Source organism: Myotis yumanensis, unplaced genomic scaffold (genome assembly GCF_028538775.1).
Source record: "Myotis yumanensis isolate MYYU_CA2020_CCGP unplaced genomic scaffold, mMyoYum1.0.hap1 SCAF_11, whole genome shotgun sequence".
Taxonomy (NCBI): Eukaryota; Metazoa; Chordata; class Mammalia; order Chiroptera; family Vespertilionidae; genus Myotis; species Myotis yumanensis.
The window spans coordinates 21,050,872-21,121,586 of NW_027223762.1; the positions used below are offsets into that span (position 1 = coordinate 21,050,872).

Consider the following 70,715-nt stretch of genomic DNA (forward strand, 5'->3'; position numbering starts at 1 on the left):
GGAGACAAATAAAACAAAAAAAGTAAAGTAAAATATTAGAAATGTTAGATGACAAAAAGTGCTATGGAGAAAAAATAAAACAAGTTAAAGGATGGGAAATAGAGCTGAGCGGGGAGGGGCAGGTTGCCATTCAGATAGGATGGTCAGGGAAAGCCTCGCTGAGAAAGTGGCTATTGAGTAAAGACTTGAGAAAGGAGAGAGAGAGCCACTCAGATAACAGTAGAAAGGGCTTTCCTAGATGAACTCTAGAAGGATGAAACACAGTCCCTGTGGCAAGTCACACCCTCATTCTTCTACCATCCTTCTCTAGTCTCTCTGGAACTGCCTTCAGGTGCAGGGGAGTGATCATAAGATACAGTAATAATAATAATAATAACACCTGTCACCTGTCAGATGTACTCTATATGCCAGGCATGACACCAACTCCTTCACGTGCAATCCTCCATTATCTCGTTTAATCCTCACATTGGCTCTGTGTTATAGAATGGTTCCATACCCGGTCAGAGCCTATGCTGGGGTTTCGAGCTCGATTCCCAGTAGGGGGGCATGCAGGAGGCAGCTGATCAATGATGTTCCCCTCTCATCGACATTTCTATCTCTCTATCCCTCTTCCTTCTAATCTCTCTCTAAAAATCAATAAAAGCCTATTTTAAAAAAATAAGGTGTCCGGTGTCTTGCCCAAGGTTTCCCAGCTTGTAAGGATTCAAATCCAGGGACTGTGACACCAGACCCCAGATGTTGAACTTCTGTTTCTGAGGCAACTGAGCAGTAATTTCAAGGGGACCCAGCTCCTGGGTGGGGAAAGTGGGGACAGCAAGTGAAAAAGAGAGGAGGACGGATGGCCTGGGCCAGAAGCAAGACCTGCTTATGAAGAGAGAGGGCGGGTCAGAGGTCCAGGACTTCAGAACACCTCCTCTCACCCGCTCCCCAATTCCCTCAGGAGCTGAGGGGCTCCTTGGCAAAGCTCTCCCCAGAGCAGAGGAAATCAGGCCGAGGATCCTCTGAAGCAATGTGAGGAGGGGAGCCACACTTGAAACTGTACTGAGCAGGGATCCAGAAATCAAGAGTTGCTGAGGGGACGTGTCTCCTGAGTTGGGCACAAATGGACCGAGGGCTGCTTAACCCTCTGGGGCTGACCACTGGCCAGGGCCACCTCATTGCACAGTCCCAGGGTCACCACTCACACTAGGCTGCAAGAGGCACTTTTTCCATGGGGTGAGCAGAACTGAAGGAAGTGTATTTGGTCCCTGTGTTCACATGGCTCTTAGCCACCCACAGAGTTTCCTTCTGCACAGCAGCTAACTGTCCTCCACCCGCCTCCTATCCTACATGCTCCCCACCCGCTAGAGAGCCTTCCTTCCATGGGATTTTCCCGCCACCTGAATAACAACATTTTACTACAGGGCCTGGGTCAAGGGATAAAAGACGCGGGAAAGGTGAAATGGAGAGAGGTGAGGGGTCCAGAGTGAGCTCAGGCAGGGCCTCTAATTCTGGAAGCTCTGGAGAAACTTGACACCAAGGCCAGGTCCTGAGCCAGGGGAGGGGAGGGAGTAAACCATCTTCCCGGAGCAGGAAGTGAGGGAGAGAGTGAGAGTGGGCTGGGGAAGCGCTCTGTTTTCTTTGGCCTCTGCCAGCCCAGGGAGGGAGAGGGAGAGGGGCCAGAGGGAGGAGGATGGGGCTGGTGGAAAGATCCGGCCTTTGTGTCCTCCCCTCCCCCAGGAGATGGAGGCTGGAAGAAGGTTGGGGAGGGGGGAGGGGTGGAGGCCAGGCCACAGTTTCTCCCTGCCTGCTCCCTGTTAGATGTGCAAGGGGGCAGGGGCCACAGATGAGAATGTGGGGTGTAGTGAGGAGTGGGAGACGGCTGGAGGTGGGAGGATAGAGCATAACAGTGTTGGAGGGATGGGACTAGCCCAAAAGCAAAACCCAAGACTCTGGGAGGTGCCACATTCTCTTTAGCCTGAGTCTCCAAGCCACCCCCTAAAAGGCCTTAACCTCCTGCACTGCTCACTTCAGCAAACAGGTGGAGGTCATCCTGGGAACAGCTCCAGGCCTAGGCAGGCCAGGCACCCCATCAGGAAGCTGGTCTTGCAGAACCCCATTGTCTCCTGAGTTTATGCTGGGATGTAGTCAGGTGTAGTCATTCTACTCCTAAGAGAAAGACTTCCTTAACAACAACTCCATCCCTAATCCTAATTCTCCCAACTGTCATCCTAATCCCAAAATCCATCCCTCACAAGAACCCCAAACCAGTCACAACCCAAACACGATTTAAAATTGTTGAATTTAACCCCATGCCTTTATCCTCATCCCAAACTTTACCACAGCCCAGCTCCAGACTCACCCTGAGTTACGCACATCACAAGCCTGACTGCACTAGATTGTGTTGTGGGGTGGGAATTAACAAACAGGAAGAGTTCATGTGCATTGAGCCATTAGGAGGTGTTAGGCACCGTAGTGGACTTTTCCCATTTATTGCTGTATTAATACCAACCCTATGAGCTAGGCATTACTATTACTACCATCTTATAGAGGAGAAAACCGAGGCTCAGGGAGATTAGGCTAGTTACTCTGAGAAAGTGCCCCCAGCCCTGGATGTGATGGGTAGAATCACTGTTCCCATCAGCAATATCTCACAGGGTGAGTGGAGCCTCAGCTGGGATCCCTTCTGTCCACATGGAGAACGTATGGCTGCTCTAGAGGCCAAACCAAGTTCCGTCATTTGAGATCCAGATGGGGTCTCTGCTCAGATATGAGTGAGAGTTGGCTCTGAGGTCTCAGAACCTAGAAACCTACTGCAGAGTGATGCAAGAATCATAGCATAGGTGGAAAGGGTCTGATTTAGGAAAACAACCCCAAACCTCATTACTTTCCAGCTCTGCAGAATCACTGAAGACCCCCCCCCCTACCATCACCCCACTACTTTGGGGGTGCTCCTCCTGATCAGCCAACTCTCATTTGAGTTCACCTAATATTCAGACTCATTCTGGGGAATACCCCCAGAGCCTTCCAGAACTCAATGAGGAGAGTCCTCAATCAGGACAGGGAAGATGACCGTCTAAGCCAGCAGTTCTCAACCTGTGGGTCTCGACCCCTTTGGGGGTTGAATGACCCTTTCACAGGGGTCGCCTAAGACCATCGGAAAACATATATTGAATATATAATTACATATTGTTTTTGTGATTAATCACTATGCTTTAATTATGTTAAAATTGTAACAATGAAAATACATCCTGCATATCAGATATTTACATTACGATTCATAACAGTAGCAACATTACAGTTGTGAAGTAGCAACGAAAATAATTTTATGGTTGGGGGTCACCACAACATGAGGAACTGTATTAAAGGGTCGCGGCATTAGGAAGGTTGAGAACCACTGTTCTAAGCTTAGTGGTTTATATCACACACACACACACACACACACACACACACACACACTTACAGGTGGGCTTGTGCATACACTCACCCACTGTCCCATTTAGGACCTTTCCAGTTTCTTTTCTCTGCCCCAAACCTTGTATTCTGTGTTAGTCCTATGGGGGAAGCAAATGAGGGATATACTTCATTCTAAAGGACCTCACTCAGGGAGACACTGGCCTACAAAGTTCCCAGAACATCAGCAGGTCTGGCCAGACCAAAGGGGAGGTACTGGCTCCCTGGAGTCCTCTATTTGCTCCTGGGTTAGGTGCTGTGTCAGGGTCTTTTTGTTGTTATGTGTTTTTTTAAAATATGTTTTTATTGATTTCAGAGAGAGGAAGGGAGGAGAGAGAGATAGAAACATCAATGATGAGAGAGAATCATTGATCGGCTGCCTCCTGCACACCCCACACTAGGGATTGAGCCCACAACTTGGACACATGCCTGACCGGATATTGAACTATGACCTCCTGGTTTACAGGTCAACGCTCAACCACTGAGACACACCAGTTGGGCGTGTCAGGGTTTTTATGGCCAGGTGTCTGTCCAACTATGAAGGACCACATCAAGAAATGCTCAATGCACCCCACCTCTACCACCACCATTCCCAATCAGTCTTGAGAAGATGACCCAACCAGGGAACTCTGGCCACAAAGATGCCAGATCAGAAGGCCAGCTGAGAGACCCAGTCTCTGGCCAAGGTACTTTTTGGCTTAAAAGCTAGAAAAGTCCGCTCATGGATACTTTAAGCCTATAAATGAGAAGCGTCTTGGCCACACAACCCTTGCTTGTTACATATTGACATTAGCTGGTGCCTTTCCAAACCAGACTAGGGACCCCTGACATAGCTCATGGTGGCTCACTGAAGGGACCTGTTCTTAGTCCCATCTTCTCTCTCTCCTCCCATCCCCCACATTTATCTCCCTCTCATATACAACATGAGTGTTCTTTTTCTTCTGCCACCATTCCCCTTTGTCATTTGGGAGACATAATTTAGAGTGAGTAACAGTAATAAGTATAATTAGCTTCTGGAGGAGAAGGGACATGTGGCATAGGCAGAGTAGGACTGGGGAAGGGAAAGGGCCTGGGGAGGGAGGTGTGAGGCTCTGCCAGGATCGCTCCCAGCTGTCTCTTCCTGGAACCAAAGAGCCAGGAATCTATATGCCTGGAGAGAATAGGAGCTCATGCCTGCAACTAAAGCCTATCTCAGCAGCTCCTCTGGGCTGGGTGACATGGAGTCCTCCCCAACCCTCCCCTGCAAACTGACAGCTCCTGGGGCTGGGAACCCACCATCCAAAGACCCCCTCCTGATTCTACAGATGCAGATAAAAGTCAGAATAGAAATAATCGGCACTAAGAGGGGCAAGTGCAGATGTGACCATGAGAGCCCCAGATGTGGCTTGGCCATGGCCGCCAGGCTGCTGGGGCTGCACACAGGAATGTAGACCCAGATGGGGCTGGGGCTGGGGGAACAATGCATAGAACTGCTTTCTGGGCTCTAGGAGGGGTGCAGCTCTGAGGCAGAGAGAGATCTAGCATCTGACTTCATGAAAAGGCTCAGTCTGGTTCTGAGGAAGATAGATTCCTGCAAATGGATATTTCATCCTCATCTGCTCCAGGCCTAATTCCCCTCATTCTGCACTTTCCTTCAACTCCTGCTGCCCTTCCCCAGCTCAGCCTCCAACCACCGAATCAGCTTCATTGGGACCAAGGGTTCTCCTTGGGCACCTCCTGCCACAGATGGGAGGGCAGCAATGCTGCCTCTCCCTCCAGGAAATGTCAGTGTCCGCCCAGCAGGTCAGCCTCTCTCCTAAGTCCCACTAATAGCCGGCATTCAGAATGCCATAAAGATGAAGGAGCCCACGGCCCTGCTCAGGGGCCCCTGCACATAAACACCCCCAGTGATAAAGCTCCCTGCGCCATCCCTCATGGGGCCCATTTACTTCCCACTTTGTTTTAAATTTTCATCTTGAGAGAAGTTTGCAAATCGCCAACAACAGGAACTTTCCAGAAATTGCAGAACATAATCAGTGCATTCTCAGCCTTGCTGTTCACTCTCAGACACAGCACCCCCAGGCCACTGCCTACCAATGAGTGGAGGAGGCAGGAGGCTGAAGGCGGTCAGGAGTCTGTGGGACCAGTCCAAGGAGGCCTTCCTTGCCCAGTCCCGCCTCCGGGTGAGCTTGGCCTGCACTCCAGCCAGGCCACATCCCCGTCCTGTTTGTGAAAATAAGAAGACCGGCCCACACGCAGCTATTCTAGGAGGATTAGCTAGCTCAACACAGAACATCTCTCCTGGACAGGATGTTTTCTTTAAATACACCCCGTACTCCACCCACTGCCGAATCGGTCATTGTCTTTGGTCATGGCCCAGGGGAGGAGAGGTGGAAGAAGACAACTATCTCTGTCCTCTCTTCAGGGGCCAGAGCCACAGCCCTGGGATTGCCAGATCTTCCCCCAACCCCATCCCTGCGCCCGTACTTCTCTTTAGCAGAGCTCAGCTCCAGGATCTGGGTGGAAGTCGTAGGACTGGGTTTCTCAGCATCATGCTGTTCCTTCGATGATCTCTAGGGATGGCCTACTGCATTTACTGCAGGAAACAAGACCTCTTTTACAAAATTCACCCTCTTCTTCCAGTCTCCTCCAAAGAGCCAAACTAATGTTTCCTGAGTGCCTAGTACATGCTTCACATGCTTTATTTAGCACATCTAATTTCATCTTCACGACCCACACATGTGGAAATGCCACCGTCCTCTTACTCATAAGGGACCAGCCTCAGAAAAGATAAACAAATTCACCTGCGGTCCCACAGCTAATCGATGGCAGGACAGGGCCAGCACGTGAACCCAGATCTGAGTCCTCCACCTGAGCTTCCTCCTCCATGTCACACTCCACCTGAGAAGACGGGAGGCTGGGCCCTGAGTGAGCAGAAGAAAGTGACAGAGGAGATGCAAGCACTTCCCTTCGGGCCTCACAGTCACACTGCAGCTGTGACTCACCTGGCTGCCTTCGTGACCGGCAAGCATCCTGGCTTCACACCTGAGCTCATCTTCCCATAGCTCAGGTTCAGGGTTCCCAGCAGCCAAACAAGACCAAGGAGCAGCCAGAATCATTGCTTCCCCTCCTCCACCAGAGGAGAGTGAATAGCTTTTTGAGTTCCACCTGGAATTATAGGTAGATAAGGATTATCAATGTCAGAGGGCTTGTAATCAAGGCAGACTCCCAGGAAGAGGGGAAATCCTGGCAAGTTTTACAAAGTGGAATTCCTTGTGCAGAAAGGAGAGAAAAGAAAGCCCCAGTGCAGAGAAGGGACCGATCAACAGTTGGAGAAGTGAGCCCACCATTGTGGGGTGGGGGGGGGTGGGGGCACCAGAAATGACACACTATGTGGGGTTCAGCAGCCATCTGCAGTTCCCCCATCCAGAGCCTAGAATCCAGGATCATGGTGGGGGCTGCAGCCGCCCTCCTCCTGCGGTCTACTCCACATTCCTCACATTCTTTACGCTCAATTAAGAAGAAATAATCAGGGGAGCAAGCAAGGCCGCAGCAGGGCGGCCATGCCCCACGCTGGCGGCATCACGTGTGCGTGTGCGGAAACAGCCAGATTAGACCTCGAACCCAGGGGCCTTGGGGGATGAGGAAAGCAAGCAGTGAGGTGAAGGAAAAGGGGGAGAGGGGGGTGGGATCTGGAAGGCACGGTTAGAGCAGGGGCAAGGTGCATAGCCAGAAGACCTCAGCCATCCATTACTTAATCAAACTATCGCTTTACCACGACCACAGCACTGTGTCACCATCACCATCTACCAGCATCATCAAATGCCCTTGGAGACACTCCTGGCTGCTTAGAGCATTCTCACCTTTATCAGTTAGTGGCATGAGTTGATTAATTGGTGTCATGAGAATAGTACCTGTCTGTGGTCTTCAAAATATACCATCCATGGTTGCAGGGGGGTGCTATTCTTGACCCCAGTGGAACATGCATGTCATTTCCTCCTCTTGGACACAACAGGCCTGGTTAACCAAGCAAACTCCTACCCCCTCAAGCCTCTATCCAAGGGGCTGCCTCCAGCCCCATCCCCAACCTCCACCTTCACATAAGCTTTCCCTGCCATCCCCAGCAGACCCAGTCTCCTCTTGGCTCCCCTGGTACATGTAACCAGGACAGTTCTTATGCTGTTTTGTCATTTTAGGTATGTCTGTCTATATGTCCACCAGAATGAATAATAACTAAATGAATGATCGTTATTATTTATTGAGCATGTTCTTTGTGCCAGGCACTGTGTTAGCACTTGATAGATAACCTCATTTAATCTTTTTAACATCCCTAGAGGTTATTATTATTATTATTAATTATTATCCCCAATTTACCCATGAGAAAGTTGAGACATGGAGAGGTTAGGTAACTTGTCCAAAATGACCCACTTAGTACATCAAGGAGGGGGAATTTGAACACAGGATCATAAAATGCCAAAACCTGTGCTATTACTCCAACACTGAGATGTTTGAGGACAGAGTCTATATTTAGCCTTGCTGACCACTATATGGCAAAGAATAGGTGCTCCGTATAGGATGGATGGATGGGTGGGTGGGTGGATGGATGGGTGTTGTGGGCTCTACAGAGTTTCACCAGAGGAAGTAAGCCAAAAGCTCTCTTTCCACCTTTTATATCAATGGATCAATTTTGAGAGATGATTTGTTAGAACAAAGACCTACTCTGTGCTCTTTATTGGATCTACTGTGAAGGCACACTCTGTGGCCACTTTGGAGCTTCAGCCTTTGACGATAGCTACATTCAGTCTATGATTACTTTGGGGTCTCAGTCTGTGGTCAGAGGTAGTGGCCAGTTTATAATGAGGATGGGAATCAATCTGGGCCTAGTGTAGAGGATCAGTCTGTGGCTGGTGTATGTCAAATGCAGAGACCACCTCTCTGCCAAGCTGACTTACAGCTCAATAGAGAATAGTTCTCAAGCCAGAGTGCCTTGTTCCTGAGCATTTAAAGATGGAGAGATGATATGTATGAGTAACTGGGTATGTGAGACGGTACAGGCCAAATTGCCCTGGAAACAGGGGGAGGGGATGTACCCACTAAGCAAGCACCATGTCCTCTTTGTGAGTCCAACGTAAGTGTGAGTGTGGTGTGGCACATGTGTGTGTGTGTGCTGTGTGTGGTGAGGCAACAGGGGCCGGGTAAGGTGTGGGAGAGACAAACACACACCTGTAATAACATTGGCTTCAGACGCTAGGAGAGAAGAAATTCCCCCAACTGTTTTATCAGAGCCGAAGTTACCAAATTACATTGTTGTTTTAAATTTGAGCTTCTCAGCCTGCAAACGGGGGGAATCTCAGGTTCATGAGCTTAATGCTTGGCTGGGCCTGGAGCTCTACCTCCCCACCCAACCAGGCTCCCAGAGCTCCCAGGCCCGAGGAACAAAAGTCTTCTCTCTCAGGGCTTTGAAGTGGAAACACTAACTGCTTCCTTTAATTAGAAAGAAACCCCTATTGTTCCTGCTTTATTACTGATGGATGAAGACATGGGAAGAGGGGATTTTGAAGAACAGGAGTTGGGGGAGGAGTGGAGGGAACACAAAATCTCTATGGAGAATAGAGCATCTCCACACAGTCTCCACTCACCAAACCAGGCCTCTTTGTCCACCTTAATCAACCAAGACTTTACAGGAAAGATAGAAGAAAGGGTCCCAACCCTCAAGGAGTTTATCATCTAGGTAAGGGAGGCAGGGCAGGAGGACAAGAAATGAAAGATAATTGATATTAAATCAATACTACCAATAAAAGCAAGAAGAATTTAGAGTGGGGAGATAATCCCATAGACAACCTCTTAAGAACCTTCTGGGGGTGTATCTAGGAACTTGAGTTGAATGCTGCAGATTGAAGAGAATTGACGGAGAGGAAGAAGAGAGTATTTCCACTCCCAGCAGGTGAGTGGCCTTTGCAAAGGCACAGAAATCGGAATGGACACAACATTTTTGGAGGACAGTAGAAAGTGGGTCTGGTAGTAGAGGAGGGTGTGAGGGCAGTGGGAGGGTGGGGGTGGGGGGGGCGGAATACAAGGAACCAAGCTGCCTAGAGCAGATGTAACAGAGGAGTGGAAGGCTTTGAAGCACACAGGGGAAATAGACTTAATGAGACAATTAGAAAACCATTGGGCTTTCCTGAGCAGGGGAGTGGCTGTTGGCAGCCCTGTTCAGGAAGGCATGGAAGGGAGGAAGAACAAAGGCAGGGAGACCAGTTGGGGGGCTTCTGAGGAAACCCAGGTAATGATGGCTTAGACTAAGGTGATGGCAGTGGGACAGGGAAAGAAAAGGTGAGGGATAGATTTCAAAGAAAGGACTAAGATGTGTTGACAGAATAGATATAAGGGGATAAAAGAGTGGGAACAAAGACACTTCCAAGATCTCCATTCTGGAAGAGTAGGAGGGTGTTGGGGGTGGGGGGAGGGGAGAAAGTAGAAGCCCTCTAGAGGAGTTAATAAACAAAGCCCCACCCCCAAAGTTTCATTTCCCCTTCCAGAGCCCAAAGATGCCTTGAACCCAGTACTCAGAGGATGGCAACTCCAGGGCAAGAAAGCCCTGTTCCCTCAGATGGGGAACACCAACATGAAAACAACAACTTTCATACTATATTTTTTCATGCACTTCAAAGTGATTCCCACCTGCGCCCCATTTGATCCTCAAAACAACCACAGCAGGTATCATTATCCCCATTTTGCAGATGGAAAAACTGAGGCCTGGAAAGACTAATAACTTCCTCCAAGTCACACCACTAGTTAAGGGTAGAGCTGGGAGCAGAAACCTTCTGACTTTCAGCTCAGGACCCTTCCCAATGCCTGTTGGCAGCCCAGGCGAGGGGAGGAAGGGGCCTGGAGCTGCATGTGCCCTGAGTCACTGGGGGCAAGGAATCTGGGCCTCAGAAAGAAGGGTCCACCCCGGACCTCAACCGCACCTCCAGCCTGCTCCTCCACTCACATAGGGCGTAAGTCGGGAGCCCAGGGTTGGAAATGCCAAGTCTAATCAGACCTCACAAGCCCACAGATGGTTTGAATCAATGTGCTACCTTGATAGGAATAATAAGGAGTCCTGAAGACAGTCTTATGCCAGCTCCATCCGTCCGGACAGAGAACCACATCTTCCACAAGAATTTCCCCATCCAAGGTCTCATCACCCTCTAAACTGGACAAACCCTTCATGAGGAAGTCCCCTGGTCCCACATCACAGCTGCTCCCCAGCCCCCACCAGCAGAACCACCCATAAGTTTTCCAAAAACTCTGGCCTCAGGTTCTAATTTGACAAACTCTGACTTCTTAGGCCTTTCTTGAGGCTGAAAATGGTTCCTAGGGAGAAATGGGTGATCATGGGTCACAAGGCTGGGCCAGGGGTTGTGAGGCAATATGGTGGGACGGATGGGCCTGGATCCAGACAAACAGAACCAGACAAATGCCCTCTCCCCCACTTCCTGGGAGAATGAGTATTCCCACTGTTCATTGTTTCATTCAACATGACAAATGTCATCATGACATTTCCTTTGATGGGACACCTGACCTAGGGCATCCTAATCTCATGAAGCCCGGAGTTCATAAATTTCTGAGGTCACAGAGTCCCAGGAACAGAACCAGACCTATGGTTTAGAAAAGCCTCGCCTCTAACGGGGGGAGCCCCTTACAACCGGGCCTCAGAATGGCAGCAATGGCCTTTCCGCAGGAAAAGCCCAGGCTTGGGATCTCAATCCCCACAAGGGTGGCCTTGTGAGCAGGGACCTGCTTTAATAAAAATCTGGCCTGCCCACCCCCTTGCCTAGCAAAGCTTAATTTGAAGCTTAAAAAACAATGAAGTTAATTTTTAAAAACCTTTCATTGAGTTCCATGAGACCCCTATTAATTTTATTGTTTCAATAAAGCATTTATTTAATTGTCTCCAGAAGGGCCCTGTTAAATGCACAGATGTTACCTGAGTCAGAAGGGAGGGAGCGGGGAGCCTTTTTTTTTTTTTTTCCCCTCTCTCGTTAGCACATTAGCAGAATTCTGTTATTGGATTAACTGACTGTCACCTTTAAAGTCACAAAATAAAGCCCTGAAGGAATGAGACACAAGACAGGTATGTTCTGGGGAGCAGTTCGGCTCACAGTTGCAGGAAGCAAGAAGTCAGACTCATGATACAGAGGCTGGGTTTGGTTAAGAGGAAGAAAAGAATTTTTTTTCTGCTGATGAGGAGACATTTGTTACTTAGCCTCTGGCACAAAGCTGATATTCCTGAAAAATATCAGAGGACAAGCCCATTACTAGATGTATGGTGTCCAAACCATAGGAGGGGAAGGGCTCAGCTTGCGTTGGCAGAAAGTCTCGGGAATGTCACATGTAGTTCTTCCACAATTATTTACTGAGTACCTACTATATGCTGCCACTACTTAGAGCTTTAAATATACAGCAGTGAACAAAACAAAGACCCTGCCCTTGTGGTGCTTGCATTTTAATGAGGGGAGACTAACCACACACAAGTAAAAACATAAGTGTCATGTCAGACAATGATAAGTGCTCTGAGGACAAACAGAGTGATGTGGAGAGAGTAGGTCTGTCTGATGAGATGACATCTGAGCTAAGACTTAAATACACAGAGAACGAGCCAGCCAGAACTGCAAAGATCCTGGGTCCCCACTTTGGGAAGAGCATTATCAAATGACTAAATAATCAGAGGAACATGACCTGGGCAGAGGCCCAGGGGACCCTCTTACATCAAGAATACTGCAAGAACTACCTAAGGACAGAGGCTCCTCATCCATCTTTGTGTCCCTGGTTATGTGCTTGATGTCTAGCACAGAGTAGGTGCCCAATAAAAGTAGGATTAAAAGGGAAGGAAGGAATGAGAGGAGGGGAAAGACTGAACATTTAGAAGGAACTTCATTTAGTCAGATTATTTTTTAATTCAACAACCAATTGAAACAGAAAAAGAGAGGTGGGTGAGGGGGAAAAGCTCAATCTGCATACCAGGTCATTCATTACCAAAAGAAGGGGGTGCCCAGTGGAAGGAAGGCATGAGGGATATACATCTGAATGTATCTAGGACAGTGGTCGGCAAACTCATTAGTCAACAGAGCCAAATATCAACAGTACAACGATTGAAATTTCTTTTGAGAGCCAAATTTTTTAAATTTAAACTAAATAGGTAGGTACATTGTTATTAACTTAATTAGGGTGCTCCTAAGGCTTAGGAAGAGCCACACTCAAGGGGCCAAAGAGACGCATGTGGCTCGCGAGCTGCAATTTGCCAACCACGGATAGGAGATCAAACTGTAATTGAAGAAACAGGCCGAAACCGGTTTGGCTCAGTGGATAGAGCGTCGGCCTGCGGACTGAAGGGTCCCAGGTTCGATTCCGGTCAAGGGCATGTACCTGGGTTGCGGGCACATCCCCAGTAGGAGATGTGCAGGAGGCAGCTGATCGATGTTTCTCTCTCATCGATGTTTCTAGCTCTCTGTCTCTCTCCCTTCCTCTCTGTAAAAAATCAATAAAAAATATTTAAAAAAAAAAAAAAAAAAGAAACAGTAATAGTAACCACAGCTAAAATTATTATAGGCTCTGATTCAGAGCTGACAAAATGCCGGTGCATACATTTATTCTTTCTAATATTCTTGTGAAATAGAAAATAACAATATTAGTCCATATTAACTAATTGCTTATAGGCTTTGGCACTGTGCTAGGTGGTGGGGACATATTGGGAGCAAAAATCAAACAAGGCCTTGCTTTTATGGAGTATATAGCCAAGAGTAGACAGACTTCAATCAAAGGACACAAGGAGAGAAATTACAGCCACAATGAGTATTGCAATGGATAGGTACATATTGCTGCAAGAACCCAGACTGGGAGTGATCAGGAAAGACTACCTTGAGGAAGTTTCTTAGGAACTGAACTCTAAGGATGAGTGGACTAACTAGGCAAAGAGGGGAGACAAGAGAGTTTCAAGCAGAGGGAAAAGTAAGTAGGGGAAGAGAGCAAGGTGCTAATGAAGAACAGTGGTCTAGAGCCGTGGTCGGCAAACTGCGGCTCTCGAGCCACATGTGGCTCTTTGACCCCTTGAGTGTGGCTCTTCCTAAGCCTTAGGAGTACCCTAATTAAGTTAATAGCAATGTACCTACTTATATAGTTTAAGTTTAAAAAATTTGGCTCTCAAAAGAAATTTCAATCGTTGTACTGTTGATATTTGGCTCTGTTGACTAATGAGTTTGCCGACCACTGGTCTAGAGCAAAGAAAAGGAGACAGGGCACGGTGAAGGGGTAGACAAGGCTATAGTATGTGGGGCCTCAGAGAACATGGAAGATTTTGCCTTTGGCCTTCAGGAAGCCAGAAACCAATGAAGATTTTATTTTCAAACTAAAGGCCCAGCGCACAAAATCGTGCACGGGTAGGGTCCCTAGTCCTAGCCTGTGATCAGGGCCATCTTCTGCCCGCTCACCAGTCCCCAGTCCTGCCCTGCTGCCACCACCCACCCTGGTTCCCCTTGCCAGTCCCCAGTCCCGCTCCACCGCCGCCACCCATCCTGGTTCCCCATTCACCATCTGGCGATCAATCGGAGCCCGAGGGCCGGGAGAAGGGACCAAGAGGTTGGCTGTTCTGCCTGCTTGCCAGTCCCCAGTCCCACCCTGTCACAACCCACCCCAGCTCCCCATTCACCATTTGGCAATAGGAGCCTGTGGGCAGGGGGAGGGACCGAGAGGTGGTCAATGCACCTCATAGCCACTGGTCGAGCAGTCGTTCTGGTCGTCACACCGTTATGGTCGCTGGGCTTTTATTATACAGGATACTTGAAGAGCTGTCTTGAGGAAAACAGTGTAGATTTGCTACAATCAACTAAGGTCTTGGCAACCTGAGAAAGTGAGTTTGCCAATCACAAGGGTGGGGGATGGGATGAGTGAGTTATTTGAATGGCAGAGAAGAGTTCTACTTTGGTGAGGAGAATGGACAGGATCAATAACTTTTTCATCATCAAGGATTTCTTTTATTCATTCTGCTGCCCCACAAACCCTAGATTCTTTAAAAGAGTTTGCCTACCAGGGTACACTTATATAACATAATTCCCCACCACCACCACCACCATTTTCATTTTTTAAAAAAATCACTGATGTCATTTATGAACAGAAGAGACTCAGTGCATGATATAATTCTGGCCACAGCAAAGAACGTCTATGTTTTTCTTACTTTCTTTTTTTTTTTTTTTTAAATATATTTTATTGATTTTGTACAGAGAGGAAGGGAGAGGGACAGAGAGTTAGAACCATCGATGAGAGAGAAACACCGATCAGCTGCCTCCTGCACACTCCCCACTGGGGATGTGCCCGCAACCATGGTACATGCCCTTGACCGGAATCGAACCTGGGACCCCTGAGTCCGCAGGCTGACGCTCTATCCACTGAGCCAAACCGGTCAGGGCGTCTATGTTTTTCTTGATTGGGCAAACTTATCGTGAAATATGTATCCTTTCCTACAGGCTTTCTGGAATGTTGACGTAGCTCCCCCCTTTCTAATACATCTTTGGGCTCCAGGCTGGGAACTACCATTCTGTGGTAAGACCCCACATCTCTTCCAACCAGGGGACTCTCTAACCATGAAGTACAGCCTTGTTTTCAGGCATTTGGGGAAGGAACAGTGGATGTGAACTAAAGCAGTCAGGGAAGGCTTTCTGGAGGGGATTAAAAAAAAAGTCTGGAGAAGGTCCTTGAAGGATGGGCAAGCTTTGGACGGGTGAGGAAAGGAAGGAGTAGCAGAGCATGCTCCAAGATTGGGGAAGCAGCCGGCCAGGCTGCCACACAGAGCCAGGAAGCACTTGTGGGTACAAGAATAGAGCGGGTAGGTTGTGACCGACGTAAAATGCCAAGCTAAATTATTCTCCAAATGATGAGGAATCATCAAAGGTTTTAGAACAGGAAAACGATGTGTTGGAAGCAGTGTTCTTGGCAGATGAATCTGGTGCCCATACACGCTTTGAGGTGGGAGAAGAACACGGAGGGGACCCAATCAACAGACCAGATGTGAGAGCAAGAGCCTGGACTGGGGAGGATGGCAGTGAGAACATAAAGGAGCAAATCCCAGAGGCAGTTTTTTAAAAGCACAGGACTTGAATTTGAGTCTGGAAGCATCAAAGAGACTCTGGGGTGCCTTGGAGCCTGCTGGTGCAGAAATGAGACAGTCACCAAGGGAAGCTCGTCGGGGGGAGGACATGATGAATTCATGTGCATCTTAGAGAGCCTTTACACAGTAAATCCTCCGCAGTGGTTACCTCTGCAGGTGGGGTTGGAGGGGCAGGCAAGGTGGCTTTCACATCTTACGATATATAATCTCTTTTAATGGAGGGATTTTGTGTAATTTTTACTTCCTTTTTTGTACTTTTTGGAATTTTTCAAATAATTATTTTCATTCCATGCAGACTCCCAGTCTCGCTAACCCTTTGTAAACCATCCCTCCTCATTTGTTTCCTCCTCCTTCACTCCCCCTCCCCGCACAGTGAAAGGAAAAGAAGGAATGGTTTGCAGGGTCTGCTGGGGTCTGAAAAACACTTCATATGGGTTTAGTCTCAGCTCCTGAGTCTGTGGTTTTCCCATGGTGGTGGTGGTGGCGGTCTCCCCACTGCCCCTCCTTCCCTCCTTCTCTTCCCACTGCCCCCGCCTCCTGCAGGGCCTGTCCTCAAAGACTCAAACATCATCAGACCCCCCTCTTTGAAGCCAGATTGCAGCGCTGGGCTTGGAAAGACTGACCTTGGGGTTTTTATAGCTGAGATCAGCCCAGCCCATAAACTACAGGCGGCAGGACAGACCATGGCAGAACACAGGCTCTGATGTCAGAGGCATCTGCGTCCAAATCCAGCTCTGCCACAGTTACCTAACCTCTCCATGTCAATTTTCTCATCTTGAAAATTGGAGATAATAACAGTATTTATCTGCTAGAAGTATTAAGTGGATTAAATGATGATGAAAGGCATTTAATAAGCGTGCTCTATCATTAGTGTTATTAAGAACAATAAAATAATAAATCTTTATGACCAAACTTTGTTGCTTAGAGGCAAAAATAACCTTTAATACACTTCTATCTTGGTTCCCACTGGTGGCATTTCTTCGAATCTCTGTCTTTCCCTTTGACTGGAATTTTTTTAGTTTTTCCTAGACCAACAAAGAGCTAAGAGAAGAGCTGAATCAGGGCCTGAGTCGCTGCTTTCTGATTCGTGGTGGTCTACTCTGCCACTTACAATTTCTGAGACATTTGACAGATTTCTTAACAGATTTCTTAATCTCATGAGCCTCAATTCCCTCATCTATAAAACGGGTGTAAGAATACTGACCTCACACTCTGTATCAAAAAGTTAGACAGTCCCTGGCACACAGCAGGCTTTCAGTACATGATAGTCCTCCATCGGGGGTTCCAGGGAGGGGCTCGCTCTTTCCTGCCTGCATCCTAACCCCCAGACCCTGCATAATCTCCTTTGTGTTCATCCCTGATGGTTTTGGGTAAGCTCCTGAGGGCAGAGGCAAGCCAAGGCCTCCTGAATTGTAAGGAGCAGTCTTCCTCCTGGACCTGGCTCCAGGCCAGCCTCCTGGGGCAGCTGGGGAAGGAGGAGAAAATTGTCAACCATCTAAAGGTCCAGAACCAGATGCACAAACTCAATAGCCTCTGTTTCATCCTCTCTTCTCTCTGCTTTCCAAACCACAGCCCTGAGGCTGCTCAAAAAGCACTGGCTTTTCCTATTCGGCCATGGCCTAGAAGAAAAGTTGCCCCATTGACTCAGGGTGCATTTGGCTTGGTCAGATGGGATGTGTCAGACCCAATCACCTGGCCCCCATGCTCCAGGTCCCTTCCCTCTCCCATGCAAAGGCCTCTGGACAAAGGCAAAAGCCTCCCCTCCACCACCACCTGCCACCAAAGTCCATCCATCACCCCTTGATCCAATCGCCAACTACCTGGCTCTCCATCGGCCCCGGGGACCAGAGGCCCAGGAATGCAGCCCTCACTTTTCTCCCTTCCCAAAAGGGTCTTTAGGACAGAGTCTCTACTCTGGGCTAGGTCCAATGTCAGGTGGTGGCTCTAAATAGGTAGCTCTCAGCCTTCTCTCTCCTTAGCCCCACCCCAACCCACCCCCAGCTCCTCCAATCAGAGGAAATAGTGAAGGAGACAGGAAACACATCTCAGACAGCCAGGAAAGGGAGAGACAGAGCATCTGTCATAGAGCATCTCTCTGGGCTGGTGGGTGAGGCTGAGCAGGAGGGAGGAGGGAGGATGAGAGAGCCAGGCTGGGGGGAGGTTAGGGTGGAGGGGGACTGAGAGGGACACACTGGATCACAGACCTGGAGGCCCAGACAGGCGGAGAGACCAGCCTGGGCAGTGAGAGCTCTGGGAGCCCACAGAGCCTTTTGGTTTCTGGGGTCCCAGAGGGCCTCACCCTCTGCCAGGGTCATGGAACCACAATGGCTCATGTTCCCATCTTGAGACCCACGAAGAGGAACTAAGCTCTTTTCCAGAGATGGGTAGAAAGCGCTCTCCTGAGCCAGGGCGTTCTGCTCTGTTTGTCTGACTACCCTTCTCAGGATTCGGGGAGTTTTAACTGTCTCCTTGTTTCTGCATCTTTATCTATCTTGTCTTTTCTTTCTCTCTCTCTCTCTCTCTCTCACCCCACCTCTGTCTCAGATCATTTCTTGGGGACTCTGCCTCTGGGCTCCCACTCCCCCGTGTGTAGGAAACCTGACCTTCATCATCTGTTTTTTATATTTTGGAAACATCCACTTAACTTCCTACCTGAGGGGAGTGGGGGTTGAGGAGCAGGCTGCCTGGCTCCACCCCTTTCCCTGCCCCCTCCTTTCTGAATCCGATCCCTCCCCCAGCTTCTTGCCCCCAGAGCTCTCAGCCCAGGCCTTCCCTGCTCTGGGTCACCGTGGCATCAGGAATCAGGTCCTGATTCATGATCTTCCCTCCACAGCTCACCGCAGGCTGGGGAAGGCAGTGAGGCCTCTTCTGATCCACTGCTGCTTTGCTGATTTGGGAAAACGTGAAAATTCCAGGCACAGAGAGAGCCCACTGGAAACCAAGATGGAAAGTAAAGTCATTTCTGTCTCCAGGCAGCATTACAGCCAACTGGGTTGCCTAACATGTCATCACAGGTGTCTATTTAATGTTATTGTTAATACTAGCAATAGATTACACATACTGAGGGTGTGTCCTGTGCCGGGCACTTTATATAACTTTGCATATCATCCACTCGACAGCTTTATATGGTAGGTACTATTATTATCTCCCATTTTCTTAATGAGAAAACGAACACTCCTTGCCCAACGTAACTCAGCTAACAAGATCTGAACCCAGGTTTCTCTGACTCCAAGTTTACTCTACACCAAGTTTTGCAAGACCTGAGAAGTTTTGTACATTTCTTTTTAAAGGAAATAAGTCCACAGAACTCAGAATAAACCTCCACGGTCCCAGGGAGCCAGGCACCCCAGTTAGAGAGGCATTGTTTGGAGACCTTGAAGAAGCAACCAGCAGAGAGTGTGTGGAAAGGCTAGAAGAGGGCATTTCGGGAAGGAAGAAGTGGGAGGGCAACGTAAAAAGGAATGCGAATGATGGCTGTGGGTCAGGAGGCAGTGCAAGTACCAGTCTTCGAGAGCCTGGCTCTGTGCAGGGAAATGAGAGGGTGGAGGGCAGGGCCCACTCACAGAGGCCTGAGGCTCAGTTCAGTTTATGCTCCAGGTTACTGAGCTGGAGAGTAATACCGTCTGCCCTCCACATCTGCGGGTTCAGCACCCGCAGATTCAAACAATCATGGATAGAAAATAGTTGGAGTGAAAACATTACATTGTTGCTGACGTGTACCATGGAGTTAGGCCTACGATAGTTGTGTCTATATTGAACATGCAGACTTTTTCATTCTTCCCTAAACAATACAGCATATCGACTACTTACATCACATTTGCATTAGATATTTTAAGTACTCTAGAGATGATTTAAAGTATATGGGAGAATGTGCATAGATTACATGCAAATATTGTGCCATTTTACATAAGGGATTTGGGCATCCTCAGACTTTGCTATTCACGGATTCCTAGAACCAATCCCCCCATGAATGGCTGTTCTCCAAAAGAAGTGTTGGAGACCTAGGCTGGAGGGAAAAGGTAGACAATTAAGAGGGCTGCTGAGCCCGGCCAGTGTGGATCAGTGTTTGAGCGTCGACCCATGAACCAAGAGGTCCCCAGTTCCATTCCCTGGTCAGGGCACATGCCCAGGTTTCAGGCTCAATCCCCAGTAGGGGGCATGCAGGAGGTATCGGATCCACATCTCTCATCGGAAGTTTCTTTCTCTCTATCCCTCTCTCTCTAAAATAAAATTTGAAAAAATTAAAAAGAGGGCTGCTGAAAGGTTGGTATTACAATCCAGGCAGCGTAGGATGATCTGACAAAACATGTAGGAATTGTTTATCTAAAAGACATTTCCAAAGAAATTTAGCATTTTGGAGCCATCTGCTCCTTCCCAAGGATTGCTATCTAAGTTAGCCTTTGCGTGGGGTGGGGTGTGGTGAGCAGAGGGAGGAGCAGGGAAACCTCATGCGTCTGCAGCTCTGAGCCTTCGCACTTGCAGACAGACCCTCTGGTCGGAGGGCTGCTGGGCCCTGAGTGAGAGCACTCAGCACTCTGAGCTGGAACGGGCCTGAGGACTTTGGTCTGGGAGGCCCAGGATACTGACCTGCCAGTTCTTTGGGGTGGAGCAGGTGGACAGAGTGTAGACCTGGAGCCTGAAGCAGCGGTTTTTGTGTCTTTTTCAATTCTTTCAAAGGATGATTCCTCTCCCTGGGTGGCAAAAAAAAAAAAAAAAAAGCAAACGAGCAAAATTTGGTTAAGAACTCAAGAACTGCCAATTCAGAAACTCTAATCTGTTCAGAAAGTTAAGTCCTTTTTTTCAGAGGCCAAAAACCTATTTCCATCAAAGATTGTATATGTCTGTGTGTCTGAGAGCTGGTGAGGGCGACAGAGTGAGTGTGAGAAGGAAAGAGTTGAAATGCCTTTGTTCCTGCGTGCGAGGCTGCTGCTCCGGGGCTTATGTGTGCTCACTGTACGTACATTTGTGCCTGTTTCTCAGGCCCCTGTGTGCATTGAACTTTCAAACCATAACAGAAACACTGAAGCTTGGCAAAGAATAATTATCTAATTTTGGAACATGTTATTATAATACCTACATGATGTGTAACGAACTTAACAATGTTCGCGTTATATTCACCAGCTCTGAGTTACAGGCCCACCATGCCAAGTCCTACCCACTTCAGAGGCTTCTTTCTCCAAGACCCAAGAGCAGCGCAGGCCCGAAAGAAAGCTCTGGAAGGAATATTGTCCCCCACAACGGCCCCCTCATGGATCCAAAGGGGGGTCAGAGCCTGTCTTGGGATAGCAACTCTGTTCCTCCCAGAATCCCCCTTCCTCCCCAGTAGGGGACCCTCCGGAACTGGTAAGGAAAAAGCCATATTGGGGTCACAGAGGCTGATAGGCTTTCCCTGACTCAGCTGTGGGCCAGGAGGCCTCCTGATCAGCCAGGCTCTCTCCTCTTCCCCAGGGAGCTTGATTGAATTGAAGCTGAGTGTGAGGGGAATGTTTGCTGTTTGCTGCTGCTCCCTGCTGACTTTAGCCAGTAGCTCTGTTTACAAACCCAGGTTGGTTTTCCCAGCACAGTTAATTAGACCAGAGACATCTGGTGTGAGGGCTGGGGAGGGCATCTGCTCAGAGCCTCCCCCGCCCCCCCCACGGCCCCCACACCCAGCAGCCATGGGCCAGTGCAGGGCAGAACAGCTAAACTGAACCAGACAGGACTCCAGCAAACCCAAGGTTCTCAGGGGAATCGTGGCTTTTCTCATTCTGCCTCCCCCAGGCTTGCTAAGTTAGACTGGACCCCAGCCCTCTGAGTCTTTGGGACCCCGGGAATCAGGGTTGGGTGCCCCAACCTCAGTGGGATCACAGGCTGGAGACCAAGGACTCAGTTCTCTCCTCTGCCCTTCCATGTCCAAGAATCTCTGTCCTCTCTCTCATGACAGTAACTCTGTGCTCTGTAGGAACACCAGATTTCTTTGGCCCCCCTGTAGGAAAATATCGCTCCCCGACACCCCCTTAAGGAGGAGGTCCTGGGCCCTCCTCCCTCCCTGACACCTCTCCAGGCAATCTCTGACACTGCGGAGGGGGGGGGGGGGCAGGGGGGGGGGGGAATGTGATTGATCAGTCCGGGACCAGGGGGAGGCAGGAAGGTGCCCAGGAAGGTGAGAGGAGCTGGGGTGGACAGTTCCAGGGCGATGGGGAGGTGGAGGGCCGGGAGGGGGAGGGGCAGCGGCTTATCTCTCCCAGGAGGGGGGAGTTCACTCCAAACAGCTAATGCACTGGCGTGTGAAAGCCCCTCAATTAGCACTAATGATGCAATCAGGGAGGGAGGAGGAGGGACCAGAGGTTCTGGTGGAGCCGGCACCAACTTACACAGTACACACTCCCTGCCTCCGACACAGTGGCCCCTGCAGACACACCAACGCACACACTCCACAGACGGTATGGACCACGCACGTCCGTGGGTAAAAACGCACTTTGCAGAAACTACTAGCATGCATTTGATTCGTGATCCGCTGCGGACCGCGTCTGAATGCAGGGATCCCCGAGGGGGAGAAAGGAAAAATCAGAAATCGGAAAGACTTGTGAGAGGAGGTTGAGCAGTGCGTCTCCGAAAACATGATTATTCCTCTGATCTCAGAGTCCCCGTCCCACGCGCGCTCGCAGGTGCAAGCCCCTTTGCGCCCTCTCCCCAACACCCCTCCCTCGAATCCGGGACTTGGGCCAGGAGCCGTCACCCCCAGCCTCACCCGCGGGAGGCGGACCCCCGGGAATTTCCTGCGCCCCGTCCGACCTCCGGCCCCGGGTCCCGGGAAGGGCGCTCTGGAGTCACAGGGATCTCCAGACCGACCCCAGCTGCTCGTCCTCTCCGAAGTCCGTTACCCGCGGCCTCGCCCCTTTTCTGCTCTCCCACCCCGCCCCGCCGGCTCCGTTATCCGCCTCCCGGTCCCGTTATCCCGCAGCCACGGCCCCGTTATCCGCCCTGGCGCTGGGCCGGGAGCCCTCGCGCGTCCCGGGGCCGCCGCCGGCCCCTCCCCCGCTCCCCCGCCGGAGTCCGGGGGCCGCGCGCTGGGCAGGGCCGAGCCGCCTCCGCGCCGCTTCCCAGGCCCGGACGGCCGCGGGAGGAGGTCCTGCTGTCAGTCAGCGGGGAAGGCCGGGCCGGGAGGCCGGAGGAGGCGGCGCCGAGGACGGCTCGGGCCCGGAGCGGGAGGCGGAGGCGGAGGCGGAGGGGGCGGAGGCGGGGGCGGCTCCGGGCCTTATAAGCGGCGGGGGCAGGGCGGGCGGGAGGCAAGTGTCAGGCCGATGTGCCGCCCGCGAGGGGCCGGGGCCGGGGTCGGGGCCGCCGGGGCCATGCGCACGAGCTGGGCAGGGGGGCCGGCGGGGCGCGCAGCGGAGCCGCCTCGGAGCCTGAGCCTCCCGGGCCGGGCCGGGGAGCGCGCGGGGCGGCCGGCCGGGGGGAGGGGAGCGATGCGGCGCCGGCGGGCGGCGGTGGCCGCGGGTTTCTGCGCCTCCTTCCTGCTGGGCTCCGTCCTCAACGTGCTCTTCGCCCCGGGCTCGGAGCCCCCGCGGCCCGGCCAGTCCCCCGGGCCCTCGCCAGCCCCCGGCCCGGGCCGTCGCGGGGGCCGCGGGGAACTGGCCCGGCAGATCCGAGCGCGCTACGAGGAGGTGCAGCGCTATTCCCGCGGGGGCCCCGCGCCCGGGGCGGGCCGGCCGGAGCGGCGGCGCTTGATGGACCTGGCTCGGGGCGGGCCGGGCCTGCAGCGTCCCCGGCCCCCGGGGGCCCGGCCTCCGCCCGACGGCTCCCCGAGCTGGCCCCCGGCTCCCGGCCCCGGCTCCCCCGGCCCGGGCCCGCGCCTGGGCTGCGCCGCGCTCCGCAACGTGTCCGGCGCCCAGTACGTGGGCTCGGGCTACACCAAGGCCGTGTACCGGGTCCGCCTGCCCGGCGGCGCCGCGGTGGCGCTCAAGGCGGTGGACTTCAGCGGCCACGACCTGGGCAGTTGCGTGCGGGAGTTCGGGGCGCGGAGGGGCTGCTATCGGCTGGCGGCCCACAAGCTGCTCAAGGAGATGGTGCTGCTGGAGCGGCTGCGGCACCCCAACGTGCTGCAGGTACGAGGGCGGGCGCGCGGGGGGACGGTGCCGGCTGGACGTGTCAGGCGCGGGCGCTCCGCTGGAAGAGAACCCTTGGTTTTGTAGAGGAAAGACACGGAGCCCCGATAGCTGTGCCCACGTTAAACCAGGGGCAGAACCTGGACCGTGGCCGCTTCCCAGTACACACCCCATGTCCCAGTCCTGGGTGGGGGGGTCCCCTTGCGGAGGGACTCCTGGGTTTCTCCGCTTCCACGGTCTGTTTCTTAAAGATAGAGGCCAGTGCAGAGGGCCCCAAGCTGGGGAGGAGGGTCCCAAACTTGAGGTGGAGGTCCGGGAGCTCTTAGGGCCCCGCTTCTGACTGGAGCTAGAGTGCTGAGCACCAGGAAAATGACCCCAAGCCAGGACACGGGACAGCAGTCATCCCTGACTCAGGATCCCAACGGCGGTCATGGGGTCCCCTTTCTTGATGGAATCTGAACCCCACTTCTCTCACGTTCCAAACAGTGGCTTTGATGATGGGGTGGGACAGCAATGGGGTTGGGTAGGGCTAGAAAGAGACCTTATATCCAGCTTGATTCTCGGAGACGATCCCCACCCTTTTCCCCATCCAGAAACCACTGGAGGGACTTGAGGGGATTGGGTAGTAGGCCAGAAAGTGCACAGCCCTTCCCCAAAGTGGCCCTGGGATTCTCCAGGCCTTAAAGTGGGACCTTGAACCATCGGAGAAGCCTCAAGGTCTTAGCTCTGTGCTCAGGGGACAGGCTGAGGGCCGGAAGGTCTGAGGGTCACATTATCTGAGCAAATGTGGCTAAGAGGCTGAAAGATGGAAAAGGCTAGATGCCCAGGTTTCTATTAAATGGGACTCTGTCTCTCCTGTTCACGGGGGGGGGGGGGGGGGGGGGGGGGGGGTGGGGGGGGGTGAGAAACCCCCTCCCCTTGTTCCCTCCAGGATAGAGTAAGAGAGTGGGCCTCTCACAGTCCCCGCACTGCCCTAACACAGCCACTTCCTCCTCTCCCCCAGGTCTCTGTCCTTGAGTCGGCCCTAGGATTAGACAAACTGTTCCCTTTGCACATGTCTGAGCAGCCTGAGAGGGGAATCCCTGACTGCTCTTGGCCCACTGAACTAGGGTGTGTACAAACTCCATAGTGGAGGAACCTCGCCCACACCTTCCACCTCCTAGCCGGTTCAAACTAACCTTTCTGCACCCGGCAGAACTGATCAGAAACCCAGGATTCCTTCCTCCTTTCCTCAGGAGTGAGATGGACCCCAGGCCTAGATGGGCATTGCAGAATAGGGTAGCCAGGCTCTCAGCTGTGTATAGTCCTGCGGCCTCCCAGTCTCCCCAGGCTTCCCCAGCCCTGATCGGACACTTGTGACCGAGTTCTGGGCTCTGAACTGGTTGCTGGAGGTCAGGCAGAGCCAACAATTGTGGGTGGTTGTGCCTGGTTGCATGGCTGACACTGTGTCTGGAGCCTAAGGGAGTGAGCGGCTGGTTACGTGGCCATTCTAACTGAGAGGATCTTGTTGTCTTTGCTTCTAAGGGGCTCCTGGAAAGCCCCTATTTTTTTGGAAACCCTGGGTGTCAGCCAGATTATGAGTCAGTGGAGGTCTTTAGTGACTTAGCAGGACATTAGTGTTAATTGCTCAAGACACAACACACACACACACACACACACACACACACACACACCTTTGGACAGGTTATAAGTTTTATGTGCTTTCCTGTCTTAGGGAACTTCTCACTTACCCTCGCAAACTTCCAGACAAGCATCCAACTGACAACCCCTCCCCTCCCCCGCCCCCCACCCCCCACCACACATGCATCACAGAATGGGTCTCCACTATAATGTCAGGTCTCCAGCCCAAAAACACCAAAGGAAAAAATTACAACTGAATAGTTTTCACCCATTCCCTTAGGAGACCAAGATTGGTTGTCTGGGGTTGGCTATGTGACTCTCATGGGGTCAAAACTGGGGTTAGTTGCCCTGGGGCACGTGTTAGAAGGTGAGTAAGGTCCCAGGTCCTTTCTGTTGATGCATGAAAAACTACTGAAGGAGGCAGGGGGCCGGTCCTGTGAGCTGAGGGACTGCTTTGGGAGTGGATCTCCCGCTTTATCCCCCAAGCCCCGGGCCAGTGTCCCTCTGGCTTCTTCAGCAATGCCACCTCTGCTTCCAGGGAGCCTGCATGGGGTCTTCTTGCTCAGGAGGCTTCAGTGAGGGTGTGCAGGGAACTGGAAATAATGTTGTTGTAATACCTCTTAATCATTTAAAATTTCAAAACCATTCGTTTGCTGAACTGGGGAGGAGCCAGAGAAGGTTTCCTAGATTTCCCGCTCCCCCAGACCTCCAGAAGCCCCCTCCCCGTCTCTGGCAGCCCCCAAGTTGGTGCAGTGTGTTCTTTTTTAAAAAACTTTTTTATTGATTGGTTGTTTTTTTTTATAGAGAGTGGGAGAGACAGACAGACAGCCATTGACTTGTTGTTCCACCCATTCACTGATTGATTCTTGTATGTGCCCAGACCAGGGATCGAACCCACAATACTGGTGCATCCAGACAAAGCTCCAACCAACTGAACCACCCAGCCAGGTCATTAAATGCGCTGTTAACGAGGTATTAATCAACACCCCTCAGGAAAAAATAAAAATTCTAATAGAAAATGCCCAGGATAGCCCTAACCAGTTTGGCTCAGTGGATAGAGCATCGGCCTGCGGACTGAAAGGTCCCAGGTTCAATTCTGGTCAGGGGCATGTACCTTGGTTGCGGGCACATCCCCATTAGGGACTGTGCAGGAAGCAGCTGATTGATGTTTCTCCCTCATCGATGTTTCTAACTCTCTATCCCTCTCCCTTCCTCTCTGTAAAAAATCAATAAAATATGTTTAAAAAAGAAAGAAAAGAAAATGCCCAGGATAGCATGTTCCACAGGGCACCTTCCAGTGCCTTGCTCTGGTCTCCAGGGACTGCTTGAGCGAGAATTCTCTGTCCACCTTCTGTGACCCCCCTCCCCAACCAAGCCCGATACACACACACACACACACACACACTCCCTCACGTGATAGATGCCTCTGTAGCCCAGGGTCAAAGGGCACAAGGGTCTTCCCTCCAACCCCCCTCCGTTGTCCGGGGAGGCCCCAGGCCTGCCTGAGCCCAGATTCTGGCCCTGCTAGAGTATACTTCTTCTCCCAAACGAACAAAAGATACGGCTGAAATGCTCAGCCTCACGCTTCCTGGGGGGGTTAATGGTGTCTTTTTATTTTTTCCTGAGGGGTGTTGATTAATACCTCGTTAACAGCGCATTTAATGACCTCCGGGTGTTTAATAACCTTCAGAAGTTTCCCACAAAGGCTCAGACTCTGGGCAAGAAAATGAGAACCAGGCCCCAGGGCTGCTCCCCTTACCTTCCCCCGCCCCACCAGGGTCTGGGGCCTCCCTGAGCTGATTGAGGAGGGGGTGGGGTGGAGAGAGAGGGAAGAAGAGGGTGCCTGGGACTGGCCCCAGATCCCCCAAGTTGCACGCAGCCCTAGTGATCTGATACTGAGCGGTGCCTTCCCTCATGCCAGCAGGACTGGGACAGCTGGCTCCGGGGTCAGGGAGCTGAAGGGCACCCCTGGGATGGAAGGGAGTCTGCGAGGGCCTGGAGTGGAGCTGGGAGGGGTGTGAATCATGGCATGAAGGGTGACGATATGCAGGGACATCTAGCTTGTGGACTCGGCTCCCCCTGCCACCCCTCCCCCTACTCCCCCCATCGTGCTGCTGTCTTCTCCCTACTCTGGCCCGGACAACTCGGCCTACCTACTCCACAGGGTACTGATTGTTCTGAGCACAGTCTGACCCCAGCTGATGTGCCGTGTGGTAGGAGAGGCCAGGAGAAGCAGAGTTCTCTGTGGATGCTGGTTTAGGTGTTAGTGACAAAGTCAGGCTGGGCTTCCCAGAAGCCCCTGACCAGCTGAGCTATACCAAGCTCCTCCCCAGATCATATGGAGTGGGCAGGCCTTTGTGATCATGCCCCCAAAGGACTGACCTTTCCCAGGAGCCATCTCTTACTACCACCCCCACTGATGTGTGTGGCTCCCGCCCACCAACATATGCAGAGAACACCCAAGGACGTGCCTCTTCGAGTCTTTGTTCTTAATGCTTGTTACTGATGCTGAAGGAGCTTGCTTCTCCTCCCACAAGACCTGAGCCGAAGGGGAAAAATGAAACTGCCAAAAAGTGGAAATAATGAGAAATAAACAGGGATTGGAGCAGGGAAAGAGATATAGTAACTATTTGCTGGCTTGTCGATTAGCAGACGGTATTCTTGGAAAGAATCAGGCTGTAGAATCAGTGTTATAAATGTGAATTCTAGCTCCTGAATTCATTAGCTGTGTGACTTCGTGTAAGTAACTTAAACTCTCTGAGTTGATTTCCTTACCTGTAAACTAGAGATAATAATAGTACCTACTATACTATTTGAGGTTATTGTAAGACTTGTGTTGTGCCTGTAAAACATTTAGCACAATGCCTGGCTCACAGTTAACACATGGTGGCCAGATCAGCCCATGTGCCTGAGAGGCGAGAGGTAAGGGGCTGATGTAGTCAGGAGGAACTGGCTACAGGGACAGAGGGCAGGCTTCCCAGGCAACGCTGCTATTCTCTTCTGGCTCCAGCGGAAGCAAAGGCCTAGGGAAGGCCAAGGAGGGGGGCTGGTAGCAGAGGAAGAGGGTATAACAGCCATCCCTTCTCTGTCCTCACTCCCACCCTGGGACCTAATGACCCACCCTGGGCCTCCCCCAGCTCTATGGCTACTGCTACCAGGACAGCGAGGACATCCCGGACACCCTGACCACCATCACGGAGCTGGGCGCCCCTGTGGAGATGATCCAGCTGCTACAGACGTCCTGGGAGGACCGATTCCGAGTGAGCAGGGAGGAAGGCCGGCCCTGGGCTCTTGGCTGGGATGGTTCTCCCTTAGAAGGCCAGCCCACCAGAGCAGCTTCCACCCTCCTCAGCACTGGGGCGGGGTGGGGGGGGGGGGGGGGGGCAAAGCAGACTCGGCCATCAGCCAAAGGGTTAAAGAAAGAAGCCAGACATAGAGGACCCAGACCTTTTTTGGGCTCCAGCTACACACACTCTTCCCCCACGTACGCTCTCAGCCTGGTTGCAGAAAGGTCAGTGTCCTCCTCCTCTTGCCACACACTGGGCTAAAACCACACGCAAGATGCAACTTCAGGGAGGAGATCCGTCATCCCCAGACATCCCTGCGGCCCACTTCCCACTTACTCCGTGTTCCTTTCAGGGCCAGGTCAGCCAGGGGTTAATAGAAAATCGCTGGCTTGCTCTATGAGGCCCCCGGCCTCAGCCCTTGGTGAGCACGAGGCTTTTAAAGTAAAGGTCAGCCCCGCCGAGCTAAGTCCGGAGTTCCAAAGGAAGGAGCCCCGGAGCCCCAGGACAAAAGCAGTGAGCAGCCTTGTGTCTGCCCCTCAGATCTGCCTGAGCCTGGGCCGCCTCCTTCACCACCTGGCCCACTCCCCGCTGGGCTCTGTCACTCTGCTGGACTTCCGCCCCCGACAGTTTGTGCTGGTGGATGGGGAGCTGAAGGTGACGGATCTGGATGATGCACGCGTAGAGGAGACACCGTGTGCCAGCAGCGCCAACTGTATACTCGAGTTTCCAGCCAGGAACTTCACCCTGCCCTGCTCAGCCCAGGGCTGGTGTGAGGGCATGAACGAGAAGCGCAACCTCTACAATGCCTACAGGTGACCTCCACCCCCTACTCACTCGGGAGGGCATGGCTCGGAGAGAGCCAACAGGAGGCCAGCCAGAGTGGGAGGCTCCGCCTCGACCAGTGGAGTAGCAGGAGGGGAAAGGCTTCCACCCAGTCAAGAAGGGAACATTCAGGCTCCTGAGGGTGACGCTAAAAATAGCCAGCTCCAAGGAGAATCTGGGTTGGGGGTGGCAGCTGGAGGCTTCTTAAAATAGTGTCCGACTCACAGCTTAGGGCCATGACACTGACACTGCCCCTCCTCCCACCCCCACCCCCCACCCCCTTCACCTCTGGAAGCTCCTCCCTTGGCCCCAGCCAGGGAGCTGCTTTGACACTGGTCAGTCAGGGTAATGTGGGGCTGAGGGGTGGGGAAGACTGACTCCAGACTTGTTTGCTAGGTCTGTTGTGACCTTAGCATGTGCCCAGACCCCAACCCTGAGTCTGAGTAGACTCCATGTACAGTCTGGGGAGGTGCCTCATTGGTAGGCCCGGGGAGGCAGGCTCCCTAGAGATAATCGGGATTCTATCCCAAGCTGGCGTAGAGGAAGGATGTGTCTCCAAAGGCTGGACCACTGAGGCCCTGGTTTCTCTCTGCTCCAGGTTTTTCTTCACATACCTCCTTCCCCACAGTGCCCCACCCTCACTACGGCCTCTGCTGGACAGTATTGTCAATGCCACAGGTGAGGTCTCCAGGGCCCATCTGCTTCCCGTCACCCTGCCCCTCCCCCAGCAGGTGTGGGGACAAGAATGACCCAGGGCAGCCCCCGGTCCAGAAACCATCATCTCCCAAAGTGGCATTCTGTGGCGAACCTCCTCCCCAGCCCACCAGTCCTCTGGGCCCAGGCTCCAGAGGGAGAGAGGGAAAGGCAGCTGCCTGCCTACCTGGGGAGAAGCAGGAACCCACGCCCCCTCTCATAGCCACCCTGCGCCCTGCAGGAGAACTGACGTGGGGGGTGGACGAGACGCTGGCCCAGCTGGAGAAGGTGCTGCACCTGTACCGGAGCGGGCAGTATCTGCAGAACTCCACCGCAGACAGCAGAGCTGGTGAGTAGCCCCGGCAGGGATCCAGGGGCTGGGGAGGTGGGAAACAGGCAGGAGGGGGGCCCGTCTCCCTAATTGGACTAAGTAGCTCCTGCCCCCTCTAAGGCTTACTTGGTGTGATATACAGGCTGCTGGCTATGTAGCCTTCACTTGGAGGTCTCATCTCTGGCTGAACTAGAACTATAACTTGACCTTAAACCAGGGGCAGTTGGCACTGACACCCCTTCTCTGGGTGGCTCCAAACTGCACTGTGTACTGTCTGTGTGACTGTGGGCAAGTTACACTTGAGCTCCACTTTCCTCATCTACGAATTGGGTTCAGTATTACCCGCCTCACAAAATTCTTACGGGCGTAAATACCAGGTGAAGTGTGTGAAAGCAATTAACCCAGTTCCTATTCCACAGCTGGAAGACGGCATATGTTTGCTTCTCTTTCCTTCCTCTACACTTCTGGGGCTAGGAGGGCGGCTGGAGGGGGGGCGGGGGGTGGGGGGAGCCACACTGAAACCAGTCAAGAAGCCCCGGAGCAGGGGGAGGATTTAGTCACTGCTTAGGGCAGCGGTCCCTGGTCCCTCCGCTGAGGCCCTGGGGTTTAGTGTGGTTGGCAGGGGAGCGAGGGGTGGGCAGCCTTCGTATTCAAGGAGCTCCGGCCAGTCTTAGGGGTTGGGGAGCCCTCGTTAGCCCTGTAAATAAAGTTTAACGAGGTGAACAATGGCTGGCTCTGTCCCTGAGGACGCCGTTTATGGGGCTGTAAATCACAGCCGCCTGGACTTTGGTCTGGTCCCTGGTAGAAGGAGGCAGGAGGGCGGGGTGACCAGAGGCCCAGGGCTTCTGCATTATCAGTCCGGAGCTGGGCTCCCCAGGCAGTGGGAGAGATGGTGACCCAGAGGTCTGCCGCAGAGCCAAGCCTGCTTCCCGACTGAGCAGATTTCAGAAGCTCTTTCTGTGTAATGGGGAGATCTCAGATTCTTCCTCCAGCCTCCTCCCCAAACACTCCAGTTGTGGATTCCCACATGGTAATTTTTGTGTTTTACATTCATTTGCATGCCTCTCAACTTCAAAAATCCCTGACTGCCCCGCCCCCCCCAGTACCTGAGGGGCTTGCCTGACCTCTCTCCCCAAGACCAGGAGGAAGGCCACCCTAGGCCTTGTGCATCAGAATCTGCACTTTAACCAGATTCCCTGAAATTGATATGCACAGGGACGTTTGAGAAGCCCACTCCCAATCAATGTCCAAAAGGTTCTGACTTCAGCAACCAGCCTGGACAGCCAGTGACTCTGGGTGGGCATTTATCTCACACATGTGCCCGTCACCGTGTGCTACCTGAGCCAGCTGCCTGTTCTTGGATTTAGGGGACGTGTGTCTCCCCAAAACTAAATCTGAGCCTTACCTTTACAGAGGAGTCAGCCCCGTTTCAGAGTGCTGGCTACATTCATCTCCATGCTAGGGGGACTGGACTGGATTTCAGCCTTCTCCTAGGAAGTGAATCTTCCTGTCCTTTTCAGAAAGCGACCAAGCCCTCACCCGGGGGCACACAAAGTTCTCATTTGCGCTCCATCCCCAACCCACAGAGTACCAGCGCCTGCCAGACAGCACCATCCCCCAGGAGGACTACCGCTGCTGGCCATCCTACCACCATGGAAGCTGCCTCCTCTCCGTGTTCAACCTGGCTGAGGCTGTGGACGTCTGTGAGAGCCATGCCCAGTGCCGGGCCTTTGTGGTCACCAACCAGACCACCTGGACAGGTGAGCCAGTGGGAAAGGACATTATGAGGGATGTGACTGGACTTCCCAGAAGAAGTTGATAGGTAATGTTTCCCCATCAGCAGCCAGAGATGATGAGAAGACAAGAAGGCTGAGATGATAAGAGACAAGTATATGTGTCCTCAAGGCCAGTCATATTAGGGAGAGTGGCCCTGCCTCCAGGGAGAGAAACATCCAGACCAATTTACCTCTCACCTCTGCCCCAAGGTCGGCAGCTGGTCTTTTTCAAGACGGGATGGAGCCACGTAGTCCCTGATCTCAACAAGACCACATATGTGAAGGCCTCTGGCTGACCTGTCTGAGGGCTCAGCTGACCATCCCCGCCCGCTGGGCTTGCCTGCGAAGGGAGTGACTTGCACTGGCAGCATTGCATGTCACCCGGAACCGCTACAGACAAGGCTGACATCCCAGACAGACGAAGGTGACCAGGACAATGTGCAATAATGCCAAATGTTAAAATGTGAGTTTACCAGTCTAGGTATGGGACTGCTGGCTCCAGGGCTAGAAACCCTGGGGGGGCTGGCGGCCTCTGCAACCCTCTGGGCTGCCAGCAAGGCTCAGGCTGGTCTCCCCTTGGGGGCTCTGCCCCTCACTGGGACAATTCCGTGGGCAGCCCCATCACTGTGTTCGTAGTGTGAGAATGTAGCCAAAGCCCCGGCTGCTGCTGCTGCTGCTGTTGCTACAGGTGCCATGGCCTAGCGGGCGCTGCGTGGGGACAATCGGTCACAGAGTGTTCTCTCCACTGAGCTCCAGACAGGAGACTTGACGGGATGCTCCAGGAAGTCAGTGATCCTGTACTGGGGAGGCCACCTCTGGCCACCCGACTGGGGTTTCTCCTGGGCCAGCCCAGGGGCAGGGGCAGAGGAGCACACATGAGCCAAGACGTGGGGTCGAGGAGCAGGTTGCGGTTTGAGCCAGGACCTGGAGTGGGGGTGGGGCCAGGGCCTTTCTGCCTCATTTGCTTTCAGTGAAAGCCGAAAAACAGCCAAAAACAGCCTCTCCCTCCTCCTGGAGTTTGTATATCCAGAAGCTTTTGTACTTCTTGTTCATTAAAGTGTTTATTTTTGTAAAAAATAAAATCAGTCAATTAATAAAAGGACATTTCACACGGTAAGGCCTCTCCCCACGTCGCAGTTTCTCGGGCTGACTCACTAGTCCCCAGTGATGTGTTCGGTGTGTTTGCGGGGAGGGTAACGTGTCATGAGGGATGACCTCTGAGGGAGTGAAATTCTTATGGCAGACCCTGAAGTGGGAAAAATGTGTTTTCAGGCCCTGCTCTTATGGTGCCCACCTCCCTACCTGGCCATCCACATCCGTATCCGGACAAAGGACATGAGAGACTCCTTCCCCTAAGGAGGTTCACATTTTAACACACACCAGCTTCTCATATGCAGAGCCCGCCCCAAAGGAGTGATGTCCAAATGGTGGGATGTCAACCATCTCAGGGAACCCCAAGCAGCCTCCGGTCAGGTCAGCCTTGCCTGTGTACAGACTTGGGCCTGGCCATCACTGCTACTGCCTTCCACAAGGTAATGGACACTTTTCAGAGAGAGTTTTTCTCTGAGCAAGAAATATATGGAAAGTAAAGAGAAAGGAAGGCCTAGGAAAAGACCAGCCCCATCTTTTGGGTTTTAGGAGGGACAGTGTAGCAGGAGGAAGTCCAAGTGTATGGAAGCCCAGAGCAAAAAGATGACTAAGGGTTCAAGATCACACTGCGGCCAAAGAGAGCCCCAACATGGATGCAAGTCTTCTAACCTGAAATTCTACCTCTTCTGCTTCTAGAACATTCTTTTTTTTTTTTTTTTTAAATATATTTTATTGATTTTTTACAGAGAGGAAGGGAGAGAGATAGAGAGTTAGAAACATCGATGAGAAAGAAACATCGATCAGCTGCCTCCTGCACATCTCCCACTGGGGATGTGCCCGCAACCCAGGTACATGCCCTTGACCGGAATCGAACCTGGGACCTTTCAGTCCCCAAGCCGACGCTCTATCCACTGAGCCAAACCGGCTTCGGCTGCTTCTAGAACATTCTTAAAGTGCACAAACCTTTGAGAGTTTTAGAAAGAATAACCAAACTTTCATAACTTAATTTCTTCTCAACAGATGTAGTTGGTGTAATTTCTCAAATGCAAAATGCCCTTGTAGCCCTGGCTGGTTTTGCTCAGTGGATAGAGCATTGGACTGCGGACTGGAAGGTCCTGGGTTCGATCCTGGTCAAGGGCACATGCTCGGGTTGTGGAATCAATCCCCAGTAGGGGGCGTGCAGGAGGCAGCCAATCAATGATTCTCTCTCATCATTGATGTTTCTCTCTCTCCCTCTCCCCCCTTCTCTGAAATAAATTTTTTTTAAAATGTCCTTGTAGTTCTAAGTGATGGAGGAGCCGCTGTTAGCTCTGGAGTCCTCATCATGGATGTCACTTGGACCCTCAAGTTGAACCTCACCACCACTACGCCTGACCCACACCACCCACATCTTGCCTCTGGCTACTTGGGCTTGGTGATTGTGGTTGGGGGAGGGAAGTCAGAGCCTCCACAGACCCTCACACCATGACTCAGCCAAGTCAGATCCCAGCCATGCTCACCACCCTCAGTCGCCACCTCTCCAAGGAGGCCTTGGCTTTCCTCAGCCCCCAGACCTCTTTCCTCAGCTGAATTCATGCACAACACGTGTAGCCTGCCCCGGGCCCTCTGTTTTTCTCCAACTGCCAAGCAGTCAGTGGGGCTCTGAGAGCAGGAGGAAACATGGCACCACACTGGGCCTCAGGCGATGCCACGGGGAAGGGGTAGGAAGGGCTGTGGGGTCTGAGCATGCTAAGGGAAACGAGAACTGGTTACAGTCAGCAGAGAGGGTCACAGGGCTCAGGGACTGTGGGACCCGGTGAGAAAAGAGAAAGCTGAAGATGAACCCAGCACTGCCTTCTGAGATTCTAGAAGTTTCCAGACAACAGGTTCACTGGCCGTCTCTGGCCTCCATGAGGAATGGTTATCATTCTGATTTGACATTCCTGAAGACTGAAGCCCAGGTCACAGCTGAGCATTAAAATCCAGCCCTAACTTCCAACCCTGTCCCTGAGGGGGGATTGTGGCAGGAGGAACCTAAGTTAGAGTTAGGGAGCCCCTGATTACTCAGAGTGTGTGACAAACTAAAATGGAGGGCCCTGGCCTGTTTGCTTGAGCAGTGGTTAGAGCGTTGGCCTGCAGACCAAAGGGTCACCAGTTCAATTCCTGTTCAGATTCCTCAGCCCCGGTAGAGGTAGGGGTTCCTGCGGGAAGGGGAAGCAGCCAGTGCGTGAACGTTTCTCTCTCTCTCTCTCTCCCACTCCACCCTCCCTCCCACTCTCTCTGGAAATCAATGGGAAAAAATATCCTCAGGTGAGTATTGAAAAAAATAAAAATGGAGGTGCAAAGCACAAAACACCTTTTTAGAAAGATGCACCCACAGGAGGCTGAGGGGATGGTGCATAGCTCCTTCCTCCAGGAGAGAGTCTTGCCTCAGAACCTAGGGCAGAATTGGCCGGGGTCAGTCCTGCAAAGTGGAGAGAAGGACATTTGCAGCTGGGAATGAAGGGGATAGTGAGTGAAAGCCTGAGGCTAAATCATTACCTGCCCCCGCCCCCCAAGATGGCCATTTACATGAAACCACCTGTCCAATTCCTGGGTACCTTGTCCCCTTCCTGGGGGAGCCAGAACCATCCCCCTGTCCCCGAAGTCCAGGTCCTTTCCACTCCACTGCACAGCCATACCCAGGTATAGTGCGCAGAAGTAACATATTCACCCAACTGAAGCCTCAGGTGATGGTGCCCGGGGAGGAAAGCCGGAGGTGGGTCCTTTCCAGGGCTGCACACGAGTGGCCACGTTGCTACTGGTCCCCCAGGAGACTCTGGAGGAATTCTGGCCAGTCCTGCTTTTTGCTTACTGTGTGATCTGGGCTGTAGCAAATCCCCGAGCCTCCATGTCCTCGTCTGCAAATTTGAGATTAATAGTATCTGTTTCACAGGAGTGTTCCAGTAATTGAATGAAATCATGATGCAAAGGTCTTAGCCAGTGTCCACAAACAGTGAGTGCTTAGGAAATACTGGCTGGCACTGTCCTTGTAATTGTTACGAGTGAGCTGAGCCCTTAACACCCATCCACCGCCTGGCCTGGAAGAGGACCCAGGTTGGCTGAGGAGAACCGAAGCACAGCCAGACCGACCCCAGACCCCACCTCTCGCCAGCCCAGCAGGGAACACTGCCACCGCCTGGAGGAGGTGGAGTCCAGCTCTCCGGGTCAGTGCCCTGGGAGTGGAGTGCGAGGCAGACAGAAGGGGGAAGAGGATTAACATGAAAGCAGAAAATGGGATTAGGAGGCCTCAGGATAATATGCTCACTCACCCCCCAGCCATGACAACGGCTTCTTGCTTTCACTTTATGGCTTCTGAGTCCAGAGCAGAGCATGTAAGGCTGGGTGTCCGCCCCCTCCCGCTCCTAGGGGCAGAGCCAGGAAGAGGCGTGGTAGACTCAGAGCATGAGACTACTCAGGCTGCTAGGAAGAGGGGCGGGGATGCCACACTTTCGCATTTAATCCTCATGGCAGCAGGGTGAGAGGGGTGAGAGCCCAGAGAGGTGAGGAGCCAGGATTCAAGCAGAGGCGATTGCCTCTGAAAGCCTGTGTTCCTTCCCCTCTATCCAATGTCTCACGCAGGAGCACAGTGTCCCTCTGGGCCCAGAAGACCAATGTCCCACTCAAGCTGCCCCTTCCCTTGGGAAGGATTCGGACTCACAGCCTGCCTTTGACAGGAAGCCCAAAGGGCAATTAAAGGAGACCGGCCTGCCTCTCCAGCATCATCCTATAAGGGTGAGGGTGTCCTGAGAGCCTGACCTTTTTTAAAAAAATATGTTTTCATCATCCTGCTTTTGTTTTTGTTTTTTAGAGAGAGAGGAAGGGAAAGAGAGAGAGATAGAAGCATTGATCAGTTGCCTCCTGCAGGTCCCATACTGAGGAATGAGCCCACAAGCTGGGCATATGTCCTAACCTAGAATTAAACCGGTGACCTCTTGGTGCATGGGTCAGTGCTCAACCACTGAGCCACACTGGCCAGCAAGCCTGACCTTTATTAAAGGATCCCTTTGAGGTCTGTCGTGCAGGACTTTTTTATTTCCCCTGTTCACCTCTCTGCGACTCCAGGCTGCCCCCTTGGGTGGAAAAAGCACTTCATCCGCCCAACTATGAAGAGCTCCACAGGAGATGGGGGTTGGGGGAGGAGGGAGAGGGCGGTGAGAGTACATGTCTTCTGGCTCCCTCCTTGTGAGATCACCCCGCCTGGCTGTGTCCTTTGGCATTTGACTCCTTCTGAGTTTTGGGCAAACCTACCTTGAAGCCCGAGGGAGCTGGATGTGAGGTCTGTAATTGTCAGGCCACCAAGACAGAGAGCAGGGGAAGAAGAGGAGAGACCCAGCACACCACCCCACTTCTCATTTGAGCTTGAGGGGAAGGCAAGAGAAGAATTTCCATTTTTGTGCCCAGTTTCATTCTTAGCTGTTCAGCTGCTTGTTCTGTTTGAATGAAGGACCACATTGGGTCCAAACTTTCAGAGAGTCCTCTACAGCAGCGGTTGCCAACTGGTGGTCTGAGGACCACTGGTGGTCCATGAGGTCCGAAAGTTTGGCGACCGCTGCTCTACAGCAGACATTCTCATTCGGGGCATGGTCATCCCCAAGGAGACAAAACTTGGTTCTTGGGAGATAAAACGTTTTGGCAATCACAATGGTTTCTGGCCCTCCCAAGGGCCGCAGTACATAAACAGGTGTTCAGTGTGTCCGTGCTATTAAAATCACATGAAGGTGGCAGCAATTGGGAAGAAAAAAAAAATCCACAATAGTACTTGGCAAGGCACGGGGCAACAGTGAAAAATAGAAGCACTGGATTATAGTGACTCATAACTCTTTCTTGGGCTGTCACTGAGAGCTTTGAACCTGTCACCCTCAAAAGTGCGGGTTCTACAATAATTTTCTGAACTAGTCCCCTAAGATATGCATGTTTCGAAGCACTCTCTGAGCCGTTCATAATAAAAACAAAATGCAATTGGAATTATTTTTCACTTAGTGCTTTACTCCATTACCCTAGCCCAGTGGTCGACAAACCACGGCTCTTTGGCCCCGTGGCATGGGCCACGAAATTTCAATCGCACTGTACGTGCACACCCGCACGTGGTATTTTGTGGAAGAGCCACACTCAAAGGGCCAATTTGCCGACCACTGCCCTAGCCCATGGTGAACATCTCCCTGCAGCTTACAGCCTTCACTTGTTACTTTCCTACACAGAAGAGTTCGTGGTCATTGGCCAGCCCGGGGAATCCAATGTGTACTCACTCTTCTCTCAACTGATCAAGCCACAAAATATTTGAGTGCTAGTCACTGTCATGAATACCGAAATATCAGACGTGCCCTGCCTTTCAGGAGCTCACAATGTCACTGGAGATGTCACAACGTGGACAAATTCAACAAGGCAACATATGAGCTGTGACTACAGGGCAATGAGGCCCATTTCCACATGTGGCTTGTGAAAGCAAAGGGCTTGTTGGTCACATCTCACATCACTAAGGGCCAGTTAAACTGGTCCCCTAAGAGCCTCAGTTCCCCACCAGGCACCCCCCGGTTAACTCTTTTCCATCCAGAGAGGGGCTGATTTATCCTTACTCTGTGTTTCTTATCTGTAAGCCAGTTCCCTATTGTCCCTAAACATTCCCTCCATTTCCATGGTGACTCCACAGGCTTTGGTGTGGAGCCCGTCAGAAACTTCTTGAAAGTGTAAATAGAGTGTGTCTACTGTTTCCCCCCTTATCCATACTCTTATTTGGCCCTTCAAAGAGCTCTAGTAGATTAGGGAGGCACGATTTCTCCTTTCCAAAGACAGGCTGCCTTTCCACCAGAGGTGGCGTTTGCTCAAGTGCTCGGTAATCCTGCACTTAGAGGTTCTGCTGACTTGCCTGGCGTGGAAACAAAACCTGTGGGCCATGTCCCAGAAGCCCCCGGCGCCCTTCCGTTCTTCAGCACAGAGGTCAGTCTCAAGAAAAAGCTCTCATTTGGTCCTGTCCTTCCATAACATCAATCTTCCCATTTATTTAAGGAAAGACATGCAGGCAAAATAAAAATGAAATGCACAGTATGCTTTGCTTTCCATTGCCTGGAGATTTAAGGCACTGTTATTCATCTGAACTCATACGGAATATAATAGTGAGGTTATCTGTATCACATTTCATTTTATGACATATCACCTTGTTTACACTGCTCTTTAGATTGTTTATGGAATATAGATTACCTTTAAATGCTGCGGTCTTGTTTAGCCATTTTTTTTCTCCCTCCTGTCAATAAAAAATTTTAAAGGCAGCCATTGTTCTAAGAAATGACTGTTGTACTTAGGGCACAAAGATGCTTTAATCGGGAAAGACAGCTTGTCTTGTATCTTGGCCTCCCATATCTTTCTGAACCGGGCTTTGATGCTGTGTGGAGGTTTCTGACTCCATCGTTGAACTATGCAGCATTTTGCAGTTATTAAGAGCAAATGAGTTTCTTCTTTAAACATAGGCCTCTGCTTAGCACATTTAGTACTATTTGACTTGGGTCTCAAGATAGTGCTATTCCTGGAATGGACTTCACATGCTGAAAAAAAATTACTTTTAATTACCCACAATCCTATCACATATGCTAAAATGACCTTTTCTTTCCTATAGCCTCTCCAACAGTTTGCTGAGGTGAAGAGATTTATACAGGGCACTTTTGGGTTAGGAATTTACAGTTTAACTCTTTAATGCACAAGTCTGTTTATAAACCATTTGTGCTACTTCTGGAAATATATTCTGAGCAAGTAATTCAAAATATGGAAAGATTCAAATGCACACAGATGTTCTTTGAAACAGTATTTAGGGTAACAAAAAGTGAGGATTATATATCCATATGATAAAATATATAAATTAGAATGTTAAGTGAAAAAAGCAGGGTGCAAACCCTTGTATGCAACTATGTAAAAATGTATGTGAGAAAAAGACTGCAAGGGATACACAGGACTAATTTGGCAAGGATGCCAAACTAATTAGTGTTTTTTTTTTAATTTTCTAAACTTTTCTTGTATGTTGTAATGTTGCCTGATTTTAATTTTTAAAATTATTTTATTTATTTATTTATTTTTAATCCTCACCTGAGGGTATGTTTTTATTGATTTTAGAGACAGAAGAAGGGAGAGGGAGAGAAAAACATCAATCAGTTTCTTCCCTTACGTACCCTGACTGGGGATCAAACCTGCAACCTGAGCATGTGCCCCAACCAGAATCGAACCCGCGACCTTTCAGTGCATGGACTATGTCTAACCCACTGAACCACACCAGTCAGGGCTAAAATGATTTTAATTTGATCATTTTTCAATAGATTAAAGGAGCTCAATCATTTTACCTAAAATGGAACTAAAATCTCTCTCCCATTTTTAATATAACCTTTATTTAAATTGGACTTTTGGAAAGTCAGTCCCCTTCACCCCCTGATCCATAAAAAGTGTCTGATGGCTTAATACAGGAGTTGAAATCACAAATGACTCTAGGAGCCAGCAGGGGAGGCGGCCGCGCTGCCTGCTGCCATCTGGAGAACTTAGGCCTGAGTGCATAGGTATTTCAAGGGAATCAAGAGTTTTTTTGTGATTCTCCTAATTTATGCATTTTTTTGCCACTAATTCAAATTCAAAAATAAAATAAAGACATTTGTGAGCCAAACAGAAAATGTCTCAAGCTGGATTCAGCCAGCTGCGGCCAGTTTGCGACTTCTAGCCTAAAACCCATTTCTGACATTACAGCCAATGAGCGCTCAGGCAACCCAGCCTTCCCTGTGTTCTCGCATTGGCTCCTCCTCAGCGAGCCTGGCACCACTTCCGGCTGTTTGATAGGGTGATGAGGATATTAGCCCTCAGAATTATGAAGGCTTGTAAATCTGTCCCTAGTTGGATGCATTGCTCTTGCCAGAACGTGAAAGCTGGCGACATTTTTAATATTAATTTGTTTCTTCATCTGTCGCTTACATTTAATGTGTCTGTGAGGAACAGATTTGATGCTATTTAAATATGTTCAGTTTCATCTTTGAGCCTCTTCATAGTTGTCAGATGGTGCCAGCTGGGCCCAAGCTCTGTTTCTAGCTCGTTGTCAACTGGACACGAGCCGTCAACTGGAGACGAGCCATCAATGTGTTCATCATGTTTGTTTCAATGCCACTGGCCTGGCACCACTTACCGCCTTGCAGGGCTGACCTCACGCTGTGGCCACTTCTTCTGCTCCCTCTCTACTCTCTCTCCGTCTCCCTCTCCCTCTCCCTCTCATCCCCGGAAGCTCCTTGGGTACCACATCCAACCACTGAGGGATCCTACCTGCTTCCACACTGGCAACCTCCTCCTCTGGAAATGAACCTCTTCCCCGCAGTGACCCCACTGGCTTTGCCACACAGATGTTCCCACTGCTCTCAGGCCCTTGGATATTTGACCCTGAACTTGCTGCAAGATGTAGCTGACACGCCAGGACTGACCATCATTCCCTTTCCCTATTATCCCACGGATGGGCCGGCTCCACAAGTTCAGTGTGACGGCCCTGCTGCCCCGGGACCATGGCAAACTGCACCCCCAGGATAGGAGCTTGTGCATTGATCAATTAACCACCCATCAATAAACAAGTGAATTGAGGCTCCCTGAGTAGCAAGCTTTAGCTTCTACAGAGTGAACCGCCCCTTCTTTTCCTATCCAGGACCTACTGTGGGTACAAACGCCTCCTATTAGTTCTTGGTTTGTCTGGGGCAGTGCAGATGCTGCCAGATGTCTACTTTTAACGTGAGGAGAGTTATACTGCTTTTGTGGTTGGGAATAAAGGGGGAGGGGGGCTCAGGGCTACAGGCAGAGCTGGCAAGCCCCTCCACATCCCAGTCACTGGGGGCTCCTTCCCTCTCCCCTCCAGATGTGGATCGCCTCCCCACCCCCACTCCCCCACCCACGCCCCATTTTGCTAAGTCAGCAGATCCAGACTATTCCAAGCATGGAGGGCCCTGCAGGCTGCAGAGCCCAGGCAGCAGCACACATGGCCCGCCATGTGGGGTGCACGTGTGTAACCGAGGTCAAGCCTGGGCTCCACTAGCCCTCGTGGCACTCTCAGAGTGGGACTCCCCAGCCCTTCTCACCCTGACTCCCCTTTGAAACAGCTCCCTCCTTGACAAGACCAAAAGGCAGAATTCCCTTTTGAGCGATTTGGACTATATGAGCACGACACTTGGGGCAGTTAGGGCCATGGTTGGACCCCAAAGACTAACCTTGGAACCCCACAAATCTGATTCATTTTGCAACTACAACCCTGTTACCTGATCCCATCCCAGTTGGTGGTGTCCAGTAGGATTTGCAGGGTCTTGTGGTCCTAAGGGGAGATGAGGCTAATGGCAAAGGCCAGCACAAATACAGGTGCTTCCCAGCAGGTTCTAAATTCTTCCAAAGACATGGCAGGCAGTTACCTACAGTTCATGCCCTTGGAAGGGAAGTTCCCACCATTATCTCTGCTGCTAGACAACGAGGGTTAGTCTCCTCCTTTGTCTGTCCATCAACATGTCAGGTCCATCCTCCTTCTCCCTTCCGTCTTCTAATAACCTAGAGCAGGGGTCCTCAAACTACGGCCCGCGGGCCACATGCAAATACAAATATTGTATTTGTTCCCGTTTTGTTTTTTTACTTCAAAATAAGATATATGCAGTGTGCATAGGAATTTGTTCATAGTTTTTTTTAAAACTATAGTCCGGCCCTCCAACGGTCTGAGGGACAGTGAACTGGCCCCCTGTTTAAAAAGTTTGAGGACCCATGACCTAGAGCCTAAAAATATCTCCTCCTTTTCTTTTTTTCTCGCTGATGCTCAGAGAGCAGAACCAAAATCCGGAAGCTCATAACTAGCCTGTACTCCCAAACAGAAACGGACCTGGGAGGAGAGAGGAGTGAGCAGCAGCTCCCAGCCCAGAGACGCTAGAGGAGCCACACAGAAGAGAGGCCCGGGGTCGAGCCACACATTTTTATTGAGGACTTACTATGTGCCATCGTACAAGTAGGAGTGTGACTGAGTGGGCTGCCACCTACATGCTGGATTCCTCTTAGAATTCCTAGGAACCATACTTCTCCCATTTTTGAGCATTTGTCCCAAACTCGGCAATGATTGGCAGGAGAGGGGAGGCTGCCTTGTTAGCTTTCCCAAGAGCTTGTTTTTCCAAGAATAAATGGGAGGTAGAATCACAAAGTGATGTTTTAATGGGAAACTATGAGCTTATTCAATTCCTACCTATATCCTGCCCCCCGCCCCCGATGCCCATCCTGCACCCCTCCACAGTATATAATTACTCAAGTGGTAATAGAAGTGCTCCTAGTCCAGTGCTCATCCTTCCTTCTCCTCTCCCCAAATCTACTCTGGGGAAAACTAAAGCCATAGTGAGGCCCCTCTATCTTTGTCTTCAAAGACTCCTGCACCCCCATGGCATGCTTTCTTTTCCTGCTTGTCCTCATGAGGCCTCTGACCCTTCTGAAGGGATAGATATATCAACTAACAATTGTTTAACAACACTGCTATCAGGTGACTGCCCCTAAAAACTTTAAGGAGCCCAAGGGAGAAGGCAAAAGGGAAGAAGGGCTTGAGGGGACCGGGGACTGTGTGACTCTGGTGGCCCACTCCTGAAGGCGACAGGAGTGATGCTATTCTATCATTCTTTTTTTAAAAATATATTTTATTGATTTTTTACAGAGAGAAAGGGAAAGGGATAGAGAGTTGGACACATCGACGAGAGAAAAACATCAATCAGCTGCCTCCTGCACACCTCCTTCTGGGGATGTGCCCGCAACCAAGGTGCATGCCCTTGACTGGAATCAAACCCGGGACCTTTCCATCTGCAGGCCAATTCTCTATCCACTGAGCAAAACCGGTTAGGGCTATTCTATTATTCTTGAAGAGTAGCAGGAAGTATCCAAAGGCTTGACTGAGACTGTAGCTTTAACCTCAACCCTACAGCTGTGGGTCAGTTGACCTCAGAGCAGGGAGGCATAGTTGGAGAATGTTGCTGGGGTCTTTGGAAAGAGGTCAGGGGTCACCAAGGAGGCACTTTGGTCTAGTGGTTATGAACTGAGCTCCGAAGTCAAGCACCTGATTCTGAATCCTAGCTCCATAAATTATGCCTTGTGGAACCTTATGCAGATTTATTTATATCATTTAGCCTTGGGTTCGTAAGCTATGAAAAGGGGATATAACAGTATTTACCTTGTAGGGTAATTGTGAGGTACACATGGAGAAATGTTGGTAAACCATGGAGCCTGTCACATGATAAATCATCAATAAACATTAAGGATTATTATCATTATTGTCTTATTATTGGGTTCCTGGCCCTTTCCAAGAGGTCCTGAGGGAACATGACCATCTTTCTGGGGGTCAATGTGTCAGAGTCCCATCCAGGCTGTCCCAGCTCAGTATTCAGCCAGATATGGCTCAGTATGTGCATCGGATGAGGCGGGCTGGGGGGCCTGGGACTGAACAGGACCACCCATCGGGATGGAGAAGGTGCTGGCAGGACAGCCTCAGCTGCAGCTGCTAGGCAGCCATCTAGGGTGACAGGCAGAATGCAGTGTGCAAGGGTGTGGAAACAGACAACAGGTGGCAGCTCAGCAACAATCGGCAGCACAGTGAGCAGGGGAGTAGCAGACCTTCTAGCATTTGGTGACAGGGTATCCCCACCAGCAGGTGGGCCCCTGCAATGGGCAATTCCAGAGTGGTGTTCTCAATACAAGCAGGCAGGCAGCATCAGGAAGGTCTGCCGGCAGATCTCAGCATCCAGCAAAGGCTGGATCTGGTGGAGAGAGACCACGGAGAGCAAAACAGGGCCCCAGGCCTAGAAGGAGACATGTTATCAAGACAAGGCTGCAGGCCCAGGACCTAGGGAGAAGTGGCATTGCCAGAACACATCCTCCAACCGCAGGAGGGGCTGACGGTAGGGCAGATCCTGACGTGGTCCAGCTTGACCGCCCCCTGGGCCCAGGCCAGGCTAATTGCCAGGGCAATTGGGACAGGCCTGAGACTGTGCTGTCCCCATGATGAGGGTGCAGGAAAGGGAAGCAGGAGGTCATCGTGGGACTCCTCTCCTCTCCTCTTCTCTTCTCTTCTCTTCTCTTCTCTTTTCTCTTCTCTTCTCTTCTCTTCTCTTCTCTTCTCTTCTCTTCTCTTCTCTTCTCTTCTCTTCTCTTCTCTCTCTCTCTCTCTCTCTCTCTCTCTCTCTCTCACACACACACACACACATTCTCTCCAGCAACTACTCCACTTTTCCTGATTCTTGCCCTTTGGCATATTTTCCCCCCTAGATCCTACTTATTGGTAAGGAAGAACCAAAATAGGTAGGCTCAATTTTTTTTAATGAAAAGCCCAGTCTCTCAGGCTTGTAATAGTCTCCCTGATGGTCATTTGGCAAGTGACATGTCACTAGGCTTCTGCTCTGTGCCTCATTGGAAGAAGCATTCTGTAGGGATATACACAGCTGGAGGGAGCTGGACCCCAATTAAGACTAAGGTCCCCATAGCTCCCACATGTTTTTTTCTTAGGCTCAGCTAGCCCCCCAGGGAGCAGCATCCTCCCTAATCCTCTGCCTCTGATGCCCTATTAACGTGCACCATCAGAAGGTTATTGTTTCACATTCATCACAGCAGGAAGATATTCCTAAAGGAACCCAGACACTGTTTGTAAAGAAGTGGTGCCCACCCTCAGGGGTTTTCTGGTTTTGTGCCCTAGTTAGGGCTGGGCTGGATCCAGGCACTAGGGGGCCCTTGGAGCCATTTGGAAGAAGGCATGCCCTGCGCTTCTGGGAGTGGTGAGGTATCTGGCTGGGGACTAGGAGGGAGGCATTGACCAGGGCACCAGAGCACTCAGCATGCTCTTTAGAGGAGATCAGAGAGCCCTCTCCTTACTCCCTCTACCTTCTCCCCCAAACCCAGACCATATTTGGTCCAGCTTCAGAACTCTTCCAGTGGCCCACCCAAGATCTTCAGCCTGAGCTGGGCCTTAGACACATGTACCTCTGCATCCCTTTCCCCCCATACCCATCCCAAGAACAGTCCTGATATGGGATCCCCCTCCCTGCAAGACCTTAGGTACAAGGGCCCTGGGAATAAGGGTAAGAGTGCAGGTAGGGTGAGGAGAGGAAAGGAACATTGCTATGATCTCTGGAGGCTTTTCTGGCTTCCAGAAGGAAGGTTTGCCCAGCATGGGTTGTGAGTCTGAATGTGAGACCGAGACAACATGCAAAAAGAGACTCTTCCCCGCCCCACCTTGGCCTTCCTTTGCAATCGCAGCCTAACTTCTGCTCAGACATTGTCATTTACTAGCTTCAGTGTTTGCCATAAGTCTTGTGTCCTCAGCTGGTCTGCCAGTTCTCCAGGGGCAGGAGGTTCATCTGCATAGCACAGAGTAAAGCACGAGCCCCAAACCTCTCCACCCTGCACAAATCCTTCACAAGGGGCCCTCTGCAGGACCAGTTACAGAATTTGCAAAGCCCAGTGCAAAATGAAACTATGGGATACTTGTTAAAAAGTATTAAACATTTCAAGATGAAGACAACAGAGCATTCAAGCAAGCACAGGCCCCTTCTAAGCGCGGGGCCCGGCAGGACTGCACCGTTCGCACACCCATGGAGCCCCCTGATCCTGGGTGGTGTGAGTGGTAGCTTATCTCCAAAGATACCACCATTCATTTCTTACCTCTCTGTGCCCACAAGCCACTCCCACATCACGAGGTGGAATGTAATTCCCTTCCACTGAGCCTGGACTTGACCAATGAAACACAATGGAGATGACATTCTATACCTCCAAGACTAGGTCATAAGAAGCCTCGCAGGTTCTGCCTGGGCCTTGTGAATGCTTACTCTTGGGACACGCCCTCTCAGACGAAGCCACCATGCTGTGAGAAACCCAAACCACCTGGAGAAACCACCAGTAAGTCAATGGCCCAGCCGAGCCCCAAGGGGGCAGCCTGTCATGTGAGTGAGCCACCTTCATCATCAGCCCCATTAAGCCTTCATGTGATTGCAGCCCCGTGACATCTTACTGCAACCATATTAAAAGCCCCAAGCAAGAACCACCTAGGCAACCACAGAACTATAAAAAATAACCATAAATTGTTGTTTTAAACCACTAAGTTTTGTAGTGGTTTGTCATGCAACAATAGATACCTGGAACATGCTCCAAGGAGCGACAATGTGAATGGCCTGGGTTGTATGTCATGACAGTACTGGCTGAGCACGCCGTAGGAGCTCAAGATAGGCTGACTGCCATTCCTGACCACCGATGTGCTGGCACCAGACATGCAGACCTCCTGAACCAGGACGTGCCCTCCAACTGACGGGTGCCTTTTGTGATAAAATATTTGCCATCTGGTTTCAACCTGACATCTCCCTGGCTGACGAGGATACGGATACTGCTGTCTCCAGAGATTCATGACCACTTCCTCCCACCCCATTCCTACACTTTCTATCTCAGGAAATGAAAAGCAATTTTTCCCTGGGGCCTGTTTACCCATAGCAACATAGCAGGGTTTCCAAAACCAATCTCACAGCCAGTTCCAATATCTGTCTTCACTCTAATAATAATACAGATGCTGCACCTGCCTCCAGATTCCGTCTTCTGCTCTGTGTTTGTTCATTTGTTTCTCCGGGATCTTTAAACATCTGATTAAATGTCATGCTTCAAATGAAAAGTTCTGAAGAAGAAAGATTATCAGACTTTGTAACTTTCATCAGCCCTCCTCTCTGCTCGGCGGCTTTTGGCAACCCCTGTTTTCTCTCTCCTCACCCCCTGCCTCCCAGAAGTCCTCTGTGCCCTATGAGTTCCTCTCCCAGAGAACCCTGGCGTGGGCAGCAGCAAGAGAAGGCTCTCACATCACCGTGCAGCCTGAGGCTGACCAAAGGTGCGGGGGACAGAGTTCCCTCTATGTCAGCTGGACAAAGAAGGCTCTGAGATTGCAGGCTAACATGACACTTCCTCCCTCTGATGCTCCTGACCACATGGCCCCACTCCTTATAACACCAACTCCCCCCAAATTCACCCCTCCCCGAAGTGGACAGACAGTGCAGGCAAAACCAAGTGACCAGAGACCCAAGACCCTGAGGCTGGGATGTATAACCACTGGGGGTCTTGAGCCCGAGTCTCCCACCAACTGTCCTTACGGCCCTTTAGGAAAATGAAAGCACACAGTGGGACCCAGGCCATGCACAGCCTGCACAGCTTGATCCTTACTTTCATATTGTGAACGACACTTTAGAGATCTTGGTTGCCAAGCTTGGTCCCCAAGTAGTTCTCAAGTACGATATTACTTGCAAGTAGCACGTTCACCTACCAGGCCAACAACTATATTGCAGCAGGAAACATTTTGAGATAATGGCCAATTTCTTTCCCCACTTCTGTCCTCCCACCCCTCCACCCAAGCCATAGTCAAACAACAAGACGGTTTTATGCTTTCAGCCTCAAGGGAAGGATGTGTTGGGGACAAAAAGGGAAATATAAGCTTTGATGTCTGTGAAGACTAAGATATTTAAGAGAAACATCTTGACTGAGAGCAGGGCCTCTCTCCACCTGTCCTCTATGCTCCCCCAAAACAAACATTGAAGATTCCTCTGAAATCGTGAGGAGAGGACAGACGGAGGGAAGGCAATGTGAACAGAGAGGCTGGTGGGGCCCTGACCTGAAGGGTGCACACAGATGGGACGAAGAACATGCCAGCAAAGGGCTTCTGCGAGGGATACCGCTGGCACCCAGAACCTGGGCAATGCCCATCACCAGCACCCAGGGACCCTGTGGCTGTCCTTCCCGATGGGCCCACCAGTAACTCTTCTGTCCACAGTAGCCAACAAGGATGAGAGCCATACTTTGCTGTCGCCCTATCCACCCAGCCCCACAATGTCCCAGGACATCTGAATTCTCAAGAAAAGAAAGTTGGATCCTCAACCGTCAGTACTATTCCCATCCCACATATATCTCACCAACCACGAGCTGGAAGAGGCCCAAACGCTACCTCAATTACAACACAGACTGACCCCTTTCTAGGTGGCAGGCATCTACATAAGGCTTTTCAGGCCTTAACTTACGTTGTGATAGAACAGGCCTGCAAATTCCTCCCACCCATCCTCAAAACCTGGACTCACACTTAGCCTCCCTGCCAAGCTTTTCCTGACAGCCCTGCGCAGCCTCATAGAGCAGTTCATCTTTCCTCGGTGTTACATCGGCAGCCTTTTCTTCTTCCTACCATCCCCCTATTACACTGCCTTGTCGTTACTTACTAGCAGGTCTACATCTATTACTGGACTGGAGCATCTAGGGATCAGGGCCCAAGTCTTACTCATTTCTGCATGCTCTGTAATTGGCATATAATAGGCACTAAATTAATGTCTCTCTAGTTAAATTGAATTGCCTACCCACTTCTCTTTCCAAAATTAAAAACAGAATTCCTTATTACAGCAGCTCCAGAGTAAAGGAGATCGTCCTAAAGAGCAAGCCATCGGAAGGACACAATTTGGGAAATCATCACCAGGTTTCACTTGTTCCTGAGTGCTGCTTAGTTTTTCCTGGAGCCTTCTCGCCTTGATCCTGCTCTCCTAGAGCCCTTGTCTTACCCCTGAGGCCTCATTCCAAACTCTGGCCAAGATCTTGGCCCTGATCTCACTGAGAAGAATAAGAATGTCTCATCTCACTGCCTCAAAATCTCTAAAACAACCGGCAAAAGTGTGAGTGGGGAGGGGGAGCCTTGTAAAATCTTCCTGGGTTGCCATTTGGTGATGTGTATCAAAATTGTACATGTACATAACCTTTGACCTAGCTACTGAACTTCTGAAATTTTATTCTAAAGAAAGAATTGAACAAGGGCATGAAGATGTTCTTTGCAGTATGGCTTATAAAACACACCCTCTAAGCCTCATTTTTGTACCATCCTTGCTTTCCAGGTTTTGGCTACTCTGGCTTTTGAAAGGTTTCTCTTTCTTCTCCCTTTTTCTCGAATATCCCAAATGTCCCCACATCCCACCTGAAAGTCCCCTCATCCGTGTCTCTTGCCCCATTCCAATGTCTTCAATCTCCTTCAGACTCTCCATAAGCCGCAGAGAGACTGTCGAACTGGCCGCCTTGAAGAGAGAGCATCCTTGTGAAGGGCACAGCTTCGGGGGCCAGTGAAGAGCAGCTTAGGCGGGCTGCTGGCTCCTGGCCCCCGGGCCTCTCTACCTCCAGCTCTGGCTATCCCATTCAGCCTAAGCCCAGGCAAAATTCTTTTCTCCGGAGTTCATGTGAAACAGATTGGAAATTTTCAAAAGGAACTTTAGTGAGCATTTTTTTAAAGGGGAAAGGAGATAAATTCTGATATATGAAACACTGGAAGGAAGGAAGGAAGGAAGGAAGGAAGGAAGGAAGGAAGGAAGGAAGGAAGGAAGGGAGGGAGGGAGGGAGGGAGGGAGGGAGGAAGGAGGAAGGAAGGAAGGAAGGAAGGAAGGAAGGAAGGAAGGAAGGAAGGAAGGGAGGGAGGGAGGGAGGGAGGGAGGGAGGAAGGAGGAAGGAAGGAAGGAAGGAAGGAAGGAAATGAGTTTATGCATTTCCTATCTTAAAATAATGACCACGTGGCCTGACCAGCATGGCTCAGCGGTTGAGCATCGACCTATGAACCAGAAGGTCACAGTTTGATTCCCAGCCAGGGTACATGCCCGGGATCCCCAGTGTGGGGTGTGCACTAAGCAGCTGATCAACGATTCTCTCTCAACATTGATGTTTCTATCCCTCTCTCCCTCTCCCTTCCTCTCTGAAATCCATAAAATTATATCGTTTTTTAAAAATAATGACTACCTGGCAAGATATCTCTCCCCTGGTAAAGCTCAGAAAACACCCAGGCCATGGCTCGCTGCCCTCAGCTCTGGGCACAGCCACTTCTCTTTCCTTCTGGGACAAGTGGTCACCTTGGGTGAATAATGGAAAGCACACCTTTCTTTGTGATTGTTGTTCCGAGTAATGCTATATTTTGTTTTATTGTAAATTTCCACTTTTGAAAAGTGAATCCCTGATCAGGTTTTTTAAATGTTTTTCAATGATACCGAAGCATATATAGTGAAAAAGCTTGCACCCTTTCATCCCTAACCCAGGCACCCTGCTATCTTTGCCAGGGACAGACACTGCTTCCTGGCCAGTATATATGGAGATGGGCATATGGTAGCACAGTGTTCCCCTCCTTGCCTTTTTCATTTAATAATATATCTTAGAGATTGTTCCATAACATAGGCGTAGATTGCCCTTCTTCTTCTTATGTTTATGGATGTGACATAATCCATACACCAACTCTCCTGTTGGTGGACATTTAGCTGGTTTCTAGTCTTTTGCTATTATGAGTATGCTGCAATAAATATCTCTGTATGTTTCCCTTTGTATATCTGTTAGGGGGAAAAATGCTACAAATGGAATTTCTGGGCCAAAGTACATGTGTATTAAAAACATTTTTTAAATATGTTTTTATTGATTTCAGAGAGAGGAAGTGAAAGGAGAGAGGGATAGAAACATCAATGATGAGAGAGAATCACTGATCGGCTGCCTCCTGCACGCCCCCTACTGGGGAGGAAGCCCACAAGCTGGGCATGTGCCCTGACAGGGAATTGAACCATGACCTCCTGATTCATGGTCAATGCTCAATCACTGAGCCACACAGGCCAGGCTGTAGCTAAAATTTTTATGGTTATTGCCAAGTTGCCTCCAAAATGGTTGTTCTAGTTTACACTTCCACCAACAATATGCAATACAATTGTTCTCCTCCCAGTTTTGCCAGTATCTACCAAACTTCCTTATTTTTGCCTATAAAGAATGCTGTTTTGGTGTAGTTTTAATTTGAAATTTTTTTTAGAATAGGTGATGTTGAGCAGGAGGTGTAGTATAATGCATGAGAGGACAAATTCTGGTCTCTGATTACTTGGGTTCAAATCCTAACCCAATTTTTTATTAATTGGGCAACTTTGGGTAATTTACTTAACCTATGCATTTGGTTACTCATCAGTAAAATAGTTATAATAATAACACACTACTCACATAGTTACTGTGAAAATTAAATGCATAAAAGTAAATTTCTGTGTTATCATTATTATATTTTCATGCTTAACGACTATTGTATTTTTTCCTGTGAACTGTCTATTCATATCTTTTGCCCATTTTTTCATTTTTTTCTGAACTATAAAGGCTCTTTATATGTTTAGGAAATTAACCCTTTGTCATTTATGTAGCAAATATTTTCCCTAGTTTGTCCTTGCCTTTTGACTCTATTTGTGGCATTTTTTTTTTTTTTTTGCCATGTAGGCATTTTTAATTTTTATGTAGTTAAATATGTCAACTTTTTCTTTTAAGACTTTTGAACTTTCAGCTAGGCTCCAGAAACATCACACTTCTTGAAGCATGAATGAATCAAACCTAGAACTACTCCTGTTTCCATTCTCTACCTTTCCTCCCCTTGCTCCCTCCCTGTCCTGTGAGGAGGTATTATCTCCAATACCTCCTCAGTGGCTTTTCCACACTCAGTCTCTCCTTGCATTCATCTAAAGTCCCTCAAGAGTAACTCCATTCAGGGCACTTCCCTGCTCAAGGTGTTCAACAGCTTCTCATTTTGGCTGGAACTAAGAGCAAGCCTCTCTTTGGAGACATCTACCCAGATGACAACAACCTACTCTGCCCACTGGTGATTCCTCTAATGTCTTTTATCCCCCACTCTTCAATGTTCCCCAAATATTCTCCCCCCCCCCCCAACTTTCATCACACTATGTCCTCTACCTGTAGCACCTTCTGCCCATCTCAGTCTATCCCAATTCTCCTCATCTTCCAAAACTCACTGCAAACAACCCCTCTCCATGAAGTCTCCACTGGTCCCCAGCAATCCCATGTGAGCGCCTCTTCCCTTGCACACTCCAAGCACCTTGTTTGTTCTTTTCCTGAGCATGCACCTCCAGCTGCCTTACATAAACCAAGAAATCTCAGGGAAAATATATGAATAAAGCTCATGTGGAAATAAATTGCAGACACACGTAACCAGAGTGATAGGGGGTTGTGAGAAAGTTACTATTCTCTGGCTAAACCATCACATCCATACACCTGGGCCAGAGCTGCAGGAGCTGCCTTCCTGGTCTGTCTCCCCTGCTGTGTCCGATGGTGGGTATTGGATAACTTTCCAGCTGCAAGTGGAAGAATACCCAACCCTTCAACAAAAAGGGAACTGTTGGATAGATTCAGGGGCTGTGGTGCCACCAGGGGCCAGTTTCTCTTGCCAGCCCTCAGCGTCACGCCCTGTGTATTGACTGGCTCCATTGCCAGACAGGCTGTCCCTGGTGGAGGCAAGATGGTGGTAACAGCTGGAGTGATCAATTGTACTCCCACTTCATCCCAAATTCAAGTTCAGAGGGAAAAGGCAACTGCCTACTTCTTAGCAGGCCCAGCAAAGATCTTGTTGCCTTTCTCTGTCTCCCCAATAGGTTAGATGCCCACCTCTGAGCCAATCACCATAACCATGGGAACGTATTGCTCTGATTGGTCAGCTCTGAGCACATGTCCGCTCTGAGAGCCAAGGATCCAGTGGATTCTACGAGCATATGAGAGCAGCGTTCCACAGAAGGAAATTGACCAAAAGAAGGAGAAATAGATGCTATTGACCAAAACCACCAAAGAGCCACCACACAGAAAGCAGACCACTACTGCCCTCCTGGAGGAGGGAGATGGGCCCGGAGCCCTCACGCTGAGTTGTTTCTCTCCTGCCTGCCACTCTCTCCTGCCCTGGAGGCAATGGCTCGAGCTTCCAAACACAACACGGTCCCCCAAGGTTTGTGGCTCAGCCGCAGGACCAGTGTGAACAGATCCTAACCAAACCCCAGACCAGGCGATGGCTGGCGTGGTCCAGCCGGCTCCAAGTTATTAGAACCAGGAGTCCCAGCCCTAGTCCCAACAGTTGTAGGATTGTTTATCTTTGTTGGGGAAAAACTGCAGCCAGAGCCATAAATCACTGCCCAGCTGGATGGCTTCGCTGAAATGTTTGTTTAAACAATGAAATCTCCTGACGGACTGAAAATATAGGATGGATCACCCCGTCCTTCTCGGGCCTAGTCTCACAGGCTGGAGCCTGGGGCCTGTGAGAGGGGCTCGAAATTGGCTCCCCACCCCCTCTCTCCATTCTTCCCACCCCCAATATCAGCCCTAAAGAATGAAGCCACAGCATAGCTAATCTGAAACAGCAGATAATGCAAAAGCCATGTCTATCAATCTTTGAAATGCAATCTCTGGAGTGGTTTGCATTGGACGTGCCTTCCTAATGGAAGTAGCATTTCTTGGCTAATGTGCACTGAGAGGCTGCTTAAGGGGTGGTCTCTGGAAGGACACTGCACGGAGCGAGGAGCGTGGGAGATCTGGCTCTGCCCTGACAGCTCCCTGCGCCTTGGTTCCCTCACTCATTACATGGTCTTTTTTTTTTTTTTTAAATTTCAGAGAGGGAGAGAGAGAGAGAGAGAGAGAGAGAGAAATCATTGATGAGAGAATCATTGATTGGCTGCCTCCTGCACCCCTCCCCCGCTACTGGGGATCAAGCCTGCAACCCAGACACGTGCCCTTGATCCTTCAGTCCGAAGGCCAGCGCTCTGTCCACTGAGCCAAACCAGCTAGGGCTCGTTACATGGTCTTTATGTTTCTTCAGTTCTTGCCTGCTACGCAAGAACTAGATGAGAGGAGGAGGCAGGGAAAGGAGAGGGAGAAGAGGAAGAGGACGGTGCTGATCTCCATGATTCCCTGAGGTCCCTCCCAGCCCTGAAGTCCCTTTTGTGATCTCTGGCCCTTCAGAGGAGAGAGGGGAAGCCCCTAAGGGCTTCCTAGGGGCCCAGCTGACAGGCCTGTAGTTAAAAGCCTGGTGCACTCTGAACAGGAGGTAAAAGAGTGACCACCCATGGGTGTGGGTGACTTGCACCAAGTCAGATCGCAAGACTGTGGCCTGTGCCCCAGCAGAGCCTCGCTTGTAGAGGAAGGGAGGGGGCCTGTCTGGGCTGATGGGGCTTGATGGTGGGAAGGGGAGCATCCAGAGGAGAGCAACTTCCTTCTCAGCCCTTTGGTTAAAAAAAAAAAAAAAAGGTAGCAGAGGCCTGAGCCTTTCCAGTCTGGGGCTGTAACCCTGGCTCCGTGATGGGAGCCATGACAGGCCCATGATAGAGTATGTGATGCGGGGTATTGAGTGGTCTGGTCGTTGGTTTGCCAAATATTTTTAAGAATGTATTACTTGTCGGGTACTGTGGGAGGCTTTGGGAATGCAAGGATGAATACAACTGGGGTCCTTTGAGAGTTGTGATGAGATATTCTAAAGGGGTGAGTGATAGGATTTACAAGGATTGGGTAGGAGACTGGGAAAGAATTGCAAAGGGACTTGTTAATGGTTATGTGAGGGAGGTGTAGGGGGTGGAATAAGGCCTGTAATTAAGGTCCCCAGTGGCCTCTGTGTGATGGGGAGTGTGATGGATGTTGGGGGGCCCGTCAGCTATACAATGGGAATATAATGAGGTGTGTGATGGAAGGTGTAACAGGGTATGTGAAGGAGTGGGGGTTGTTAGGATATGTGATGGTTTATTAACAAAGCAGCCATCCCTGACAGCCCAGATGAGATCGAATTCTTCTTCTTAATATGGTCTCAACAGCACTTTACATTTATCATTTATAACACTTACCACAATTGAAATGAGTTCATTGTTTTATAAATGAGTTCAATTGTTTTATAATTATTTGCCTAATTCTTGTCTCCCTTACTAGTCTGTAAGAGCCGTGGAAGGTGTAGCCTTGTAGGAGGATCTTGAATCTTGCTCACTGTTTATACCCCTCCCTTTACTCCGCCCCAACACAGAGCCCAGGGCTGGGCACATAGTAAGCTTTCAATAAATGTTAAGTGAACACATAGCTGCATGAAAATCGGGGTGATCAAACCCTTCCCCAAATCCTGCAGGGCAGCTGAATGTCCTCAGAATAAGTAACTTTGGGGGGGGGGGGGGGGGCGGGAGGATTGACTTTGGTTCTGTTTGAAGGGAGGTGTTGCCATCTGGTGGCCAAAGGGAAAAATACACTGAGAGGAAGCTTGCATCCTGCCCCAGTTCTAGCTTTCATTGCCTAAGGGGCCTGCAGCTAGCAGCCATCCCTCAGCTTGAGGCCCGGCCCCAGCCACACAGAAAGTAACCCCATCGGGTCCAGCTTCCCCCACTGCCTCAGGAGAGGAGCAAGAGGAGGCTAGAAAGTGAAGGTGGTGTAGGCCCTGTGCTGGACTGCTCCTGGGTCAATCTGTGGATCCCTCCATCAACTCTCAGGTCTGTGCATCGTGGCCCCTCAGCCCTGTGTGCCTCAGGCTGGGCTCAGCCCCCTTCCTCCTAACTTTGAACTTAACCTTTCATGCTGGGAAGCAACTAGCTGAGGAAGGGGGGCGGAGGGGGGGGGGGGTGCAAATAAAGCTTTGTTTCAATGGCTTCCCTATGAAAACTTCTATCTGAGATTTCACTCGGGACTTGGACTAAAACTTGTACAGAAGTAGGATGGAGGGAGGCAGTTTTAATCAGCACTCACTCGCCATCACATGAGCACAGATGCTGCCATTTTTGTGTGAAACTGGGTTGACTCATTCTAGACAGTGGGTGCTGGTGAGGTTGTTTGCAGGTACAGGACTTGTTTCTATGTCCTCTCACTGACCAATGAGCGCACTCAACACTTACCCTCTTCCTTTCCTCTGTCCGTCCCTTGATACCAAACATCCCTGGGCTCACATTCAACTGGACCCAGACTATATATATATAGTTGATTTCAGAAAGGAAGGGAGAGGGAGAGATAGAAACAACATAATGATGAGAAAGAATCATTGCTCAGCTGCCTCCTGCACGCCCCCTACTGGGGATTGAGCCCACAACCTGGGCATGTGCCCTTGACCGTAATCGAACCTGGGACCCTTCAGTCCACAGGCCCACACTCTATCCACTGAGCCAAAGCGGCCAGGGCTCACAACCCAGACTTTTTAAAAGTCCAAAATTTAGACCAAGCTTATGAAACAGGAAATGAATGTTTCCCTAAGGACATGGGAGCATCTCAGAGCATCTTCCATCAGAATCATGCTCCCCAGTGGACAGGCAGCATCCCAGACAGCTCCCAAATAATGAAAGACTTCCCTCTCTCTGACAATACCACTCGGCTGGCCCAGGTGGCCCAAGTCAGCACTGCTTCTAATGCTATAGTTCTCACCACAGTGGGAAAAACTGTCCCCCAGCACATACAGCTTTTTGCATTAATTTTCCAATATGTGGCCCGATTTCTTCCATTTTACCAGAGCTCCTCCTTTTCATGAACTTTAAACTGTTCCCCTATGGCAAGGTTGAAGGACACAGACTGCAACCCACTAATGCCACCTGACAGCATCCTGGAGGAGCAAGCTTGAATTTCAATCCTTCCCAACCTCAAGATACCTCCTCCTCCCCCCACCACCTCCCCCCCGCCCCCAGCAGTCAGGACCAAGAGAGATTGTCCACAATCGTGTCCCTCACCTTCTTCATTTAATTAGGTCCTGAGCGTTGTCCCAAATGTTTCTTCACCATTTCTCTCAAGAGGCCCACAATATCCCACCCACGTGTCCTCCAGTTCTTATCACAGGTGTGTAGCATCAGCCTTCACAGGAGACAGTTATAGTAAATACATAGGTTAGATAAGTGGAAAGAACTTTAAGTTATTAACACAAATAAATAAAATAAATCAGAGTAAAACTGATAGAACTGAAGGAAGAAATAGATAAGTCCACAATTAAAATTAGAGGCTATAAACATCTATATATATAAAAGTCTAAGTGACCATTAGGACTAAACGATTGGAACAACCAGAATGACCAGTCAAGCAGTTGCTATGATGCGCACTGACCACCAGGGGGCAGATGCTTAACGCAGGAGCTGCCCCCTGGTGGTCAGTATGCTCCCACAGGGGGAACTCCGCTCAGCCACAAGCCGGGCTGATGGCTGGCAAGGGCAGCGGCCCACCTCCACCGCAGCGCTGAGGATGTCCGACTGTGGCTTAGGTAGTGGGTCCTGCCTGTGCAATGTGGCACCTTGCACCTCGGGGACATTCCCCGAGGGCTCCTGGCCTGCGAGAGGGCGCAAGCTGGGCTGAGGGACCCCTGCCCCCACCCAAGTGCACGAATGTCGTGCACCAGGCCTCTAGTTAAGCTATAAAATAAATAGGCTTGAGATTATACAAAGTATGTTCTCTAACCAAAATGAAGTTAAACTAGTAATTAATAACAAAAATCTACTTGAAAAATACCAAAGATCTGAAAATTAAATGCCTGATGGAAGTATTTACTAGGTTATTGCTGTTTGGTATGAGATATAAGACTCTTCACTACCACCTCACAAAAAACCCTTAGTAAGATCTGCATAGCTTACTAATGCTTTAGCCCTGGGGGTGGCAACCTATGGCACACAGAAAAAATATGGCCCTTGGCCAGTTTTTGTCTGGCCTGCAAGCTAAGAATGGCTTTTACAATCGTAAAGGGTTATGAAGGAGGAAAAGAGGGAGAAGGAAAAGAAGGGGGAGAAAGAAGGAGAGAAGGAAGAGCAGCTCCAGCAGCAGCCTAAAACAGTCTAAATTATTTGCCAACCACTTCCTTTAATCTTGTAAAATGAGTGGGTAAGTATTTTCTCCTCTATTTTCTGAAAAAGTTTGTGACACATTGGTATTATTTTTTTGACTGTTCACCAGAGAAGCCTGGTGTTTAGGGTCTCTTTGTGGGAAGGCTTTAAATTATAAATGCAATTTCTTTACCAGATATAAAGCTATTCAGGTTTTTTATCTTTTATTTTGTCAGCTTTAGTTATTCATCCCTTTGTGTTGATTAAAGTTTTCATCTGGTATAATTTCCCTTCAACTTGAAGGATTTTCTTTAACATTTCATGTAATGCATTTTGCCAGTATTGAGTTCTCTCAGCTTTTGTTGTTGTTGTTTTTTGTTTATTTGTCTGTGTGTTTTTAATATTTTTATTGATTTCAGAGAGGAAGGGAGAGGGAGAGAGAGAGAGAGAGAAACATCAATAATGAGAGAGAATCACTGATCGGCTGCCTCCTACATGCCTCCAACTGGGGATCGAGCCCACAACTCAGGCATGTGCCCTTGATTGGAATTGAACTTGGGACCCTTCAGTCCATAAGTCGACACTCTATCCACTGAGCAAAACTGGCCAGGGCTCAACTTTTGTTTTTTTGAAAATTCCTCTATTTCACTTTCATTTTGAAGGTTTGTTTTGTTTTGTTTTGTTGGTGTGTTTTTTGTTTTGTTTTGTTTTGCTGGGTATAGAATTCTAGGTTGACATCTTTTTTTCTTACAGAACTTTAAAAGATAACATTCTCCTATCTTCTGGCTTTCATTGTTTTGGAGAAGTCAGTGTTCATTCTTTGTTTTCTGTATATGATGTGTCTTTTTCTTCTGGCTGCTTTTGCAGTTTTTCTCTTCATTTTTCGATTGTATCAATTTGATATAATGTATCTTGGTGTGGTTTTCTTTGTGTTTATCCAGCTTGGGGTTTGTTGAGATTCTTGGACATTTAAGTTTATAGCTCCTATCAAATTTTAAAATTTTCAGACATTATTTTCCAATATATTTCTGCCACATTCACTCTTCTTTCTCTTTCTGGAACTCTAATCACATGTTTATTAGACTGCTGATATTATCCCACAGGTCACTGAGTTTCTAGGAGCTGCAGTATGGATAGTTACTACATTTGCACATTCATAGATATTTTCTTCTGCAGTATCTAATCAATGTGCTATTGAGCTCATTCAGTGAAGTTTTCACTCTAGATATTGTATTTTTCAGTTCTCAAAAAGAGAACTATTAAGCCTCTAGTTTAATAAAAACTCAAAAGGAACCCATGCAAATTGCTGGCACTCTTTCTCAGCATACCTTCCTCCTCTCCATTACTGTGTCACACAAATTCCAGTTCATTTTTAGATTTCTCTTCTCATTCTATTCATGTTTTCCTTTAAATCCCTGAACATCTTTATAACAGCTTCTTTAAAGTCTTTGTATGCTAATTCAATCATCTCTGCCATTTATGGATGTTGTTCTCATAATTGATTTTCTCCTGCTTATGAGTCATGTTTTCCTGCTTCTTAGTATGCCTAGTAATGTTTCCTTGGATTCTGCTGGACATCGTGACTATTACATTGTTGAATGTCTGAATTTTGTGTCATTCTCTGAAGAGCGTTGAGATGAGGGGGGAGGGTCAGAGAGCTGAGTCACTTACAGATAAGCTAAATGCTTTCAAGGCTTGTTTTTGTGCTTTGTTAGGGTAGGGTAGGTTGGGTAAAATTTTCCCCTTACCTTCACCTCCGGGATATTCAACCTGAAAATATATTTGGTTGCCACAACCAGAAGGGTGCTACTTGCATCTGGTGGTTAGAGGCCAGGAATGCTGCTCAGTAACCTGCAATGTACAGGAAAGCCCCCAAAACAAAGAGTTGTCCTTCCCCAAAGTATTGATCATACCAAAGTTGATAAACCCTTGTCCAGAGAACATTAACCCTAGGGCCAGTGTTACCTTACTACTAAATCTATTTGATGCCATAGATACTTAGCACTATCTCTCCACTCTCCAGTCTAGCTAGTTGGAACACCAATGTCTCCCTACCTGGTGTGAACTCTGGAAATTGTTCAGCTTGCAGCATCCTGGCAGTTGTTCTTCCAGTAGTTGCAATTTGCGTGGCTTAGTAGAATCTTACCCCACACCTGAACAGCTTAGTATCTCTCTATATAAAAGGCTAATATGCAAAGTGACCCCTCGGGAGTTTGACCGGGAGACCAGGAATTCAATCGCTCGCAATGATGTGCACTGACCACCAGAGGGTGGTGCAAAATGAAGGAAGACCCCAGCTGGCAGCTGGCAGCTGGGGAAGGAAGGCCCCGGCCAGCAGCCGGAAGGCCCCAATTGGCCCTGATTACCAGCCAGGCCTAAGGACCCTACCTGTCCATGAATTTTGTGCACTGGGCCTCTAGTTTAATAAAAACTCAAAAGAACCCATGCAAATTGCTGGAGCTCTTTCTCTGCATACCTCCCTCCTCTCCATTACTGTGTCACACAAATTCCTGACCTCTAATCTCTAACATCTCAAATAAATGAAATCTCTAGGCTATGTTTGGGTTGCCCCTTCCCTGTACTGGGTCTATACCAGCCGTGGGCAAACTTCGGCCCGCGGGCCGGATCTGGCCCGTTTGAAATGAATAAAACTAAAAAAAAAAAAAAAAGACCTGTACCCTTTTATGTAATGATGTTTACTTTGAATTTATATTAGTTCACACAAACACTCCATCCATGCTTTTGTTCCGGCCCTCCGGTCCAGTTTAAGAACCCATTGTGGCCCTCGAGTCAAAAAGTTTGCCTACCCCTGGTCTATACAGTGCCTCCAAGCAGAGAGCTTGAGTCATCGAAGAATTCTCCATGTGTCTCTTCCATTTTTGCAGGTCTTGCAAGCCAAGGCACTAACTGTCTTTGTTTCTGACTATCTTCTCAAGAATGTTGGTATAGTGAACAGCCTTGAAAGATAGAGATAGTGTCTTACTCTGGAGCAAAGTGCAGGTTATAAAGATAAGGTCTCCCTGCAGGGCGAAGGTCAAGTAGGCTTCATTGTAAATGATTCTGGTTCCCTAAACTCAGGGTTCCTCTTCTGTAATGCAGCCACTGCATGTGCTTGTGTCACCTGGACCTCTTCCCATCGCACCATGAGAATTGGGACCTGAGGAACCAGTGCAAATGCTGAGACTCTGGCCATTTCTATTGCTTTGAGTAATAAAGTCCTTCGTCGGGGACCTAGGACTCTTGTGTCTTCCGCCAGCATCCATGGAACAGTATCAAGATAACTTGTTAACTTGTAAGTAGGGTAAAATCTCAACTCCTTCACAGTTCTTGACACACCTATTTTGTACTAAGCACTGTGCTGGGCTCTCAATGTAAGAGGTGAACCACACACCAGAAAAGACATAATCTGGTCTTCTGCAGTCTATAGTCTACTGAGAGAGATAAAGATTTAAAAGGACAAGCAAATATATAATTTTTAAATGGCAAGAAGTATTTAGAAGGAAATTACAAGAAAATGACAAGGAAGACGATTTTAGATTAAGTGGTTAGGGGAGGCCTCTCTGAACAGGAGACATTTAAATGGAGCCTGAGGATAAGAAAGAAAACAAATAGAATGAGCAAGGGGAAGCTCTTTCCAGACAAAATAAATAGCATCTACAAAGGTCCTCAGGCAGAAAGGAGCTTGCACACTTGAAGAATTGAAAGAAGACAATACAATGAAAGCACAGTGAGCCACAGTCATGGTGGTGCTCTGTGAGGATGGAAAAACAGGCAAGGTCTCAATCAGAGGTCCTCAACTCTGGCGATACTTTCACATCGACTCCAGGAACTTATTAAAAAATCAGTGCCCCAGGTCTCATCCCAGACCAGTTAAATCAGAATGCTTAAGAGTGGAGCTCAGGCCCTAACCAGCTTGGCTCAGTGGATAGAGCATCAGCCTGCGGATTCAAGGGTCCCAGGTTCGATTCCGGTCAAGGGCATGTACCTTGATTGCGGGCACAACCCCAGTAGGGAGTGTGTAGGAGGCAGCTGATCGATGTTTGTCTCTCATCGATGTTTCTAACTCTATCCCTCTCCCTTCCTCTCTGTAAAAAAATCAATAAAATATATTTTTTTAAAAGAGTGGAGCTCATTCCTGGCTGGTGTGGCTCAGCTGGTTGGGTGTCATCCTGTGCACTGAAAGGTCTCCAGTTCAATTTCCCAGTCAGAGCACATGCCCAGGTTGCGGGTTTGGTCCATGGTTGGGGTGCATGCAGGAGGCAGCTGATCAATGTTTTACTCTCGTGTCAGTGTTTCTCTCTCTCCCTCTCCCTTCCCCTCTCTCTCTAAAAATCAATTTATAAAAAAAAAAAATTTTTTTAAGAGTAAAGTTCAGCCACTTGATCATTTTTAAAATATTCCAGGTGATTCCAGTGTGAGACGGGTTGAGGACCACTGATCTTGACCCTGCAGAAGTTTAGGTTTTATTGAGGAGTTTGGTTTTGAATCAAAGCATAATAAAAAGCCATTGGAGGGATTTAGGCATTTTTAAAAAGGGCATTTGTTTTTATTTTTATTTACTTTTTAAAGAATCTCTGGCTGCTGTGAGAAGAATAGATTAAAGAAGGTCTATAGTGGGAGCAAGGAGAAAATGTGGGAAGCTATTGAAATTGTCCAGGCAAGAGATGATGAAGGCTTGGTCATAAAAAGAATATTGGGAGCCCTGGGAATGGAGGATGGATGAGTAGAATGAGACCAGATCCTGACTGCTCTGTCGCAGGCCCTTTGTACATGCTGCCCCTTCTGTCTGGAAAGCTCTTTCCCTTGCTCATCCTATGCTTTTTCTCATCCTTCAGGCTCAGTTTTTTAAATACCACGTTAAGGAAATTAGACTTTATCCTGTGGGTATTGGAGGAAGGAGGATATTTAAAAATCCTAAGTTTGGATTAGATCCAGATGAATATAACAAAAAACATGACTTGAGCCTTAAACAAACAAAGGTTTATTTTCTCATGGAAACAAGGGATCTAGAAGCAGCAGCGTTTGCTCAACTGCTGGGTGAGGTCAGGAGCCAACAGCCTGGTCTTCCCCTCAGGGTTGCAACATGGCTGCTGCAGATCCTTTGCAACCACATCGAGGCAATTAGGAAGGAGAATGAGGTGCACTAGCCACAGGGGTCTCTTTTCACAGGCAAGGACAAAGTTTCCCAGAGACCACTTCCACTTACTTCTCACTCGTTATCACTGTAATTCCTTTCCCTACAGGGAAAGCGGGAAAGAAAGGATGTTAGCTTTTTCCAGACATTATCATGCAAGGCAGCCAGAACTGCTGGAGTTCTTGAGCTAGGGAATATCATCATGGAGGTGTCTGAGATAAGTGCAGCCTGAGGCAATGGAAAGTGGAAAGGCAAGAACTAGAAATAGAGATGGGTTAAGTGTGCTGAGGACCTGGATTAGAATGAAGACAGCAGAAATAATAAAGGGCTTAATTTAAGGGCATGTCTAATCAAATATAAGCATAGATATGTGTGTTTCGGTGCGTGCATATGAATGTGCATCATGTTTTCAGAGACAGAGAAATTTGTGTAAATAGACATCCATTTTCTGCACATTATCTTTGTTTTCCTCTGTGTCCATGACTGTCATTTATCCATTCATTCAGCAAACACTAAGCCCCAACTTTGTTCAAGGCAATGTGCCAGGCTCTATGGGGGAACACAAACATGAATCAAGCCAAAACCTACTCCTGAGGAGCTTACAGACTTGAAAGGGAGAAACACATGTCCCCAAATAGCTAAAATGCAGTAAGTAAAATGGTAAATATCATCAAGTTATAAAAGTTCAGAAGAGGATTTCATTACCTTCGCTGGAGAGAGAAGGGAGAAGGTGGCATTTGAACTTGGTCTTAAAGAATTAATAGCATGGGGGAAGGAACGTAGGCAGAGACAAGTGACCATGGAGAATTCTTAGCTAACTGGCTAAAAAGGGTGGTGAAAAATACGCCTAAAAGAGAGCTGACCTACAGAATGTGCATTTTATTTTGTAGACTACCAGCTATTCATTGCACTCTTACCAAGAGTGAGGTACTGTGCTAGATCCTGAATGTCAACACATGATCGTATCTGTGTTTCCATATGTGTGTGCCTATTTGTAAACATGTGTATATTTCATTGTGTGTGCATAGCTCTGTCTCCATTTTAATAGTCAATTTCTCTGTGTGTACATTGATATGATATCTATGTGTCTACATGTGGCCAGCAGATGGTGCCACAAAATCATAACTAGCAAGGACGATTCTGCCTCTTCCAGCCACGTTTCATCTCAGACCCCATCAGGCCTTGGAGAGATCTCCTTGTAAGGGCTGGGGATTCATTTGTTTATTTATTTCCATCATCAGCATTGCTCACCATTGTATTCCCAGGCCTAGCAAAGAACCTGGCGAATGAAAATACTCAGTATATATATATAGTGAATTGATGAAACGCTAACCTGCCCCATGGGAGAAGTAGGAGGTGGGGGGAGCCAGAGAAAGGAGAGAAGTACAGAGAAGCCGGCCCACCAGTAAAGACTCCACAGGAAATGGGATTCCAGTCACACCCATAAAAGTCACAGAAGGGTTGGCAGGGGGGTGTGTAATAAAACTGTACTCAGCCATTGCTGTCACCTCTAAGACGTCCCCTTCTCACAATGTGGCATCTGACCCTGATCCTTCCCTTCTGCCTCGTGACTATTAGGACCTGTGGGAAATACCACCTCTGTCTCTAGAAGCTTACCATCTAGAAAGATAAATAAAGTTTTTTGTTTTGTTTTTTTTAAATAGCAACCAATACAATTCTCCCTCTGCCTATTGCTGAGAAAGTTTCTTCCTGTCCCATGTGAGAAGCACACACAGAGCCAGAGGAGGGTCCAGCTGGGTCTATTCAGGGACCTTGTGAACCAGAGACCTCTGCCTAGTACCCCTCTGGCCCCTGGTACCTCGCCCCCAACCCCTCCCCACCCCACCTGCCTCAGGAGACTCTCTCTCTGTCCCCCATGGGGCTAGGGCAAGGTCTCACCCTTTTCAGAGCCCAAACCTGTGATCTGTCCCATGCACCTTCCCTCTGCAATCACAGGCGCCCCCCCATTAGCCTGTCCAGAAAGAGGAAGGCTGCTGCCCACAGTGACTGCGACTCTGCTCATTTGACACAAGAACACAGATACCACCTTCACTTTGCTCCCATAGGAGAACCGAGGCCCAGCCTTTTGCAGCAAAAAACCCTTGACCAACAAAGCACTACTCAGTGGGACCAATTTCAAGTCAGCTGCACATAGGAGGGGCTGGGAACGTAAAACACTTTAATGGTCTGGCTGCTTCCCCCTTTCTCCCCAGTCCTCCCCATTGCCTCACTCCATTCTCTGAGCTGCAGGCAGCACCGGGTGCTGGGTTTGTCATGCCATTGCCGGTCAAGGCCTCCTCGTGGCCCTCTGAGCAATCCCACATACCTCGGTCGGGCACACATGCCCTCTACAAAGTGGGCCCCACCCTCCAGCCCCAGCCGTTTCTCCCATTACTCCTCTGTACCCACGTGCACTCCACAGTCTCAGTGCCCTAGATGTGTGTGCACGTTCCCTCCCCGGCACCTTTGCCCTGGGAGGTCCTCCTTCCCCACCTCCACCTGGCTAATACCCAACCTGCCTTTCAAGGTCCACTTCAAACGGCACCTTCTTCATAAGGTCTTTCGTACTCCACTCCAACCTGATGTAACCTCTCCCCCCTACCTGTCAGCTTCGCTACATTAATGCTCTCTTTTTTGAAAGCCCGTTCCTTCTATTCTCTTTGCAAGGGAAAGATCTGTCTCTTATTCACCCAGCACCCAGCAACGTGTTTGACATGTAGTAGGTGCTCAGTAAATGCAGAGGAGATGATACAGCTAAGGCTGTTTGCTATAAGACACAGATCCAAGGAACCATCAGCTCTAAGAGACAGGCAATATAGATATTCTTCCCAGGAGGAGATGAAAATAACTCTGAGCACCTATTAGACGCCTTCTGGCCCTGGCCCCATCCCCATCAGGCTCCTGGCCTCCTCAATCCTCAAGGACACACCACTTCAAAAATATCTCCCCACTCTCTGCTCTGTTCTGCCTTTCTCCCTTTCCTTTCCCTTCCCTTCTCTCCCCTCCTATTCCATAAAACCCTGGGGCTGCTGCCCACAGAACAGGGGGGAGAAAAATAGAAGGGCTGAGGGAACCCACCCCCTTCTGAACACGCAGATGAGGAAGTGATTATCAGAGGTCACCGTCTTGGTCAGTTCCTGTTTCTGGAGCAAAGATGCCAAAATCTGTTCCCTTTTCTTGTGAAAAAATGTAGGGGTTTTGACTTCCAAATTTCCCAGAAACAATACTGTCACTCTGAGCTGTCTGTGTTTCTGTCTGTCTGTGAGAATGGTCTGCAAAGGCCTTCTGGGACTGCTCCTCATGGGTGAGCACCCAGGGGAAGCTTGGAAATTCTCATTCCCTGCCCCTCCCCACTTACAACCCCCACTCACCCACCCACCCACCCACCCCGGCCTGTCTGAGGAGGAGCAAATGCACTCGGACAGGCTGCCTCAAGGTTCCTATCTCCTCCCAGGGTCTTGCTACTCAGAAGCCCCTAGAGAGGGTGGAAATTGAAGCTGGTAACTTGGACTCACTCGGAGGTGATGTGGATCCGTTTGGGAAACCATGTCCCTGTCCTGCTCCTGAGCTTGAAGTCATCTCAACCTGGGAGCAAACAGCCACCACCATCCTTGCCCCCAGCCTTAGGCCAGGGCAGTGGTCAGCAAACTGCGGCCCCTTGAGTGTGGCTCTTCCACAAAATACCACGTGCGGGCATGCACGTACAGTGAGATTGAAACTTCATGGCCACACTCAAGGGGCCAAAGAGCCGCATGTGGCTCGCGAGCCACAGTTTGCCGACCACTGGGCCAGGGCATCACCTTCTGTGCGCCTGTCTTATGTGGAATGGGTGGCTAGCACCCCTTCATGTGGAATCAGACCCTCCTGAGCCCTGGGTGGAGAAAGGAGGAGGGCCAGCATAGGAAGTATGGGAGGTGGAGGTGGAAGAGGGTGGTTAGGGAACAGGTACATATAAACTAAACCAAGCTCAGAGACTAACTAAAGCCAGGGTCAGAGTGAGGATGGGCCTTGGAGTCAGGTTAGGAACAAGATGTGAAGGTCCGAGTGTTCTTAGGAAAGCAATGGTGCCCAGCCCTCTGCACTGGGTCAGAGAGGCCTGGACAGGGCCTAGGGAGTAGAGTCTCTGTATATGTAAGAAGCAAAAGTTAGAGCTTTCTAACAGGATCCACATTTGGCCTGCTTTTCTTTTGGTCTCTGTTTCCATTTGAACTGTGCCTACCCAATTCCTTCCTCTTTCTCTCGTTCCTTCATAGTGTCTTTACTATAAAGCAAGCTATGTAATCAGTGGTCCATAAAGATACATAAGATTCAGTCAGTCCTTCACCGCGTGAAGCTATTATTGAACTGGAGAGACCAATGTATAAGCAACTATATGTGACCGAACCGGTGTGAAAGGTGAAATAATGGAGGCTGTGGAAGCAGATGGAGGGTGTAGAAGACGGGGGTCAAGGAAGAACCCACAAAGAACAGAAGAGATTTGAGCTGAAAGTGGGACTTACCAGCCAGAGAAGGAAAGGAGGGCCTTCCAGGATGATGAAAAACAAAGGCTGGAGAGTATGAATACAAAAGGCCTCAGTAGCGAAGGTTTCGGTTTCGGAGAATGGGACAGAAGGTCAAGGCCCCTCCAATGCTATTCTAGATTGGACCAGGCACCCCAGTGAAGTGGAGACTGGAGGAGAAGAGAGATCCGAGTCAACCAGCTCCTGTTCTAGCCCCATGGGCCACCCTCCTAGCAGAGGTGACATGGGCCCCAACCTAGGGTCCTCCATCCACCTTCCCCACCCTCACCGATTACTGTTGATCCTGTCCAGGGTTCCTGAGGGGTGGTTTTCCTCCACTGTGCTGACCCCAAGGAGGTCTTCTATCCCCTCCTCAGGCGCCCACACTCTGGAACAGTGGGAGATGGTCATTACTGGGGCCCAGGTCACCGCTCAGGCTTTGATTAAGTGGCTTTGTCTCACTGCCCTGCACCCCACTCCTAGGTCCTCATACTGTACCACCCAGCTGCAGAGGTGTCAGCCAGATGGAGCAGCAGGAGGGGTCAGCCTCTCCCTCCCAGCTAACTCGCTGCTTTGCTCTCAACGCCTGTAGTAGAGCAAGGCCTGCTCACCAGCCATGAAGGCCAGGCCTAAAACAACGGAAGACCTCAGTGGCCAGGGCTTTCCAAAAGCGTAGGCTGGGACTAGCAGAGGCCTCACTACCCTGAGCCTCTGCGACCTCCTTGTGGGGAGTTGCGCGCAATCCCCAAGGCTGAAGGCCTGATCAGCAGGAATGCTGGACGGCTCCGCAGGTGGTGGACCCAAAGGACCTGAGCCAGAGCCAAGGTTCGGGGGGCCAGGCGGCTGGGCAGGACCGAGGAGTCTGCGGGGGATCCCAGATGCTGGCAGTGCTTGGGGGTGCGCTGCCAGGAAGGAGGGCCCCCGCCGGCGCGCGTGGCGGAGAGCCCGGGCAGCCCTTCACAGCGCCCCGCAGCGCCTGCGCGCGGTCCCTGGTCCCTCGGGCGCCCTCCCCGCCCCGAAGCCCGAGCGCGGCGCCTCGGGAGGAATTCCAGCCATTTCCTCCGCGCCGCGCGGTATGCAGCCTGCTCGCTGCCCGACCGCAGCGCGGCCCCAGGTGGGGGCCCGGCGGCGCAGGCCAGTCCCCGCCGCATCTGGCAGCTGTCCCGGCCTCGCCGTCCTCCTCGGGATTCCCGGTTCGCCGTCCTCCCCCGACCCCTCGTCCCGGGTGACCAAACCGGCCTTTCCAGCGGCCCCGGGCCGGCCTGGCGCCCCCCCCTCCCCCCCCCCCCCCCCGGGCTCCGCTCCTCCCCGCTCCGCGCGCCCACCCTCGGCTTCCTCGGTCCCCGCCGCGGCCCCTCCCCGCCACCGCGGCCCCCTGGAAGTCCCCAGAGTCCGAGTGTGAAACTGAACTTGGCACTTGCTACGTCATATTGGGGCCAGTCCTTTGAATGCCTCAGTTTCTCCTTTTGTGCAACGGCAACGCCAACAGCAGTGCAACCCCATGTGCGCTTCCCTGGGTAAAAGGAGGAAAGGACCGTGCTGGACCCGGGTCCCGCGGCTTTCTGTCCTCCGGGCATCGCTGCCCTTGGCTTTCCTAGGTCCTCCCGCCCATCCCGCCGTGGCTTGCTCTCCATCCCCTCCGCGGGTGGGGCGGCCCTGGCCCGCTCTGCAGGTAGGCACGGTCGGTGGCTGCCTCCGCGGGGCCTGCTCCAGCCTGCTCTCTCCCTGTCTTAAAGAATGCCTGAACCTTCTTCAGGATCAAGCATTGCCCTCGAGGTTCTTGAAAAGCCTAGAGGACAGTCATGAACATGTTTACATGATGTCATCGCAGTCTGAGAGCCACCGGACACGTGGTGATTAGGGAAAGTTGGGTTTCGGACCCGGGATGACGGGGCGCGCAAACGTGGACAAAGGTCTGAACAGAGGATGGGCCACCACGTGCTCTCTGGCTCCTCTTTCAAAGCGCAGGCCCCCAGGAGGGAACATTCTTTCCGTCTTTAACCCTTTGGACGAGCATCGAGGAAACCAAGAGCCAAAGCCCGGGGCGACTGGGAGGGTGGGCCCCGCTTCCCCTGCCGCCCACACCTGCCTCACCCACGCCCACGCCCACGGCGGCCGTAAATGCCACACTAGGTGGGGTTGGAAAGCCCCGAGCTGCACCAGGCCTGGCCTCCGCCTGCTTTGCAGACGCAGCACCAGCACGGAAGAGCCGCTCCGCTTCGGTGTTCCCCGCAGA

General features: G+C 50.2%; 1 protein-coding gene and 1 long non-coding RNA gene across 2 annotated transcripts; one reads left to right on the top strand and one right to left on the bottom strand.

Moving 5' to 3' along the window:
- Positions 1–6,515: 6,515 nt before the first annotated feature.
- Positions 6,516–22,423, bottom strand: LOC139019398 (uncharacterized). Its single transcript, XR_011473097.1, has 4 exons — positions 22,284–22,423; positions 20,141–20,244; positions 18,392–18,484; positions 6,516–6,579 (listed from the first exon to the last, which is right to left on the bottom strand). It is a non-coding gene; the product is annotated as an uncharacterized lncRNA (long non-coding RNA).
- A 412-nt stretch (positions 22,424–22,835) lies between these two features.
- On the top strand, positions 22,836–33,285 carry PKDCC (protein kinase domain containing, cytoplasmic). Its single transcript, XM_070429098.1, has 7 exons — positions 22,836–23,640; positions 28,398–28,520; positions 29,088–29,359; positions 29,968–30,047; positions 30,304–30,411; positions 31,980–32,153; positions 32,379–33,285. Exons 1-7 carry the CDS (start codon positions 22,837–22,839, stop codon positions 32,462–32,464), a joined length of 1,647 nt encoding a protein of 548 aa, XP_070285199.1. The 5' UTR covers position 22,836; the 3' UTR covers positions 32,465–33,285.
- The last annotated feature ends 37,430 nt before the right edge of the window (positions 33,286–70,715 follow it).

Coding starts and splice junctions, on each gene's coding strand:
- PKDCC (XM_070429098.1), top strand. CDS start 22,837: ATGTGCCGCCCGCGAGGGGCCGGGGCCGGGGTCGGGGCCGCCGGGGCC. Junction 30,048..30,303: donor CAGTATTGTCAATGCCACAG/GTGAGGTCTCCA, acceptor TGCGCCCTGCAG/GAGAACTGACGTGGGGGGTG. Junction 32,154..32,378: donor CAACCAGACCACCTGGACAG/GTGAGCCAGTGG, acceptor CTCTGCCCCAAG/GTCGGCAGCTGGTCTTTTTC.